A 72,089-nucleotide genomic window follows, 5' to 3' on the forward strand; every position below is an offset into this window, starting at 1 on the left:
GACTGTTTCAGCACTAGCTTAAGAGAAGGAGGATAATTGCCATCTAAACATTTGACATTTTTACTTTACCATTATGGAACGATGAATCAGTATTGATAAACACACCATTTACTTTCCGTACACCAGCAATGGTACAGGACTATATGAACATCACTCACCAGTGGAATCACTGCGCTTCAACACCATGATCTTGTATTTGTTAAGGACCTAAAATCACATTTGACGAAACAGGATGAGACAATGTTAACCTCACTACATAGTTTGCTTCAGTATTTTCTGCATATTTTTGATAAAACAGTATTATTTATGGGGTAAAGATTTGTTCTGCAGTGATATCCCACAAGGACAATGGCAGTGACCATGAAGGTAAAGCGAAACTACAGGTTTTCTCTTCGAGGCATTTCCAACGCCGAGACCCCACAATGAAAGGGCTGACGGGATAGACCTCAACAGCAAGAACTGGACTTAGTGTATATCAAAACACGTACAATAAAACTCATGTACAGTGGTAGCATGGACTTATTACCTGAACATGTATGACATGATGTTCTTCTCCTGTAGGGACACAAATCATGAGGACATTAGGTTATGAAGACAACATTCATACATAACTTATGCAGGAGGACTTAGTTCAGACAGGCCACTTTCATTCACACATCAGAGCAGTTGAACATATTAAGCCAATCATCATAACATGTGCATTGTGGAGCCCGACCCATACTTCACCCATTATTTGACTTTTTGCTTAATGCCAAAATGCGTCCAGGGCAAGCAGTCGGTAGCTTTAGCATATCTCCCATACAATTCTTTTCAAAGATTTCACAAATGCAAAATAAATCCTAATTTAAACCATTTTACAACATGGATTGAAGTCATTTTATGGACTTTTCAGAAACATAAACCAGGCCCTCCAAATTATTAGTAAGTAGTTCGGATCGGCTTCAAATATCTGCCATGGGTCGGGCTGTAGCGTGTATACTGCATGTACTTGATGCTTCTACTTACCACTGCAGTTTGCTCTGAGGCAGGGCTTCTCAAACATTTTCATGTCAAGAACCCCTAAATTGATATGCAGATCACCACAGGCCCCCATCTGTATAAACTTTATGCCAGAGACTCCTATAAGAGAAGAGCTGGGTGGTTAATACTTTTCAAAATTACTCCAAATGTTCACAATTTAAAGATTGTTCAGAATATTTCCAAAATAACAGAGCTAACTACGTACTGGGATGTTCCTATAGTGTATATATAAAAATGTTTTAACGGTTTAAATGTTTAAACTGTTCTTCATTTTGCTACCCCCTTGAACCACCTCAAGAAATCCTGGGGGTTTGAGAAACACCAAACTGAATGACAAGTAGCACCTGTTTTGTACACAAGCAGTATTCATTTTAAGCTGCTGTTGTGTTCAATAACAGGGATCTCCTGAGGTGAACAGAAATGGATGTTCAGGCTGGGATACCAATTTCAGGAAGTCATACGGGACACAGTAAAACAAATGAAATTGAAAACAAATAAGTACGCAGACACATCACAGCTGTAACACAAGCTGATAATGTGGGGTTCCCACTCCTGATGAAATGAGTAAACCACCTGAAAATGGCATTTTGTTTACTAAAGAGCTGGAGAGACGGGGAGACTTTGGTTACTGAACATAGTCATAGTAATGATTACTATCTCAATAGAGCTTTAACTTTTTAACACAAAATCCATAACTTACTGCACCTTTAGGTTAATTATATTTCTATTGATTGGTGGATTGTCCAGTCTCATAAGTAACACTGCTGAGGAGAACAGCACAGCAGTGGGTTGCAAGAGAATGGATTGTTCTGTGCACTGTGCACATGCTGTAGGCCCACCCAGTCAAGACCTCAGCTTGTGCTGTGCATTCAACACTAATGGACATGACCACAGGGTTCCAACTATGATTTTCGTAGCATTATTCTAGCGATAACTTTTGATTAATTGAGATGTGTGGTTATTTTAAATATATATTTTTTATACAACAAAGTGACACGGACATAGCAGCCCTACATCGATACGTTGCGAGCTTTTAGACTGGCTATTTTGCTACAGTAATTTAATTTAAATCAATTTGTTTGTTTAACTGTAGCAGGCTAGCAGCCCCAATGGACCAGTCAGAAACAAAGGCCCACATATTAACCGTCTTTGCATTTTAATTCTCATTATTCCACTGTCGACAATAACTACTGGTCTAGACAATACAATACTAACTTCATTTGTCCCAGCGGCTGTAGCTACGTGTCTCCAGGGGATGAAAACAGCCTCGGCACCAAAACCCCATTTCCTGTGAACGTAACATTTTAAGAATAAAGTAAGCCACATGAAGGCTAACATCTGAAGAAATGCCAGCAGTTTAAAATGTAAATAAAAAGAGCTGTGGAGAACGTTTCTTGGGCTGTGAAGTGTCTGAAACGGGAAAATAAAAGGTTTACGTCTGAATGTTAAAATGGAGATGTCCAATTCCAATGAGCCGTTAACCCTGTTTCCACAGATATACCAGGACTCCAAACACTGCAGAGGTAAGGAGACCAACGATGCGAATGCGGAGTTTATCTAGCACCGACTTATGAACATACCAGATGATGAAGCAACTGGCTGCAGATACCATGCAGTGCTGACACAGTACAATACTAATAACTAATACCAGTGGTTCTTAACCTTTCATTTCCATAAACACCCTTAAGTCTTATTTAGATTTCCCCATGCAGTCATTTGAATTTAGACTGCCCCCAGATGTAGGTTAGTAGGCAGAGATCTCTGATTGGCTGGTTATGCAAGATCTGATGGTCTGGCTGTGGGAGACCAGCAATGATTACAGTACATCATTTAATTCCCTACAAGTAATCATCTAATCAATACTGACCTTGTTTCTCCCAGGAGCTACTGAACGCTTAAAGAAAAAGTTCAGTTGCTTGGTGGATTGGATGATTGCGCTCTGCTAGCCATATTTTGCTGTGGGATGGCATCCCAGTCCAATAACGTTTCCAAACATTAAAAAAGCAACAGTCTTCAGTGGATTAACTGCGTGGACACTTGACCTGTGAAATAAAAAGACAAACAGCATTTAATATAATTAACATATACACCACAATGAGGCTAAACACTGCAGAAAAGCAACCACACCGCTTAAACTTCACAGTATTCTACTATAAACGTCATTTCCTGAGAAATGAACGCATCAATGGTTCTCAATGTGGGGTCCGCAATTTGACACTACAAATTTGAGCGTACAAGTGGAAGCAAATGGACCCTTATGGTGGAACCAAATGGATCCATAAGGGTCCATTAGGTTCCACTTTTACACGCTCAGAGTTAAGTTCAACACTGAGGATGTGACTGTAGATTGGATTCCCAGAGATAGAAAAAATTCACATCAAATTAATGAGTGCGGCCTAATGCATATCAAACTGGGGGTCCTTGAAACTAAAAGGTTGAGAATCAAAGTGTCCCACATGTGTTCATGTATCAGGTCTCATTGTCACCATCCAGCAACTGGCAGTGCAGTGGTGAAAGCAAAACCTGAAGTTATATAGCCAATGCAAGCATGGAACGTACCCACTGAAGAGGAACCTCCACTCAATATGACACTGGCATGGTTTACATTTAACCACTAGACGACCTACCCAGCGCTACAGCACATGGCTTGGGCAGTGACGTGACTATAAACAGCCAAGATACTAGCTTAAGGATAGTTTACCCCCCCAAAAAAAAATCCTTTATTTCTATCGATTAGTCACCCCATGGAGACTTGAAGTCATGGATATTGTTTTTTTTGTCACATTCCTAAGCCAATAATTTGATAACCAGAAGGCAGCGGTTCCGGTAAGAGCACTGCTGAACATCAAATTATTGGCTTAGGAATGCGAGAAAAAAACCTAAAATCCATAAATTCAAATCTCCATGGCGTGAGTAATCAATAGAGAAAGTCATTTTGAGGGTGAACTACTAATATTTTGCATTAGAAGATGCAATTCAACATTTACATCAGCCATTTTAAAATAGCAGATCTAAAAGCTCACAACGCGTCACTTGTAGATCGGCTATTTTAAAATAAGATCTTGCGGGGAAATTATAATAAGCAGGTCTGGCAACCCTGAGCTCAGTTAGCCTGTTTTCATGAAGGCAGGGCAAACTAGCTTAGCACACAAGCCCAACACGGTCATATTCACGAAGGCCCAACATGTCATATTAAGAACATTCAAGTACTTTAGGTTTCCAGGTAGTTTCATAAAACATGCAACGCCATGCCATGCTGTCAAATGACTTCATTTAAATCATTTTAACCATGCCGCGTGGCCGACCCAACGGCCAAACCCCATAGTGCCAACGGCTATACGTTAGCAGCCAACGGTCGCAAACCACGTGCTAACCCGCATGTAACGTAAGTTAGCAGACGTACAAGCTCACAACGAGTCGCCCCAATAACGCGTTGTGAGCTTGTACGTCTGGTATTTTCACTCCAGGTTAAAACACCGATGTAAAAATGCATTTAATAGAATAATTAATTGTGTTTTCTAATTGATGTTTATAATAATAACGTTACCTTCAGTGTGACAGACTAACCAGTGCGGAGGTTGAGGAGGAAGAGTCAGTTCTGCGCTCACGAGGACGTATATACTGGAAGATGGAGGGCGGGGCCACGTTGGAATGATAGACAAGCACCCCCGACCAATCAACTACCGATTTAGGCTTTGGGGGTTGCTGACATCCGGTCTGGATCTAAAGCGGAAACGGAAACGGAAACGATGCGTGCATGCGTGCGTAGTCTCGCGTCACCAGACTGTTGCCTCCCACAATTTACAAATGTTTCCGACATACTGGGACTCGGAAGCTCTGATCATGTGTAAGGGGAAAGCGGATGCCCCTCCCCTACCCACGTCCGTTTCAGCATTGTGCAGTGGCGCAAATGAGTCCGACTGGAATCAACGAATCTCATAAATATCGTTTATGTCTACTAGTGTCTTCTTTCACAGTTTTTTCGGCGTTAATTCCATGATACCTTTCTCAGTTTTCTGTGATAAACAATCCTCGCACAAATAACATGAATCTACCGCTCCTATGACTATGCTTCCGCCTCGGTTCTGTTTCCACTAGGACTACAGGTCCGCGGGCACCGCGTCGTGATTGGTCGAATGTTTTTCCGGTCTGAACAACTTCCGTTACACAGCTTTCGGGAAGTGTAGTCCCAGACTCTATTTTAGCATTCAGAGATTGTGGAATAGTTGTCTGGTGACGCGAGACTAATGCGTGCGTGAAAATGACCGGATATGGCAAGGCGGGATCTATACCAGATCCCATGGGTTAAGGCTCTATGCACAGCAGCCATATTGGAAAGAAATTGGGCCTCGTCTTACTTCCTTCAGGGTGCTGATATCGTGCATGTTGGCTCACTAGAAACACTCCATTTTGACTCCCAAATGGTGTGTAACTCTGAGAGTTATGGGGGTCCTTGAAAATAAGACAACCACTGTGCCACACTAAATGGAACAGAGCCTTAATTAGTATCATTGGTAAAACCCTGTGAAGGAACATAGTCCATGGGCCAGACGAGAAGTCAGGGACACGTAAGGTGGCAAAATCTCTTTGGCACCATTTTGTTTGTAGGGTCCATATAAGTACTTTGAAACATGATAACCTTTTCAAATGAGTAGCTTTAATACTTTTTTAGGACATTCATGTTTTTGCCATTATCTCCCCACATTATCTGCACAGTAGTTCTGTACCTGGCCAATAGAACCGTTCGCAATTTGGTGTTAGGAGAATTTCTCACTTGAACTGAGTCAATGGGTACCTAGACATGAAAAATCACAGAGGTTCTCATCCGCCATAGTGCCACGAATGGCGCAATGGCCAAATCAAAAATGTCCGCCATCGCCTATGATGAAAATCCAACTTTTTTTGTTTCTGAGTGTATATACGCATGCAATACCTCCATGTTGACTAATTGTGGGGTGGGGAATTAATTTCTGTTATGACCACTTTGGGTGATGTTGACCTTGAAAGGTCATGGTCAAGGTCATCTTGCTATTTCGAAGACCTTGGCCATAACTTAACCATTGTTAGGACTAAAAACAGGTGTAATAAGACTAATTAAACTAATTCTGGCATTTATAATTCCTTTCTGATATTGTTTTGACCATTAAGGAGCATCTTGTCATTGAAATATGTAAGTCAATGCAATTTTTCAATTACTCAATAACTTTCATTCTTTCAACTTTCAACTTTACAAAGGACATACAAAGACATACAAATAAAATCGTAACTCAAAATCAAATAACAATTCCTCTCAAAGCGCACCATATGTGTGCATGCTGGTTAGTGTGATGGACTTTTACAGGATGGATTTTAATTTCCATGGCAGAATATGATGCATATAACTCCAGCAGCACGGCACCCACATCGGCGAGTGTCACACTTGCCTGAATACTTGCATGCTGTGAGCAGACTTGGTGGTAAGGCCTTCAGACACTTAGATGGCAGGAGTGTACCAAAGTGCTCCTCCCATCCATGTTCCATTGGTGCTAGTCTTGCCTGAGGTTCCTTGGCTGTCGCAACAGGTCGCAAGCCCTATGCACCAGAAAGACACCTTGGATGTGGCCTCTGATCACACTACTTGTGGGAGGGAGAGCATCCATTCCAGCACTGGCACAGGTATAGTTTTCTACCCTGAGGTCATCAAATGTCTTGCTGTTGTACTTGAACTGGACCCTGCCCAGACACACACCAAGTACTTCTCTGTCAACGCTGTGTCTTGTTCGGTCAAGGTGTCTGCCTCTCCAAAGATTGTCAGATATTGCACTGGGTCAAAAGCCATAGCTGCATGTTTGGTCCCCACCTTACTCATGCAGTCATCTCCAGTCAGGATGTGTGCCTTGATCACTGTCTTGGCTAGTGGTGCTCCAAGATGAGAGACTGCTTGATGCAGTGGGAGGATGCGCCGCTTCTCACCAGTGCCATACTGCTGCCAGATCTCCTTCATCCTCAGTGCTTGGAAGTAAGTATATGGGGTGTAGTATAGCAGTAATGTGAAGGTGTGTGTGTCATTGGAGACTATGACAACTCTCTTGCACTGTTTCACATGAACAGCCCACTCCACATGCACCACCATGGGGCGGCAGTGGCTCTGGGGTAGAGTGGCCGGGTAGAGTGAACTGGAAACCGCAAGGTTCCTAGTTCGATCCCGGGCTCCCCCAGAGTTAGTGTCGAAGTGTCCTTGAGCAAGACATTGAACCCCTAATTTCTCTGAGCAGTTTGGTGCCTTGCATGGTTTCCTCCGCCATCGGTGTGTGAATGGGTGAATGTAACGTACAATCTATGTAAAGCGCTTTGGATAAAAACGTTATATAAATGCACCATTTAGCATTTACCACCAGCCTGTCAGCCTCAGCACCAATGGCTGTCCTGGAACTTATGGCCTGCAAGTGTGTACGGACCTGCAAGTTTCCAGACTGTTCCTGCCTTGCCAACAAATTAAAGTGCACAGAAATGTGCAAGCTACAAACCTGCAGCAATCAGAAGGAAGAGGAGGAAGAGGATGATAATGATGACGATGACGAATACTGAAGAATTGATATTGGTATGACAGTTATGATGATGATGATCATTGATTAAAGTACCTCTCAAGCCTACTCCATAAACCGACTCTGTCACAGACCCTGTGGTCCACAGACTTGGACCTCCTCTCTGTCCCTAAGGTAAACAAGTGAACCATGTTCTGAACCTTGTTCTGAAGGCTCTGTCGGGGACAGAGCCTTCAGTGTGGCAGCCCCCACCCTGTGGAACTCTCTCCCAATAGGGATTGGTCATGCTCCTGCTCCATGCTCATGCAACACTGGACTCTTAAGGCTGTGTGTCTTGAAAAGACACCTATTCTCTCAGGCTTATGGCATATAGTTGTTTGTTGTTTTGTTAGTTTGGCTGTTGGTTGTTCATTGTTTTTGAAAGGCGCCATATACATTCAAGCTACTATTATTATTATTATTTTATTAATATTAAAGTGAACTAGAAAAAGTGCTCCTCGGAGCACAAGTCTCCGCCAGCAGACTTGTGTTGGGAATGTTCTAATTCTTATGTTCTAATTAGAACATGTTACTGTGTCATAGTAACATGACACAAGTGTCCTATCCGTGTCCTATCCGTCTGTTTTATCCAAACCTTAGTTGGATAAAACTGGTATCCCCACCTGGAGTTACTGTATAAGTGTCCTATCCGTCCTGTCTGTATAAGTGTCCTATCCGTCCTGTCTGTATAAGTGTCCTATCCGTCCTGTCTATGTAAGTGTCCTATCCGTCCTGTCTGTGTAAGTGTCCTATCTGTCCTGTCTGTGTAAGTGTCCTATCCAATTGTTACAGTATCCGCCATTTCTCAGCCATTTCGTGATTATTCCTGTCTTACCTCACTTTGAAAGAGGCAAAGACTCTTTCAAAGTGACACATGTATTTATAGCCCGTTATATGTCACTAGCCAATCAGATCACACTATTTCACCGTATTGTCAAGTGTCACGTGAGGCTCGACCAATGTTTGCTTGGCTGACGGAAAGTGAAAACAAACTCTCCTGGCGGAGACAATGAAAGAGAGAAAATTATTCCCCCCCCCCCTCTGTATCACATGTTCTGTTCAAAAAAAGTGGCACGCTTTCTTCATTATTTGAATATATGGTTGGTGTCTTTGAAGACTGATAACTGTGACTAATCTACCACTTGGGAAAGGCTATCATGATCAAATATTATCTAGGGATATAGACCTATTCAAAATACAAAACTAGATTTTGCAAATGTTGCACTTGAGTGACCCTGATTAGTGAAAATGCTGTTCACATCGTATCACAACGTGAAGTGTTGTGAGCTTGTAGACATGCCATTTGCTGAATGTTTGCCACAGAATAGGCATGCTAGGGTTCATGTGGTTAAATAAGTGAATGAAAGAGATTGAATAATGTTTTTTTTCCCTCTGTATGACATGTTCTATTCAAAAAAGGTTAGGCGATTTTTTCATTCTTTGGATCTATGGTTGGTGTCATTGAAGGCTGATAACTAGGACTAAGCTACTACTTGGGAAGGGTTATCATGTTGAAATATTATCTAGGGATATAGACCTTTTAAAAATACCAAACTAGAATTTGCCACCTTGAGTGTCCCTGATTAGTGAAAATTCTGACCTGGGCCCATGGACTAACAAGGAAGTAAGGAAGGGGCCCGATTCATTCCCAATATGGCTGCTGTGCATAGAGCCTATTGGGAATGAAAAGCAGCCAGGTGTGACACAAGGTTAGGGTTAGGGGGGTTTGATTACATGTTATTGGGTTAAGTTGTTTAGGAATGGGTTTGGTGTGGTTAAGGTTAGTTATTTTTTAGTTAGGTTAAGGATTTTGGGCTTCCTGAGCTGCTGCTGCAAAGCTATGTAGAGAAGGAACGGTCACACACGTCAGGTATTGCCTTCTTTTACCGAACTGGGAGGCAAACGGATGAATAAACACTCTTTGAATGACTGTAAACATTGTAAAGTAAACATTTCAGGAAAATAACAGTAACCTAATTTAGAGGGGCATGCTAAAAGCAAGTGACAAAATATTCATTGAAAGCTCTAGAATCCTGTCGAGTCTGATGCAGGTGTGTCAATGTGGCGTTGGCATTATTTGTACTAGACCTGTGCCGTTAGGCACCGGCCTACTTGGGAACGATGCAAGTTCAGAACAATGAACATAGGGAACGCATGCCCCATCCTGTTTTGCAATACCTGTTATACCCGCTGGCATAGCACCCGTTTTAACACTCTGTCTGTTTGTGTGTCCTTTGTGCCCATATATGGAGATCTCTGTATCTGTCTGTCTGTCTTGTCCCTTTCATGCTATAATGGAAAATATGAATATCCAGTCAGGGAGAAATGTTGACCATTTATTAGGAAGATTCAGCAGAGCAACAGCATTCACAGCAATCTCTACCAGAGATGCTATTCTAAATGCCCTTATAAGGATGTGCTAAAGATAAAGGACACACAAAATAGTAACAGAAGTCTTCCATAGATGGCACATATGCACTATAGGAGTAGCAGTCTGTGGGGCATGTCACCTGTTAAGATGGACAGCCGTAGTCGAGTACATTGGTGTGGAAAGTGGCAAGATTAGCATTGACAGAGATTTAATGGGAGGCAGACAAATACACAATAATACATACATTTGAGTCTATAAATATTGCTACCACAATGCCCATATATGGAAATCTCTACATATGTCTGTTCTTGTCCCTTTTATGCCGATATATGGAGATTCCTGATGTTATCAGTATATGGCCATATTTGGGCAGTTATGGAAAGTCCTTGTGCAGTGGTAAACGTCTGTGGAGTGCAAACTGACTCTGGAAAGTGGACTGACTAAGTAATCAAATAGTAGGTGTGGGGAATTTGACAGGTGTGTGAAATTTGCCAAAACAAGCCTAGGCTGGGGTTGCCATGGAAATCAATTGGCTCATTTGGGCCACAGCCAGAGCCTTCTCTGGCGGTTCTGGACAACCTCCTATCCGGCCGACTCGACGCTGGGCACTGCACTCCCTCGGGCCGTCTGTGACGTGTGGCGAATTTGAAGCCGGGCGGTTGAACAGTTCTCGAGATATGTGGATTACAGACATACATACATACATACAGAGATTAGGTGCATTTATTGTAAGATGGCAGTAGCACTGTTTCTAAACGTCGGGTCCGGGGACCACCAGGGGTCCAAATGGACCACAGGTATGGTGGGCCGAGATTAAAAAAATAAGTATGTAATGGGAGTCCGTGGCCAGTGTAGAACAAGTTCATATTGCATGCATGAGCTTGTAGATTGGCTATTTTGGAACATTTACTTATATTTTTGAATTTGTAAATATATTTATAATTATTATTTTTGCCAGACCCAGGGGGTCGGCCTACAGGAGGCTTTGTCTGTCCCTCTTTTCCTTTGCACACACGTCATGCGAAGTCCGGCCATTCAGATTTCAACCACTAGGGGTCTGGCAGAACCAGGTCTCCTGGTTTCCTTTCCTACACAAACGCCCTCACCGCTACCCCCTGAGGGCCACAACCCTTATTTTGTAAACCTGTATGTTAGTGCACTGCATCATTACAATCTTGTGGGTTGTGTAAGGCTTGTCTCCCCTCTTTCTCTACCATACGTTTCCCATTTCTCTATCTAAAAGAAAATTATGTGTAAAGTCCCCCATAATAAAAAAAAAAAAAGACAACACCCGGCCACAAATCGAAAACAAACAAAAAAGCTCTTTGAATAGGGAGGACAGGTTACAGCCCTGAGGCCTTCATGAAGGGTTCGGATAAGGAGGTCAACCATCCGGATGACAAAGCACTTGGTTTCCTAAACTTCTTCTGGTTAGCAGATGCAGTCTAGAGATGAACACACTAAAACAAGTTACAGTTGCAGATGCCTCAAAAACGCCTTGCCAGAACAGCACACCGGGCAGAACAGTGTGGTGCACCTGTAGAGTGGACCTGTGTGTGTAATCAGGTGATCAGAAAATGATCAAATAATGGATGGATTCAAGCAGACCTTGAGTCCAAACCTTCATCTGCATTTGCATCCCACAGTTCCTAACTCATCTACCGATCAAAACAGGAAGGAACGGATGTGATCCCGCGCCTAGCACTGAAAAGTTGAGAAAACGTTTATGCACATTGAAAAGGGGATAGACACCCTCGTTCTTGGCTAATGCCAGCAACCTTTGATGTTCCTTTGCTTCCTTCCTGCCCCTCCATCTTGGTGCAGAATCCTCACCTCTGGTTTTGTGTCCCTGCAGCCCTGTGTTTCAATGCTACCATTCAATCTGAGTCTCACAGTAGCCAAACCATTACATATTATCTAATGTCAGAGGCACACCTATTTGGATCCAATTGTACACTCTTCTACAGGGTAATCTTCGGGAAGACCCTGGCAGCCATGCAACAAATTCTCTGGCTCCTGAAATGGAAGATGCCTACAGGCCAAAAAGACCAGTGAGCAGTGCCATTAATAGCGTTCTTGTCTAGACGCCATCCATGGCCTTATCCTGCTGCACTGTCTCGGTACAGCAGTACGGATTCTACTGTAGCCATGAGGAGCTGCCATCTCCCATGTCAGATTTACATACTCTCCTCATCCTCAAACAAGGCATTCCAGGCAAGTGCCGCCTGGACATTCAGATCCTGTTCTGTTGACAGCAGTCGAGGCACGGATATTTGAAGTACTCGATTACCTCGAGCTGGCAGTAGAAATGGTTCTGTCCTCCGTGTTAAATGCCATTACTTTTGTTTTCTTGGCATTGAGCTTGAGGCTGAACTTCCTGCACTCTGTTTATACTACCAGTTCCCTTCTTTTCTCAGCTGTGTCAGAGACTCAGACCATAGTCGAGGTTGGTGATCATGCTGGGAAATACTCACTTCCTTGGGACCAGTGTAAAACCTCCCTGTCTCCTCCCTGCTACTGATTGCAAGTCTCAGGGCATGGCCCATCGCAACAATCATCAGGAAGGGGCCAGGGTATCACCCTGTACGATGCCCACCAGTATCTAGAAATCTGCAGTCTCACCGTCGTGGGTCAGAACCGTGGCTCGAGTCCGACTATAGTTTGCCACTGTCATCTGCAACATCTTCTCGAGAACACCATAGGACCGGAGCAGTAAGCAATGAGTGTCTGGGACTTGCAGCCTTAGTTTGACTATCTTCTTCATCAAGGACTGTTTTGCTGGTGAAGGATCATGCCTTGTTGTTCATTGCCTGTAGTGCCTGTCTGTCTGTCTGTCTGTCTGTCTGTCTGTCTGTCTGTCTGTCTGTCTGTCTGTGGCTAAGAGATTCAAGAGGGATTTATTTGTCATTTACATACAGGTATAAGCAGCAAAATGTTGGTGGGACCTGTTCTACAAAGACTGTGCTTTCACAACCAAATTATAATAAATAAAACATACTAATACAAAAGTAATAACACTGGAGATAATGAAGTAAGAAATAAAAAAATAAAATAAAAACATAACATAAATAAAGTTAAAGTACAGGTAGAACGGCAGGTATGATAAACCTGTTAATACAGTTATGATACTGTATATTTAGCAGCAGTGTCAACTGTGCAAAATCATGTGTCTATTTCACTTGTCTATGTACACTGTGCAAGTAACATTTTGAGCAGCTGTTTGGATTCTTACAGTTGTTTAATTTAGTTTTTGTTATTTTATTTCACTTTAGTTTTTGACCATGCTCTCATTCCATTTGATTCTATTTGTACACTCTCAGAGTTACAGACCATTAAGAGTCCATGTGGTTCCATTTGTACACTCTCAGAGTTACAGACCATTAAGAGTCCATGTGGTTCCATTTGTACACTCTCAGAGTTACAGACCAGTAAGAGTCCATGTGGTTCCATTCATACACTCTCAGAGTTACAGACCAGTAAGAGTCCATGTGGTTCCATTTGTACACTCTCAGAGTTACAGACCCGTAAGGGTCCATTTGGACCTCTGGGTGGTCAGCAGACCTGACGTTGAGAACCAGTGCTGTAAGAAACTGACAAAGAGCTCTTCTGAATCATCCCCAAAGAGCTCTTTATTCATCGAGTGTCTTTGAGTTTGACATTTTCTCCAAGACAGATAGGTTTGCATGCACCTTTCCAGGACATTGGTGGTTCTCGCAGCTTCCATTATTCGTTTTTTATTCCAAGATATGTAAGAGGTAATCTTTCACCTCCTGGAACTTGGTCATTGTGATGGCCATAACATCCTCTATGAATTGAATGGCCTGGTCGGGATACAAGCAAATAAACGAAACGTTGAGGGCAAACAGGAACACTAGAAAATAGGAAAACAAGTGGGCAAACAGGTCGTGCTTCTCTTCTTCCAGTTGTCTGTTCTTCTTCAAGATGTTTGCTTCATCCGTGCTGCTGCCTGGAGCGAAGCTGAACGAGGAAGATAAGCTTTGCTCCGCAGCCAAAGACTTCTTTTCTGTAGCCAGCTCCTGTTTGCAGTTCTTGCAGATGTCTGGTTCTTCGGCGCCATGTCCCGGCCTGGCTAAGCGTTGCTGCTCCAGCTCCGGTATCTTCTCTTGTTTGCTGTTCGTCCAGAGGTCCATTTCATCTGTGTTGTTGCTCGCCAAGCTCAACTCCTGGGTCAAACACTGCTTTTGTGCCATCAGCTCCTCTTTCTCCTCTTCCAGTTCGCTGTTCTTCAGAATGATCTGGGTGAGCTTGGCGTTGCTCTCCTTCAGGGCCTCGTTCTCGGACAGCAGGCGGTCATAGTCTATCTTATAGACTTCTACTTTCTCCAAGGGTTCGACCCGGTTTGAGGGCCCCCGTTTGGCTCTTGAGGTGGGTGTCGTGGTTTTTGGCGATTTGTGGAGCTCTGGAACGTCAACGAAACCGTCCATTTCATTAGTAATTTCCATCTTCTCTCTGTGAGGTCAGACTTTGAATTATCACTGTAGTTCTCTGCAACAATAGTTTGTGTTGAAGTGAGGTTTGTTCAGCAGGTGAGCACACTTAAAGGGGGTTTTGGGTGATGTTTCATATGACGAGGTGCCCACAGCCCCTTATAAGGTCATATCACTTGCCCCCGTTAAGGTAGTTGGGATATTAAAGTTAGAAAAGAATCATGAATTATTAATGATATATTTTAATGGCCATTAAGTCAAGAAATTGTTATTTAGCCAATGTAGGAATTCTAAGGATGAGCTTTGGCTCAGTGAGTGTAAGAAACTTAGACATTAGATAAATTGAATGATAAAGAAATCTTCTATAGGAGAGGACTTAAGACAAAATCACACAACCTGAACCTAGAAGCACATTTATTGTGCATCTGACAAATGCAAACTTGCCAAAGTTTAAAATGTATTTATTTATCAGGTATAAATTGTATATTCCTCATTTTCCACAGTGCATTGGCTGTTTATTTTTACACTACTGGAGATAACTTGCTTTTGTACACTTACAGTACATTAATAAATGTATATATCGTTGATGTCAGGCAGAAACCTTGTATCTCCATACTTTTTTTATTTCTTTATAATTCAATGCCCTACTTCATCATACAAGAGTGTTGCAGAAAAGTAGTGAAAATAGAAGATCTACAAGCTCACAACACGTCTCATTGGGATGCGTTGTTAGCTTGTAGATGCTGCTATTTTCACAATTTTTAAATGTTTTTAAAAATGTTAAATATGTTTTGTTTGTTTGTTCAGCACCTTGTTTTTGCTAGTATGTTGGCTACATGTTAACGTGTATTTTTAAACATTTTAATTTGTTTGGGAGAAAAACGTTCCCAGCACACAAAAATGTGGTGGCTCACAATGTAGTAACTCTGAGGACCCCCTAGGGATCCCGCCCCGCCCCCCTGATGAAGACCCCTGCCCTATTATACTTAGTCACGCAAAAGCAGTATTGCGACACATTTTGAGCTTGTAGAATAGATCATCTAGTTTACCTAAAAAACTAAGTTTCTTTCGCCTATAATGACATGCCCTAAATGGGGACGCCACCTCTACACCAGAAATTTGGCTTGGGCTAAAATAGAGTGGGGTGGGGTGGCAGGTATAGACACTGGGGGACAATATTTCTCTGCTGTCCGGCAGGAACCAGCTAACTCCAAAATGTTCATTTTTCAGGAAATGAAAAAAACAAAACAAAAATGGAGTTAGGAGGTTTTGTTTATCATTGATAAGAACAGCTGAATGGACCTCCAAGCTCACGGTTGGAGGTCAAAAGGGGGTGGAGCCTGGAGTCAGCTAAACCAGCTAACTCCACCCCCCTTTGGTGGACGTCGCTGGTTTAGCAGAAAGTTTGAGGATCCAATGGAGTTAGCTGGTTTTGTCAGAAGCACTTTTTAATACTTTTCATTAATTGGTTCAATATTTTTTTTTACCAACACACAGACTCTGTTCCTGAACAAACACTCTATAGCAATGATTACTATCACAATATAAAGCTATTTAACACTGTTACTGAACAAACACTATAGCAATGATTACTATCACAATATAGAGCTATTTAACACTGTTACTGAACAAACACTATAGCAATGATTACTATCACAATATAGAGCTATTTAACACTTACTGAACAAACACTATAACAATGAATACTATCACTATGTATGTCTATGAAATGAATACCAAGGACCTCAACGGAAACAAGTCCGCAAGGACTTTTTTGGATGGACCTTTTAGACAAAAGTATTATAAATGTAACTGTGATGTTTTACATTCTTTTTGCCTAATAAAAGTTTAAATCAATCAATCAATCAATCAATCACAATATAGAGCTTTGACCTATTAACAGAAACATTTTTGTTTTAACCAAATAAATATCACTTACTCTACCTTTAAAAAACTAACTTTTCTGTACATTTTAGACAACAATAATGCACTATAGCTCTATCTTAAATTGAAGTTCTGTTTTGTCATTTTCATTTTCTAACAAAACGTATTTATGTGTACAATACACTTCAGAACAATAAAACAATGTTTGATTAATGGCAATGTTGTTTGGTTGTTGTCAGATATTCTCTCTTATTGGATATTATTTACAACTTTATTTAACTAATGCATAAGAATAATGGATTAACAGTTTAAGCATCTTCCAAATTAAATGTCCATACAGAAAATGTGTTTATCTTATATATAAAGAATTGTATAGACCCCTTAACAGACGACGTCACACTGATAAGAACCAGTATGCGTGCAACCAGTATGCGCTAAATGAAACCCATTCTATCAGGTCTCGCCAGGACGTGCCACACTAGCCAACACACAAGAGGGGGTTGGGGTGTGCTCCCCGAAACAACAGGTTGGAAATTGATTGCGTGAAACAATCACCTGCGCATCCAGTCTCAATGTTAGTAAACAATTAATTAGTCTATTGGTCGCGATGCGTTGTTGGGAGCTTGTAGGTTGGCTATAATCGTAATTGTATATTTAAGTTATCATATCTGTCCTGATCAATGTTTGATTACGAAGCCTAAAAGGCGAACAGGAATTGTATTTGTATTCTTAATGTTCCAATGTTCAATGGCAAAAACACAATTAAATCGTTAATTGTAATTACTTTATGACTATCAACAGTAGTGGAAAAAGTACTCAAATGTTTTACTGAAGTAAAAGTATCAATACTGCAATAAGTATTCTGTTACAAGTAAAAATCCGGAATTAAAAATGTACTTGAGTAAAAGTACAAAAGTATTGGTATCAACATTTACTTAAAGTAGGCCTACCAAAAGTAAAAGTACTAAAATGTTTGAAAAATAGCCTTGGTATAGGGCTAAAGTGGTGAATGTATGTTTTATAATGTAATAATTGATATCTGCAAAGTAACTAGTAGCTATAAAGTTTTCAAATAATCGTAGTGGAGTAAAAGTACAATATGTGCCTCTGAGATGTAGTGGTGGAGTAGAAGTAAAAGTATAGACAATTAAGTAAAAGTCTCAAAATTGTACTAACTAACTATTAATCGTCCACTTACATTTTGTAATGGTCAGAGCCCTAGTGGCCGGGCCCGGAACCATAAGCATTATGACGTTTCCATTCGGATGTCTGATGAGGACGGATCAGTCAGCGAAAACATCCGCTGTCTGTGAATAAACACACGCAGTTCTTCATCTGTTAGATATTATACATGATATAGTATATATTATAGGTTATTGATTATTGATTATCATCCTTCATAGACGGTAAGGACACGTGACACTTTAGCTGTTTAGTGATCTGTACTTGCAGATCTACAAGCTCACAACGCGTCGCTTGTAGATCGGCTATTTAAAAAAAAATAGGGCTGAAGTGGTTAACGCATATTTTATAATATAATAACTAATATCTGCAAAGTAAGTTTTCAAATAATTGTAGTGGAGTAAAAGTACAATATTTGCCTCTGAGATGTAGTGGAGTAGAAGTAAAAGTACTGAAAATGTAAAATACTCCATTAAAGTAAACATACCTAAAAAAATGTACTTAAGTACAGTACTTGAGTAAATGTACTTAGTTACTTTCCACCACTGCCAACAACGCATGATGTGTTTACATCAGTGGTTCTCAAACCTTTTCATGTCAAAGACCCCCACATGGACCCACGCCGGACCCCCATCTGAATATATGCCAAGGACCTCCAAAAGTTTTTTTTGGCTCAAAATTGTAGTTGAGTAAATGTACAGTTATTTTCCACCACTGTATAAATTTACAAATATGTGTAATGTAGATAATATTCACAAGTAATAGTTCTGTAATTCAAAGTTTTACTTAAGTGCGTATAAGTAGCCAAATATTGGCATCAAAATATACAGTACTTCTAGTTGAGTGAAAGTACTTTGTTTACACAAAACAGTACAAGATGAGCATTAATAATTGAGGGTTGTGTTCGATGTTTCTGGATTGAATGTAGGAACAATATTTCATAACGCGTAAACTGGTCAAACTTGTGTTGTGTTGCAATGTTGCATCAGTTTAATGTTGAGAAAAAGCTTCTACATTTCACAAAAAGATAATGCCATTTTTGTATTGGAAAGCATCACCCTTTTGTGACCTGACTTGAAAATAGCATTACATTGCAATAATCTACAATAACTAACTTTACACACCAACCCAACAGTCACATAATTAAATAGGCCACAGATTTCAGCATACCACCATTCTTCCCAGGGTGACATAGTGTAGTGTACTTCATGATGCAGTTTCTACTTTCTACTTGACAAACATAAACTAGTCTTAAGTGGAGCAGTTTGACAAACCCTGCCATGTGTTCCTTCATTACAATATCATTTACTGTATACCGCTTGTTCTCAATGTGGGGTCCAGGGACCCTCTCAGGGTTCCTCGAGGTGTTTCCACATGGACCCTTTCAGGTCTGTAACTCTGAGAGTGTACTAATGGAACCAAATGCACCCTTAAAGGTGCATTTGGTTCCATTCAGAGTTACTGGGGTCCTTGAACTTAGCATCTTTTGAGAACCACTGACCTAGACTGATAGTGTCTGGGTAGCTCAGTCGGTAGAGCTCTTGCCTTTGGACCCCATGGTCATGGGTTCGATCCCGGGCACCGCCAAGTTCCAACTCAGTGAATGACTAGTACGTATTGGGTGCGGCAAATCGTGCTGTAAGTATTGGGAGCAATCCATCGCCCAAAGGTCTAGCTACAAGTCTCCCACGTCTGATGATACTGACAATAATCCTCCCCAACCAACGTACTTACTATTTACTGACTAGAATTCTTAATTTCAGTATCATGTAATTTGCACTATCATTGAGTTAACAATTCCTCTGTACAATGTTATGTAATGTTCACTCCTCCATTACAATATCACCATTCAATGTTCTGTTCTTCATTACAGTATTGCGTAATCATTGATCCGTACCATCATGGCTGGACGTGGTGGCAGGGGGCGTGGCAGAACCAACATGACCTTTAACCTGGAGGATCTGGGCATCGGGAGAGGAGAAGCTCTACCTCCTACTGCCATCAAACCAACACCCCTGTTCCCTGTAAGTACTAAACCTGTTCCCTGTAAGTACTAAACCTGTTCCCTGTAAGTACTAAACATGTTCCCTGTAAGTACTAAACATGTTCCCTGTAAGTACCAAACCTGTTCCCTGTAAATACTAAACCTGTTCCCTGTAAGTACTAAACCTGTTCCCTGTAAGTACTAAACCTGTTCCCTGTAAGTACTAAACCTGTTCCCTCTAAGTACTAAACCTCAAATGAATGATCCTTACATGTATCATTCTATAACCTCATTTTAATAAGCATAGGTGATGGTAATGGTTTAGATACAAGAGCAGACATGAATGTGACAACAAGGAAGTTTTACTCTGAGGGACAATTCAAATGTATAAAAAAAAAACTATATTTTGTGATATTAAATGTTAGGTTAATGTCGTCCGATAATATCAAATCTCTAATTCAAATCTTAATTTTTACATTTGTTCCTGTTTAATATTTTAATATGTATTTGAATATGGAATATATGTTGACAGCTCTCTTAACACATTACCCGCCTTGATATTAAACATCGTTTTCTATCCCCTTGCCAGCGTAATTACCTTAAATAGACGATTGTTGAAACGCCGTGGAATCCACGTTGTGTACAAAAGAAACAAAAAGAATAGTCTCCGTGGGTAGGCGGAGGAATCCCTGTATCCACTGGGACAATAACATTCCAACCGCGAGCAGCCATTTTGGGGCTATGGCCTGCTGAAAACCGGTGCTTTTCAATGCAAAAAAAAGAGTTAGTGTTTTTCTAAAAATCCCATAGTCAGGGTGGATGGCTTCCTGTTTTTTTGGAATGACGTCACATCCGACTACTTCTTCTCTGAGTGACGATCGATCATTCCAAAGCTGTGTTAGGGCTACCTTTGTGGAATTTAAAAAAAATATAATTTTTTGATATTAGAACACAGATCTGCGTTCTTGGCGGGCAAGTGCACTAATGAAATAGAACGCAGATCTGCGTTTTTGGCGGGTAATTTGTTAAAACACAACAACCTTTTCTTCTCCAACACTATGTTTGGGACACGGTTTTAAAAGGCGTGTGTGTGTGTGTGTGTGTGTGTGTGTGTGTGTGTGTGTGTGTGTGTGTGTGTGTGTGTGTGTGTGTGTGTGTGTGTGTGTGTGTGTGTGTGTGTGTGTGTGTGTGTGTGTGTGTTCTCCATCAGCCCATGACAGCCCAGGCCGTCCCCTTACAGACCGGAGAGGAGGTCGAGTACATGCTGGCTTTGAAACAGGAGCTGAGAGCTGCCTGCAAGAACCTGCCCTTCTACATCAGAAGAGCTGCACCCAGGAAAGGTACTGAACATGTAACCTCTTTCCTTTACACCCAGGAAAGGTACTGGACATCTGACCATTACTTTATAGGAAATGGAGAAAAACATTAAATAAAGAACCTGTGTTCCAATGGAGTTATTATTTAGTCAACACACACACAAACACACACACACACACACACACACACACACACACACACACACACACACACACACACACACACACACACACACACACACACACACACACACACACACACACACACACACACACACCAGTATCAGGCTCCCCGCCCGGCTTCCCTCCCTAAAACACGGGCCAATTGTGTTCGCATAGACGCCCGGCAAAGCCGGATGCACCACGGTGGATTCGAACCCACAGCCTCCGTGGTGGTGGGTTCGGGACTTTGATTGATTGATTGAATATTTTATTAGGCAAAAAATGTAAAACAACACATTTACATTTAAAATACTTTGTCTAACAGGTCCGTTCATAAAAGTCCTTGCGGACTTGTTTCCAATGAGGGCCTTGGTATTCAATTCATAGACATATATAGTGGCATCACAGTTCGAATATCATTACACAAAGAAAATAAAAAAAAAACAGCAAGAATATATATATATCTATATATATATCTATACACATATATATATATATATATATATATATATATATATATATACATACATATATACATACATATAATACTATGTACAACAAAAGAAATAAAAAAAAAGGGGGGGGGGAAAGATATGTACAAGAACAGGGGGGGGGGGTCGGCTATCTAATGGGAAAATGGTACTACCTCCTCTTTTGGCCTCCTGAAAGGTGATTTTATCAGGGACTTTATCACTGCGCTACCCGAGCACAGGCATGTCATTATAGGTGAACATCCATTAACATTACATTATTATTCAAAAATACAATGCAGGCAGGTTGTGAGCTTGGTACTGTAGATTTTTGCTATTCGTTGTAGCAGAAGTATGCCCGAGCTTAAGTGGTTAACATTTTAGAAAAACAGTGGGGGCTAAAAGGAAAAAAAAGTTTGGAAACCAACTAGAGATGTACTGATACCATTTTCTCCTTACCGATACCCATAACTTGCATATCGGTCGATACTGAGTACCGATCCGATACCATTGTGTAATTAAAAACAACTAGGACAGTGGTTGGTTTTCAAAGTGGGGTCCAGGGACCCTCAGGGTTCCTTGGGGGGGTTCCAAATGGACCCTTACAGGTCTGTAACTCTGAGGAGAATGTACAAATGGTTCCATTTTACATTCTTAGAGTTACAGTATGGGGGTCCTTGAAATTAAAAAGTTTGAGAACCACTGATGGTAGTTGGTTGATGGTAAAATAAGTTGGTAAAATAATGTAAATTGTACAGTAAGAATATAAAGCAGTAGTGCAACATCAATTCAAAATATGACTGTAAATCTCATGTGATAAATGACATGATATTGGAATACTACTAGCCAATACCGATACCAGCATTTTAGACAGTATCGGATACTGGTATCAGAAAAACTCTAAAACAACCAGGTACCGTTATGAGATGGACACTAGCTGTGCCACCACCTTTATTGTAGTTCAAATATTGCTGCAATTACTTCTATCAGGAGAGACACACAATTTATGGATTGGTGGATTAAGCTATTTTAGTTATTACTGCTGTTTTGAGGCATTTATAACTATGCTTATTACACAGCTTGGTTGAATGCTTGATTCTGAATGGTCAGAATTGGTTATTTGGGTTATTTCTGTACAAGGACTGCTGAACTTAAAGGTAGGGTAAGTGATATTTTTTGGTTAAAACAAAAAGTATTTTGTTAAAAGGTTAAAATACTATATTCTGATAGTAATCATTGCTATAGAGTGTTTTTTCAGTAACAGATGTCTCTCTGTCTCTCCAGCTCTTTAATAAACAGAAAATACATTTTTCGGTAGGTGTCAATATCTCAGCCAATCAGGTGAAAGTACCCATTTTAAGGTTAATTTGTATAGTGTTCCAGTTCCAATTTTGTCTGCTCATTTCTTAGTGTCATCACTTCCAATTTCACTTGTTTAATCTGTATCCTGATTGAGTTCTCTGTCCTGATTGGATAAAATTGGAAATGAAACTGAAACTGAAACGAAAATGCATTTTCTGTTTAATGAAGAGGTGGAGAGACAAGGAGACTCCTAATACTGAACAAACACTCTATAGCAATGAGTACTATCAGAATATAGAGCTATTTAACAATTATTTTATCAACGCAAATCACTTACCCTACCTTTAACCCATTAAAACCGGGAAAGCATCCGTGTACATCCGTGCAGATGTACAAGTTCACGGTGCATCACTTCGTGCCGCGCTGCGATCTGTCATATTTGATCATTTTTGAAAAACCTTGAAAGTGTTTGAATATAATTTATTTTTTGAATTACGAAAAAGTTTGAGAACTGTTTTAGAAGGCATTTGTAGAATCGGGTAAACTCAGGTTTAATAACAGACTGCTGTCTAATTAAAGACTCAGAGCACCTGGCTCATATCAATCTGCGCTGCTTGATTTCTTTCCACATGGCAAGCCATGTAAACAACAATTTATAGCTAATACACTCAAGAATTTTGTAATGTAATAAGCAGGATAATCAACGGGGAGCTGCATGGTCATTATTGATCAGGGTTTCTCAAAGTGGGTGCCATGACGCCAGTCCAGGGGTGCCGCAGAATACTTGGAATTGATCAAAATCAGTTTAACCACTTTATACTTGAGTTGAGTGAGTTGCACTGTACTTGGTGCGTTCTTTTTCAATGTACACCAAGTCTCTTCACCAAAAATAGCTGACAACGCATCGGCTATTTTTGGCAAATGTTCCCCCCAGAATGGGAATGCTGGTTTAAAGTATAAAGTAATGGATATTCTCTCAAGTTTTACTCTGTGACATACTGTATCTTTGGGGGAAAGATTGACATATTTACGTAGCGTAATTTGACATAAATGTACTGGTGCTGTAATGTAACAATGTAAGTCGGGGGTGTCGTGGATGAAAAAGTTGGTGCCATGAGTCATGGTGCATTGTGTCGGGGTAGCTAAGTATTACCTACTTATTACCTACTACTGCGCAGCTGATGGTAGGTGTGGCGCTCCACCTCAGCAATCCATCTCCCAGGGGTCTAGTGCATTGTAACGTGGACAGACACGTTCGGCTGCTACCGACAATAAGCCTCTCCAACCTACTGACATCAGCCAAAATAGTTTGAGAACCGCTGATTTAGATCACCCTTTGTGTTTGGGTTTATTCACCCTTTGTGTCATTATTGCTCAATAATGACCGGTTGATTATCCCTTGCTTAACATAGATATTTATATGTTTTCAGATGTGGTTCGGTACTCTGACAAATACCACACCGGAGAGCCCAGGGACAATACCATCGAATGGAGCCCAGGTGAGGAATGACTGCCGCTGTGACAAGTTTAACACGTCACATAGGAAATGCATGAAAAACTAGTGTGGGCCTCGCAACTCACTTTTAAATGCTCCAATTTGTATTCACAGCCGCAATCAACGGAGGATGTGTGTTATTTGTTCTTTGAACATAGAAAATGCACGACAACATGTTTTATTATTCACTTACCGTAATTTTCGCACTATAAGGCGCACCTGAATATAAGCCGCAGCAGCTAAATTGAATGATTTGTACATATATAAGCCGCACTGGACTATAAGCCGCGGGTGTTTTAATGTTTAATTACCATATGTAAGGGTCCGTGCACAGAGGGGACTGTCGGGAAGAGATGGCTGTTTAGGGAAGGTCCCATTTATTAACATTTCAACAAACAAGTAGAGATGCCGCGATCCGATTAAGGGCAGGTAGGCCTACACACTGTAGAACTTTTAAAGTGGTCGGGGGTCGTCTGATCGTTAAGCATTACACACTGCGGATAGTTCACTAAGATGCTATCCAGGATCAATTCAATTCAATTCAATTTTATTAAAGTGTCAAATCACAACAAGTTGTCTCAAGAGACCCAATACATACATTTGTTTTTATTCCAAGTCATTTTAATCGACGTCTCCCGTGGGCCGTGATGCGTCTCTCTCTTTCTCTCTCTTCAAGTAGGCTACGCACTTACGCAGAACTAGCGTTGCCATGTCCACTTATTATAAGCGACTTTGGGCTTGTTTTTTCTGTAAAGTTGCTTGACAGTTTAGTTGCTTATTTGGCCTTGTGTCCTAATGTTGTTTGAACCAGTTGTTTTCAAACATGTTCATGGCAAGGACCCCCAAATTAATGTTTGTCTGCAGACCTCCCCCCTTCTGAAAATATGTTGTGCCACAGACCCCCATACAAGATCTGTGTGGATTTGGAAATATTCCACAATTTCCATCTTTTTTTCTCCAATATGTTCTTCTTTGAAAATAGCCTATCTACAACGTGAGCTTGTAGATCGGCTATTTTCATAAATCCAATGTATTTGTATATAGGTTAAAAGTGCTCATAGTCACTTTTGTTGGGCTTGTTTTCACAAACCTTCTTGCTTATTTCTCTCGCAAAATCTGGCTCACAGACAACGTCAACGACACACACACACACACACACACACACACACACACACACACACACACACACACACACACACACACACACACACACACACACACACACACACACACACAGATCGCTCGCTCTCTGTGTGTCTCTCTCTCTATCTCTGTGCAATAGTCTCAAATAAACAGCCCCCCTTTGAGCATGCTCCCTCACTCTCATTCTGTTTTATAATAATGTTTAACTTAATACAGGACTGGACGGTAACTATGATATTGTATGATATTGTCTGCTGTCCTGTATACTGAGATCGAATCGCATCGCAGCGAAAATGCCGATCAAACGCTCTGATCAAAGCACTCCATTCCAGTACTCTACTCCAGCAGTTCTATGCAGCACTTCTAACCAGCACGCTGTGAAACTTTGCTGACTATGATTCTGGAGAGGTTATGTTCTCTGTTTGAGTAATATCACTTGATCAATCCTTTTTTAATATTTAGTTTTAACATAAAATCAGTAATAAAAAGTAAGAGCAGAGCGTGGACCGCGGTCATGGCCGCACGCCACATGTTGTACGGGCTGACACATTGTCTGTGCAAGCAACACAGAAGTGCGCAGCGCGTCCAGATCCAGACTTCATTAAAATTCTCCGTCACCGTCATCCACACAAGTATATTTATAAATACCTTGTGACTGTTAAGTTATATCACCAGCCGATCAAACAATACGATTTGAAACGCAAATGATTTTGGCTGAAATAACAACACTGGCTTTTGCGACGCGAGCGGCGAGCCTCTCTCTCGCAGTGGTGTAAATGAATGACCTTCTAATCTTCATCCTACAGCGTCACACAAAAGCAACAAAACTAGATCTACAAGCTCTATGAGGTTTCCACCCGACAGAGACAATATTATGTACTGTATAGTCCCTGTCACTGCCAACCCTAACCGGTATTGGGGAGGGTGTAGACTACTAGAGACAACCACTTTCTTCTGTCGTTTTTGTCCGTCTCTTCCTCACTCATTCTCCCCTCTCATCCCCTCTCCTCTAGGCCATTGGTTTTCAACCTTTTTCATATCAAGGTCCATTATTTATTCCACATTTAAGCATTTAAGATTTGTTTTAAGGTTTAAGGTCTTTTACTTTATTTTCTAGGGGACGCTAGATTTTAGTTGGGCAGGCGGCCGCCTGCCTTGCCTCTATGGTGAATACCAGTCATTTCGCCCTTTCCGCACTTCGCCCAAAAAGTCGGACATTTCGCCCGGACACTTCGCCCCAAAAATGCGGACATTTCGCCCGGACATTTCGCCCATTTTTGCGGACATTTCGCCCGGACATTTCGCCCATAGATAGTGAAGCTAGCTGGCCGTTTGTGTGCGAGAATGAGAGAGGGTTATGGTTAGATAAAAGCTCGCTCGCTCTCTCTCTCTCTCTCTCTCTCTCTCTCTCTCTCTCTCTCTCTCTCTCTCTCTCTCTCTCTGTGTGTGTGTGTGTCCCTTTTAAGGACCCCAATTGAAACAAGCCTAGAAGCTTTCTTGTGGTGTTTATCCTTTTAGTTGACCTTGTACCAGTGAATTGTACTGTCATGAAATTGTACCTTTTCCTATGCAAACTGATAATAAAAACCTCAATCAATCAATCAAACTGACTCACATAACAAGAGATCCATATGAAAGCAACACAACAAAATAGGTCAAATGTAGGAATATATATCAGTTTATTGACAAAATAAAAGAGAACAGGTCAACACAGTTATTATGACATAACTGTAGTGCCAAATGTATCTGAACTGTAATAATAATAATAGAAGAAAACGTTAGTTTCCAAAAAGTACAGATGTAAAAAAAAGTTACAAATGTAAAAAATAAAAAATAAGAAACATGTTTTTTTTTTCAAAGATAATGTCTAAAAATACAAAAAAAAGTTCTGTTCTGTGCTACTGTCCCACAGGTGTCACTGGGTTGCTCTGGGAGGGAGATAGGGCGGGACACTCTGGCGAGATGCCTTCTTCAGTAGCTGCATGACGGATATCTGGTTCCTTTCAAAGGCCTTCCATAACTGGGCCAAATTGCCCTCGGTCTGCTTAGTTGCCCTCCGTTGGTAGCGGCGTAGCTGGTTCTCTGAGACCATTCGCATCTGGTAGGGGATATGGTCAGCTTCCTTATACAGCAACGTTACAAGCATATACATCGGCAAGTTTGCTCGCACTGCGTGCCGGTTTAGCCTGTGATGCCATCCTTCCACGTCATTGTTCGTCCTAATGGCACGTTTGTACACGCTCCAATTCTCTGGTGGCCACTGGCCATCTATCCAGGTGTATTTGATGTACTCAGTCAGGGGTTTTAGCAGTTCTGTGGCAGACAATGTGAGGAGATTGAATGCTCCTTCAATCTCATGGGCAGGGAGATACGGAAGGGCAAGCAGTTGCTTTATGTATTTCCTGACATCTGGGTTGGTTTTGTAGGGCACTGCCAAGCCCAGGTGCTGGATATTACGCCAGACAGCCTGAGCCCAATGAAAACTACATCCGTGGCCAACCATGCCAGGAAACACCTTGCGTGCAGCGCTCCAAATAGCTCTCTCAAAGTCTGTCACCATCTCCATGCCGTCGTCGTTCAGGTTAGGGGCCAGGTCCTTGATGGCCTGGAACACTGCAACGTAGTCACGCTTGCGCATGCGTGACATTAGGATGTAAACCAGAGGCACTTGCTTGACAGACTTTTCATCCTCATCCGTCAGAAACCCGTGAAAGCTAAAAAGCTGAGTGAAAGGTTTTTTCACCACTTTGAATGTGCCGTCCAGGAACACCTGCTTTACAGTCTGGAGGAGCCTCAGTTGCTTGGTTGTGGCGAATATGAGATGGCGTGCCCCTTCAACGGTGATGTCCTTCTGCAGAAATCCTTCTGGTATGTGAGCTTCTTCCAATTCAAAGTCGGAGCTGATTGGATCTGCAGGCCTGTGTTTCTGGCGGTGTCTATTCGCATTTCTGGCCATATGAATTTGATTGACACAACACATCGCATCTTCGTCCAAGTCCTGCCTCACCACACCCTCCACGATGACTTCAGCTGATCTGTAGACATTCTCCAGAGAGAGTTCCTTGACCTTTTTGAAGATGTTGATCTTAGTTTCAACGCCAGGGGTTCCCTCATGGTTGTGGTCATGTGGTCCTGGTGTGTAAACGTTTCCAACTTGCTTAACTGTAGCAGGGCATTGCTTCGACTTCGTCTTTCCTCGTACATGGCAGCGCCAGGATGTTTTCCCGATTCCTTTGCTCTTACAGACGTATCGGAAACCATCGCTGTCAACCAGCAGCACGCCACCACGCGTTGTACCGCCCTCTATGATGGTATACTGAAGTTCATCCGCTTGTGCTCCTGCAGGCTCTGGTACAATGGCTGGTTCAGCTTCAGCTTCAGTTACTTCAGCTTCCTCTGGTTCAGCTACTGCGGCAGGCACAGCTTCTGGTTCCAGTACCGTGGCCAGCACAGCTTCTGGTACTGCGGCAGGCACAGCTTCTGGTTCCAGTACCGTGGCCAGCACAGCTTCTGGTACTGTGGCAGGCACGGCTGGCCCCGGCCCAGCAGAGTCAGCGAAGCGAGTTGCCGTCTTGGTAGCTCTCTGTTGTCTGTTGGCTTTCCGCTGCTGTGTCGAAGGCTGAACAAAGTCAGAGAAGCGAGCTGGCATCTTGGTAGCTCTCTGTTGTCGTGGCATCTTTCTTCACTGTACTGTCTTCACTGTACTGTTGTACTGGTGCTGGTGGTGGACTGCCTTTTAAAGGGCATTTCAAGACACACCCATTTCACACCTTGGGCCAGGAAGTGGCAGGGGACCACTTACTGAAGTGTGGGGGGGGGGGGGGGGGTGGGGGGGGTCAAGTGGTCAATCCAGTACAAGCTTAGCATGTCCACTCTGTCATACTGAAATATCAATGAATATAAAAACTTTTCTGAAATTTGAAATATATCTGTTAAAAAAGTATAGAGTCACCTTGCTAACTGAGCTAAGTTGCTAACAGAAGGTCCAACATGTGCCAATTAAATCCTAAAACTGACCCTGTCATTGTCCACCCTTTGAATTTGGACATATTTTACTGTTTGCATGTATATTGTCTGCTTGCAGTTAATTCATAAAAGGTGTGGTAGCTTGACCAACATGCATTTCTAACAGTACAACATCCACTTAATACAATGAGTAAAAAGTTAAATGGAAAAGCACAGTTTAAAAAAAAAAAAGCTAAGTCCGAAATGTACCTTATGGTGATATTGACTCACTTAGTAGAGATCAATGAATGAGAGAGAATGTGATGCGTTTTGCTATTATATTATATTGTATTGTATTATATATATATATTTCCACATATATTCATTTTCTCGAAAATAGCAGATCTACAAGATCACAACACCTACCAATATACAGGCTTTAGCACTCATGTGGCCTCTTTTGGGGCTAGTTTTCATATACCTTGTTTAGTTTGCTTATTTCTCTTGCAAAATCTAGCAACATTAATCATCAGTTCTCACTGCTGACAATCACATTGAATTATATAGGTGCACACAAACATATGCACCTAAGAATGCGTTCTTGACGAAGTGAGTTTATAGTTTATGTCTTTATAGTGCAATATTAGTTCATGTGGTAACAGTTCATTGTATCAGAATTGATCTGTGTGTGTGTATGTTTGTAGGCTACCTGCCAACTACCATTCTACATAAAACCCATAAACTGCCATCAAGTGTGATCTTTGAATACATGCTCTATAACCTGTGGTGGACATAGCCTCAACCCCTATAACCATACATCTCTTAAAAAACTACAATTTTTCACATGTATTATATTGTATTATATTATACATTAACACTGTTTTGAACACCGTTTTCAACAGTTACTGAAATTATCTTGAACAATCAGCAATAAAGGGGCATTTGTATTCTGTCAGTTCTGGACTGGGTTGTAGACATGTTTTAGGCCTATTTGTAAAACAAGAGGACAAAAAAAGGAGAATTAGTTTGTTTTGAAGTAACTACAGTACTAACCAGAAGTGGGGGCACAATATCATAGCATAACCCACTACATTCTCTCTCATTCATTGATCTCTACTAAAGTATCAGAACCCCCTACTAAAGTATCAGAAGAACCCCCCTCCCAACACCTACCAACACCTCTAATGACCACTTGACCGACCCCCCTCCCCACACGATCTACAAGCTCACACCTCCTCCAGTTATTCAAGCCCAGCCATTGAGATGGGCCAATCAAGTCTGCAATGATTGCTGCAAATTGACGGCGAGGACATCAAACAGGTGCTGAGGCTGGTGACCTCAGAGAGAAGAAGCTAGCTTTGAGGGTCTTTTACACTCCCAGAGTTAAATCAAAACTCTGGATTTTATTGTGTAAACCTGACTGGGTGCTGCAGTCAGACTTATCAAATTGCACACAAATAACAGATAGGGGAGAACGGGGTAAGATGAACCTCTGGGTAAGTTGAACCACCCCCTGTATCTTTAAAACTATACACATGAGTTGTCATGTGACCTTAAAATCAGGACACACCCATCATTTCCACCTGGCTGTGAAGTTGAGAGACACATGGGCAAAGTGATGAGCATATTTCTACACAAAAAAGTGTTTTTTGCTGGTCAAAGTTAATGTTTTACTTTTCTGGTATAATGTTTTTTATTTTAAAGCAAATGTACCCAGGTTGAAACTTATATATCATGCATGTTGGTGATATTCCAATGTATAAAACCATGTGAATCATTTAGCTAAAGAAAAGCCTGAAGCATTAATTTAGCCAGGTTAGGTCAAAATGGTGGCCATGGGGGAAGATGAACCAAATGCCTTGGGGTAAATTGACCTGATGTTAATCACTATTCATATTTTTTTATTATGTATTTGCTTCTCAAATGATGCTGTATGACCTTTCATTTGGAGGAATACACTCATTTAAGAGTAAGTTTTCAATATTGTATTAACACTTGCAAATATTAAAGGTTCTGAATAACAAACATTATTTAATTGGTTTTATATTGTTTAAATACCATTAAGACAATAAATAAGACTATTTGCAAAAGGGAAATGTGTTATTAAATTATTGTTGATACGTGAATACATTATTTGTTGAAGTTCAAAAATTCAAAATGCAAAATATCATATGGGTAAATTTACCCCTTGACTAGGATCAACTTACCCCTTACCTGGGGCAAGTTGAACCACATTACCACTTTTTTTTAAGAACCCATATTTTTACAACCATTTGTCATAGATGCACACTCATGATTTCAATTGATAGAAAACATCTTGAAGTTTTAGTAAATGTTTAGATTTTACTTCCATCTAATTTTTCCTTGCCTAGAGGTCAACATAAGTAAAAAGTGGTTCATCTTACCCCGTTCTCCATATACCGCTGTGACTGCGGAGCAAAAAAAAAAAAAAAATGCCAATCAAAAGACAGGATATAGCTAAACTGTCCATGCATCATTATGTTTTTTATTAATTTTTGAAGCCTTTAGGAATAACATTCCTAAATCTAATTTGTTTTCAAGTGTAATCATTCAGAAAGAATGATTCAAGCCAAATCTAACAATTACAACAATTTAGGCTGGGGATAGATTATATTATCGACTCAGTGGCCTGTTTTTCAGTGCATTGTTTGATTGATTTACGTGTCATGCTTGATTCCTCAGACGAAGATCCAGCAGAATCTAAATGTTTGTATTCTGTCAGTTCTGGACTGGGTTGTAGACATGTTTTAGGCCTATTTGTAAAACAAGCCAACGGTGTCTGTTGCTCATGACATAGGAACAGTGGAGATGACTTCTGACATGCAGCAGCGGTGAACAGGTTTGCCAGGAGTCATACACACACACACGCTAAGACAGGAGAAAAGGAACATTTACATTTGCAATACTTTTTATTCTGCTATTCTGTTATTGTCATTACAGTACAGATGCATCACAGAGGCAGGTCACATTCCATTCCTTTGTCTTGAAATTTCAATAGACCTAGATCCAGGAGGTGCGGAATGGGCCATCTGCCGCCAATTAAAGCAATTAAAGTACACAGATAGCTGGTGATCAGTTAAGGCGTTTGTACCTTTTCCTATGCAAACTGCCATCAATCAAACAGTAGAGGCGAAATGTCTGGGCGTTTGTACCTTTTCCTATGCAAACTGCCATCAATCAAACAGAAGAGGCGAAATGTCTGGGCGTTTGTACCTTTTCCTATGCAAACTGCCATCAATCAAACAGTAGAACAAGTTGTAAACGGAGCTATGCACAATTGCAGGGCGAAATGTCTGGGCGAAGTGTCTGGAGGTGGGCGGGCGAAATGTCTGGGGGTGGGCGAAATGTCTGGGAAAAACGTCTGGGGAGGGCGAAATGTCCGGGCGAAATGTCTGGGGGTGGGCGAAATGTCCGCTCAAAAACGGGGGCGAAATGGTTTTAGGGCGAAATGACTGGTTACCTCTATGGTGGGTACTGATTGGGACGCATTTGGGATAAAAGAGAAAGTGATTTAGACACGCAACAAAATACTTTCCTTTTCTTTTTTCTGAGCGGTATGCGGACCGAGAGGTGCGCAGGGGGCGGGGGGGATCGGAGCGGAGCCCCGGGGGGGTTGGGGGGGGGTCAACATTAGATAATAATAATAATAAACTTTATTTATATAGTGGTGGACTGTAACCTGTAAAATACATAGATTTATGAGGTCCCCTAGTGGTCGTTAGCTGTAAAAGTCCATAGATAAGCCGCACCGTTATATAAGCCGCAGGGTCGAAAAATGGGAAAAAAGTCGCGGCTTATAGTCCGAAATTTACGGTATATTGAATTGCCAACAGAGGGCACTAGATGACCACTGATGGGATTTTAAACTGTACTGTGTGTGTGTGTGTGTGTGTGTGTGTGTGTGCGTGTGTGCGCGTGCGTGCGCGCGCGCGTTTGTTTCAGACTGGAGTCGGTTGCCCAAAGAGCTTTGTATCAAAGTCAGAAAGTCTCAGAGAAAAGGTAAGAATTGCTACGTTTGTAGAGTTTGTTGTCATTTGAATTGAATACAATGTGAGATGTACGTAGACACACATCTTCAGTCAATCTTTTTACATTCTGACTCCTCTAAGCCAGTGGTTCTCAAACCCCCAGGGAGGTCCCCAAATTATTTTGGGGGGGTCCCCAGATTATTAGTTTAAAGTACAACATTGCTTTCTCACTCAACAGTAAACAAGCCAACACACAGTACAGTATTAGAGTATACAGGGTACCTGTACGTTTCTAAAGTTACAATTTCAGCCTAGTAATTGTCTGTTTATTTCAGCAGGTCCAGTGTGTCCACCTCAAGTCAAAGCAGTGAAGAAATCCATCATGGCAAAAGAGGAGGTTCTTTCCAAACTGGAGGTAGGTTTCATTGATAATCGTGTGAATGCTTTGAGCTATATTACAACTGCAGAGAGCATAGCAAATCCCTGCCCACTCATTTTAATGGAAGTTGCCCGCCCAGCGCATACTCTCCCGAACTATCTATCTCCTTCCTCAGGGGGGGTCCCCAGATGATTTTGGGGGGTCCCCAGATGATTAGCTTAATGTGCAACATTGTTTTCTCAATCAGCAGTAAACAAACCAACATACAGATAAGTGTATACAGGGTATCTGCACATTTCTAAAGTGACAATGTAAGGACTTTGAAGACCTTTTTAATACCAAATTGGCCAAATTGTCAAATCATTCGTAAGAAAGAGGTAAACATTGTGAAAGTGCTTGTAAGTCAGCTATTTTCACAATGTGTATCCGTGGAACCGAGTCAAACTAAATGTAATGCCTACAATTCCAAGTGCTTGTCAGGGTGGGGGGTCCACAGTTCAAATATGATTCTTTTGGGGGGTCGCGGCCTTAAACGTTTGGGAACCCTTGCATTAGGCCACGGACCCATGGATTAAATGTCTCAGTCGCCACCACCGATTTCAGTCATTGAATTGGTCGAACTAGCAATAGAATGCATGGTCAGAAGCATCCTCCATAAACCCTAATGATTAGGGTTTACTTAATCATTAGGGATTAGGGTTATTAGGGTCTCAGGTATTTCATAAAGGCGAAGGTTAGAGCCTCAATCTGTGATTTTTCAACTGGTTCTTCAACAGAACAGCAAGGACTGAGGTTTAGAATGATAATACCTAAACCTTGTAATTCTACATATTGTGTTGTGTTAATTGTTTAGGACAAACAGCTAGCGTGGGAGGCTCCTTTTATGCTGTTTCACAAATCGCAAATAGCGGCACAACGATTTTCAGTCGCGATAATCTCTGTGGACCCCCATGACTCTCAGAATTTACAGACCTCTAAAGCATTGGTTCTCAAAGTGGGGTCCGGGGACCCCCAGGGATCCTTGAGGGAGTTCCAGGGGGTCCCCAGCTAAATGATAATAGGAACCAAATGGACTCTTATGGGTTACATTAATATTGATTTTATTACTATTTAATTTGGGGTCCCAGAGATAGAAATGCCATTAAATGGGTGTCCGTAGCCTAATGCATGTCAAACTGGGGGTCCTTGAAATTAAAATGGTTGAAAATCACTGATAGAGCCGTAACAATCTTCTCTTATGGGGGCCCTTGGCATACATTTTCAGATGGGGGGTCCGCGGGCCAATAAGTGTCAATGTGGGGGTCCTTGACATGAAAAAGTTTGAGAACCACTGCTCTAAAGCCTAATGCGTACAACAGCAGAACAGAACAGAAATGTGTTTGGTTGCTAGCTACACACTACCATGTTCAGAGCTTGGGTGGGCTGATGTTGTGTGTTCTGCGCTTCCTAGATGTTTTGACAAGCCAAACTATTTTGGCTACAGACGTTGGTCAGACATTCAAAATGGATGTCATATATTTAGTTCATGTAGTTTTGTTTCCGGCATTCAGCCCAGCTTCATTCCGTCAGCAGTGAAGTGAGTGAAATGCAGCCAAAAATGTTTGGAAGAGACACAAGTCAACTTCCAGGAAGTGCAAACACAAAATCTCTCTTTGGTGACCATTCATAAACACAACACAACCTATCACTAGAAAGGGCAAAACCTCCATACCTCCGTCACAAATTCCCCATAGCACAACACGATATCCAGGTATTTAAACTATGGGTTTTTGAACCTTTTGGTTCCGTTTGTACACTCAGAGTTACAGACCCTTAACACATTACCTCATTTATGTCTATGAATTGAATACCAAGGACCCCAATGGAAACAAGGACTTTTTTGGACGGACCTTTTAGACAAAGTATTACAAATGTAATTGTGCTGTTTACATCTTTTGCCTAATAAAATAATCAATCAATCAATCAATCAAACCTGCCAAGAACGCAAATATGCGTTCTTTCAACAAAAACAATTGAACATTCCACAAGAGGGCGCTCTAACACAACTTAGGAATGATCCCTTGGCACTCAGAGAAGGAATAGATGGATTGACGTCATCCCAAAAAAGTCACTTCCATCCATTCCAACGTTAGGAAAAAGTTAATGAAAACCAGCCATTTTCAACGGGCGATTGCTCCATAATGGCCTATCGCGGTAGAAATGTTATTGTTCCAGTGGATAGACGGGACCATCCCCCGGACACTCTCTGTTTTACCGTGTGTACACAACGTGGCTTCCACGCCTTTTCAAAGATTGTCTATTTAAGGTGATAAACGCTGGCAAGGGGATAAAAAACTATGTTTCAATCTCAGGCAGTCAATGTGTTAAGGGTCCATTTGGTTCCATTTGTACACTCTCATAGTTACAGACCTGTAAGGGTCCATTTGGTTCCATTTGTACACTCTCATAGTTACAGACCTGTAAGGGTCCATTTGGTTCCATTTGTACCCTCTCATAGTTACAGACCTGTAAGGTTCCATTTGTACACTCTCATAGTTACAGACCTGTAAGGGTCCATCTGGTTCCATGTGTACACTCTCAGAGTTACAGACCTGTAAGGGTCCATTTGGTTCCATGTGTACACTCTCAGAGTTACAGAACCGTAAGGGTCCATTTGGTTCCTAACTAGTCATCATTTAGCTCAAGGACCCTTGGGGTGTCGCTGGACCCCACTTTGAGAACCAGTGGTTTCAATGACACCAAATCGTCATTGTGCTTCCTGCTTCCTGCCTCTGTCCTCTCTACTTCCTGCCCCGCCCCCACACAGACTCTAGAGAAGAAGGAGGAGATGGCGGCCAACTCTGCAGACGAGGATGAGGAGGAGAAGAAGAAAACCAACGAGGAAGAAGAGCAGGCCGAGGAGGAGGAGCTGGATGAAGAAGAGCTGGAGGAGGTAATGGTGCACACACACACACACCAACGCACACGCACACGCACACGCACACGCACACGCACACACACAATACAAAACCATAAAGGAAGGTCAAGCTGTCCTGTCGTTTTTTTACCCATTCAATCTGGGAACGCATCTCTGTCCTTTTAGATTTCTTTGGCTATTCGAAAATAGCAGATGTACAAGCTCATAGCGCGGCACTGAGTGCCACGCTATGAGCTTGTAGATCTGCTATTTTGAACGCATCTCTGTCCTTTTAGATTTCTTTGGCTATTCGAAAATAGCAGATGTACAAGCTCATAGCGCGGCACTGAGTGCCACGCTATGAGCTTGTAGATCTGCTATTTTTGAATAGCCCAAAGAAATAAAAAAAAATGACAGAGATGCTTGCGTCCCCGGATTGAATGTTTCACAAAGCTGGTGCTGCTGCTAATACATTCCAGCGTACCTCCTGACCTTCCTCTTCCTCCCGTCTTTGCGTCCTGCCAACGCTAATCCCGCGGGGGGGGGGGACATTTTGACTTTGCTGCCGGGTGGGAACGGACGATCCAAAAATAAACCCACCGATCCCGGGATTTTGATGCTGAGGAGAAGGATATCGCTCACACCTCCGCCTGCCCATCAGTGTTAACTTACTGAAAATATGACAAAAAGTGAGCTTGTAGATCTGCTATTTTCAGCACACAGTATAAAAGTATCAGCATTAGGACGCCATCACGGCACGCCAACATACGTTTTAGTCGACTAAATCAACTGCAGATTTAGTCGTCTAAAATCTTATATTTAGTCAACTAAAGCTAGACTAAAACTAAAACATTTCAGATGACATCTACAAGCTCACAAACGTTGTCAGCTTGTGAGCTTGTAGGCTAGTTTAGCTCCTTCTGCAAAACACTACGAGAACGTAGGGCATTCATTTAAATTATTCAATTATTAATTAAATATGTAGATACAAGGTATCTGTCCGACAGCAACGGTAATATGAAACCCTTCTAGTCTTAACGGCAAGCTAACTAGGTGTCAATGCAGCACAGTGTCATGTAGCAGCAAAATAATTATAAATTGAACGTAGGGTAAGTGATATTTTATCATTAAAACATTTTTTTGTTAAAAGGTTAAAAAACGATATTGTGATAGTAATCATTGCTATAGAGCAGGGGTTTTCAACTTATTGTGAGCCAGGGACCACCACCCTGACTAAGAATCAACCCGGGTGACCACCGTTGTGTTGGGTGGGGACTGTTTTTGGTAACACTTGCTTTATATCCCAAGTCTATAATGCATTATAATCAGCTTATAACTCTGTATGATTAAAGTTATGAGAAATGAAATACGCATAACCCTTTATAAGACTGTTTCTCAACCAATTGTCCATGGACACATGTTCTTAAATAATGACTGAAATATAGTGAGCAGAGCGCTTTTGAGTGTTTTCGTGAATTTCACTTACTTTATCCAGCCTTCTAACTCATGTTAACTGATATACTGATTCGTAACTTATGTATGAGTGAGCAGACACATGCTATATTACATGGGCACATGTCCTAATAATGACACTGTACACTTCCCCTTCTTGAGATTCTAACTGCCTTTTCTGTGGAAGTTCTTGACCTCCTACTTGCCAGTAACTGCTGTCAACTGCATTGAGGCATTGAGATCTTAGGTCACCAGGTCATTGAGTGAACTGTTTCTCAACTCCATGACATGATTACAGGTGGTCCATGTCTGTCTCTTCTTGGCTATAGTGGAGTCTCATGTCGTTTTCTGGCTCGAACCTTGCCCTGTACATATTCTTCAGGTTGCCTCTGCCAGCATGAAAACACTATTGTCACAGAGATATGTAGTTACACAAAGGTCAAATACATTTTGCTTTTACTGTAAGCTCTGGGAATTCTGCCTTGGCAACTCATCCAGAACTTCACAAGGGACTGTGATCTTGACAGAGTTTGATAGTCTGTGGACATGGCAATGAGCTGATCCTCTTTTGTAGTTACTAAGCATTGAAGTACTTTTGGAATTGAAGAATATGACCTCCTCAAAGGACCACTGATAATGATGACGATGTCTTTAATTCCTCTGTCCTCAAATACCAAGTTACTAAGTTTCTCCAAAATAAAAAATAATAATCTTCACTTTCCTACAATACTGAATGCATGATCAGGGACCACATGCAATACCCCCACGGACCACTAGTGGTCCACGGACCACCTGTTGAAAACCCCCTAATAGTGTTTGTTCAGTAACATTGTTAAATAGCTCTATATTGTGATAGTAATCATGCTATAGAGAGTTTGTTCAGTAACAGGGGTCTCCCTGTCTCTCCAGCTCTTTAATGAATAGAAAATACATTTTCAGGTGGGTTGTTCATTTTCAAACAATCAGGAGAGAGTACCCATTTTTCTTCAATTTTATAGTGTTCCAGTTCCAATTTTGTCTGCTCTTTTCTTTGTGTCATCACAGAGACATTGAGACTCCTGTTACTGAACAAACACTCTATAGCAATGATCACTATCACAATATAGAGCTATTTGTATTTAGCATTATTTTAAAAGGGAATATCACTTATCCTACCTTTTTAATAGGCAGTAAATTAATTATTGTGTGTAAATGTGTGTAACTTTGGTTTATAACTGCTTATAACTGCTTCCGTTGGTGCTCACTGTTTTATTAGTTGTTGTTGCTGTTCTGTTTTTGCAGGAGACAGACTACATCATGTCGTACTTTGACAACGGAGAGGACTTTGACATAGACAGCGATGACAATATGGATGAGGCCACCTACTCCTGAGGTCCTACACACCAGTAGTTCTCAAACTTTTTCACGTCAAGGACCCCCAAATTGATATATATTTGGCCGCGGACCCCCATCTGAAAAGGTTTTGTGCCAGGGACCCCCAGAAGAGAAGATTTATGTTTTAAAAAACATTCAAAATCTTCCAACATTTTCTATATTTTTCTAAATAAAACTTCAAGAATAGCAGATATACAAGCTTGTAGATCTGCTATTTTTGAATTGCCAACAATGGATAAAGTGGTTAAAATGATTGTGATGCTGGGATTTTGCTGGGGCCCCGAACCCCACTTTGAAAACCAATGTTATTCAGCAGTTGTTCTCAAAGTGGGGGCCCCAGGGGTCCCCAGCAAAAATAAGTTAATTTTAACCACTTTAACCATACATCAGCTATTTGAAAACAGCCGATCTGCAAGCTCACATCGCAATGTGTTCTGAACTTGTAGCGCATACTGGCGGCTTGTAAATCTGCTATTTGGAGAAAAAAAAGCATTTTAACCCAAATCTTCTATGGGGGACCCTGACAGATGGGGGGTCTTTGACATGAAAAAGTTTGCGAACAACTGCTGTACACAACAGGAACAGCTGGGATCAAAGACACAGCCAGGCTGCTATGTTTTTATTATTTTATTGGCCGTTTTTGTCTTTTAAACTGTTATTTTATTGTTGTTTTTTACAACACTGTGGTCAACATTTTGTTGTTTCTAAATGTGCTTTATAAATAAATTTCTATTGGATTGAAATGCTGATGGTTGCTACTTATTTCAACATTAATTTACAATACCTCAAACGAATTGTCACACGGTGTCAAAACTGCACTATGCGACTTTCCTGTTCTACCCCCGATTGGAACCCGGGTCTCCTGCACAAGGGCCATTTTTACCTCTGTACTCCCCTGCTTGCTCTGGGGAGTAAAAATGTGTGTCAAACCAGGATTGTGTCAAAGGTTGTGTCCAACCTAGACACAGGGTGTAAATATCTCGGCAGAAGAGCAGGTAAACCAAATACAACCACCCCAATTGTGTGAGTTGTATTAACACATTGACTGCCTAGATCGAGTTAACTCGATATTAGCTTTACATCACTTGCCTGCCAAGATCGAGTTATCTCGATTTTAGCAAAAAAAAATATTAAAAAAAAAAAAAAATGTTTTTTTTAATTTGACCCAAAGACCAAGGAGATATGAATTTTCGAAGATCTTTACTCTCATCCACTTCCTTGTTAACTTAAAACTTTAAAATGTTGTATCTCGGCTCCTGAGTACTTTTTTTTTTTCATTGAAAAACTCTGGCATGAATAACAATAGGCAGTGAAAATAATTCAGGCAGTCAATGTGTTAACATACTCTGCTACTATACTGATTGGACAAAATAACATTTCATTCACAAAAAAAACGTGGGTTTTGAGAGCAGGGTTGGGGGCAGCAAAAGCCCCATCGCCACAGGTTTTGGTCCTCCAGGAGGTTGGCGTTACCAGACCATATAAATCACTCCCCTATTTTATACATGATCCTGTGACAGTGTCGTTGCACACTGTCTCACACTGCATTACCATGTGACGCGGCGTTCGCTTGTAGATCTAGATACTTTGACTCAAGTTTGGGGTTAAATCACCAGTAATAATGAACATACTATTATATACACTTGTAGTTGTGTGGTATTGGGCCCATGCCGTTCTACCAGTGGAACCGCTGGTTTAGTCTGGTTTCAGTCAACTGGTATTTTTATTTGGACACATTCTACCCACCAGATGGCGCTAAAGCCTGCTGAACAGTGAGGTTGAAGGCTGAATGCATGGCAGGCCTCTAGGTGTCGCCATTTCTCTTCGGGAGGAAAATGAGGCTAAAGTTCAAGACTGCGAACAAAGTGAACTCTGGTTTCCTGTGAAATCATCTCACCCGCCCCCACAACTCTGTTTACACTGTAAAGGAATGTCACCCAAATACTGTTTTTTTTCACATTCACTCGTTTAAAACAATGTCTAGTTTTTGTTTTTAGCTTATTCTATCTTGACCGATTTCTGGACACTTTTTTTTGGGACATGCTGCATGCAGCTGGTGTTGTTTTGGACAAAGCTTCCCAAAAAACATCCTCAAATAGACTGAACTGTCCCCTCCATGCAACCTGAACCCCAGTGGACAGTGAATGCGTTTACACACAGTGTTCTACTATTTCAACCGCGTAGGCTTGTCTCCAACAAGCCCACCTGTTCTAGTACACAATAACCCCCTCCCCCTTACTGTTCACATATTGTTTACTAAACATGGAATTGAAGTATCTTAAAGTTTAGTGTGTTCATCTTTACAGCACATCAGCTACAATGAGGGCGAAAGGCCCCATTTGGCCTGATTGACTTATTCAATATCGATGCATTGCTGTGTTGAAATTTAGAAAATAAAAAAAATGTGAGCCTAGATCGTCTATTTTCACAATATTTGAAAAGTGGTTAATTCATAATTATATATTTTTTTACATTTGGGTCCCAAGAGTCCCTTCCTAGGAATGTAGCATGTGAACGTCATGAGCTTGCAAATAACCCAAATACTCCAAAAATGTACAGTACTCGAGTAAATGTACTAGTTACTATCTACCACTGATGTAGCCTAGGCACAATTTACATTCATTACCCAAAATGGCCTAATGGTCCACTGGACTGCTATTCTCTGCTTTAGCGCTTCTGAGAAATGACTTTACTCTAGTTACACCTACACTTACTCTAGTTACACTTACACTACAGAGGCATGTCCACACCCACAGCTGTCCCCCTGTCCACAACAATAATGCTGCTATTTCACTTAAACTCACCCCAAGATTTGACAAATTCAACACTCAAGTATACTGTAGTATATGCATTGCATACACAGAGGCACAATTCTGAAGCACAAACACATCTATGACTTATTTCTTTATGCAGGTTTAACCTAAAACAAACAAACTAATATTTAGTCTTCTTAATACAGTATATTCAAATGGTTTGTATTAAGTTGTATTATTATATTCATTAGGAACGTCTCAGAACCGAAAAACAAAACAAAACTATATTTTATGTAGTCACAAACATTCAGCCCTGCTTTGACCTTCAAGGAGAGTCTTTTGTCTTTCTGCTGCTTATTATTTTTAAACAACCGTCCTCTAAGAAACATAACACTGATAAGTGAAATACTTAGTAGTCCTGTTAGTGTTAAGTATTAAATACACTCTGCAAAGATGTGCTCAAGGTTACAGCATGATTAACTCACTTTTAAGTTCATGCAATAAATGCACATTAAACTGATACGTGTTTAAAAAACTAAAGTGATAAAAAGTGTTGTGCAAACCCATTTCAGAGCAGAAATACACTCAAGGTATTTAGTCTAAAAAGCTTTCTCTTGGGACCCAAACTTACAATTGTTTTTATTATGCCACCCTATTTTTCAAAAGTATAGCGAAAATAGTAGATCGACATGTTACTTTGTCGATTGGGCTATTTTCACATTCGTTGTGCATTTCTATACAGTAGTGAAATGTAATTTGTCCTTTTTAATACTTGTTTACAGTGGTGTAAAGTAAGTACATTTACTCAAGTACTATACTTAAGAACAATTTTACTAGGTACTTTTACTTTACTGGAGTACTTCCAATTTTCAATACGTTTACTTCTACTCCATCTCAGAAGCAAATATTGTACTTTTACTCCACTAAAATTATTTGAAAACTTTAGTTACTTTGTAGATTTTGATTATTATTATAAAACATACATTAACCACTTCAGCCCTATATATATTTGGTCCATTTGAAAATAGCAGATCTACATGCTCACAATGCCTTGCGATGTAAAGCATTGTGAGCTTGTAGATCGGCTATTTTCAAACGATTTTGTTTACACATTTTGATCTTGTGAAATGGGACATTCCGCACAATGATTACTTTTACCTTTGGTAAAGTACATTTCGAATACGGGACTTCTACCTGTAGCAGAGTACATATCTACATTGCAGTATTGATACTTTTACTTAGAGACATGTAGTAGCTAAGCCTACTTTTCCCCACCACTGCTTATTTACTTGAGTATGTACTATGTTGCATTTATTTTCTCCTCGAGGTATATAGTCTGACTGAAATCTTCCAGACGCCCCCCACCCGCCGCCCCCCCACCACACAGACAGCTGCGGCGGAGCTTCGCATCGCAGCCCAGCCCGCGGCCACGCGGTGTCCACGCGCCGCTCCTGCGCGCCGATTGGCCGCGGCCGAGCCAAACACCCGCTCCTCGACCAATGGGAGCGGTGTGCATGCGCCGAGCATGGCCGTGTGTGTGATCAACAACACGTCCTGGTATAAAAACCCAGCCTGAGCGCCGTGGTTGTTTATGACACACTGACACACACACAGCAATGGACACGCTGCGATCATACATAATAACTAGCCTTTTGATCTCATTATAATAAGGAGTGGTTATTATTGTTTTCCAGCTTTGCTTTATTACATCCGATCATTTATATCTTTTGATCGCATTACAATTTGGAGTTTTTTTCCCTCTACGGAAACTTCTCCAAGCCTTTGTTTTTGTCGGATTATTATCATCATTATTATTATCCATCCATCCATCTTCAACCGCTTATCCGGAGTCGGGTCGCGGGGGCAACAGTTCCATTATTATTATTTGTAATAAGCAGTCATCATGGTGGCGATGAAGAGAGTGAAGACGTTCGAGATCGTGTTCTCCGACCCCAGCAAGACATTCTACTGCTCCGGGGACAAGGTGGCCGGCAGGGTGCGCGTGGAGGTGGCCGAGGTGACGCGGGTGTCCGCCCTGAGGGTCCTGGGCTTGGGGGTCGCCAAGGTGGAGTATGCTAAGGGCAAGCAGCGCTGCAGGGAGGAGATGCAGTACCTGAGATATGAGGAGACCCTTCATCTGGACGATCAGCCTGCTGGTACGACCCATGTTTTACTTTGAGTCAAAGTATCAATACTGCAATGTAGAAAGTACTTGTGTTTACAAGTTAAAGTCTGGAATTCAAAATGTACTTGATGTAGGCTACCAAAAGTAAAAGTAGGCTACTCGTTAAATGCAGAATGTCCCATTTCAAGTTTTCAAATGTATAAAAATCTTTTGAAAAAAGCAGATCGCATTGTGAGCTTGTAGATCAGCTATTTTCAAATGGCCAAAATATATATAGGGCTGAAGTGGGTTTGTAATAACAACCAAAATCTAAAAAGTAACTAGTAGTAGTTTGATTGATTGAATACTTTATCAACAGTTTGCAAACAGTACAGTGGTACGATTATACAATGATGATAAAAGGATAACAGGGCTTGTTTCCATTGTGTTCCCGTGTATTCGACTCATCAAGAAAAGTGGTTAAGATTAACAATATGTAATGAAATATGCATCATATTTGTAAAATATGGTTTATAATTTAACTTTGTCAAGGTACAAGTGGAACCAAATGAACCTATTACAATATGTTATGAAATATGCACCATATAACTCTTTAAGATACATAAAACATTGTTTCATTTGCATGGATTCATATTTGAACTCTTAAAGATGAAACCCACATTATTTCATAATGTATGGGGTAATGATTGAACTATTTAAGATCAAATAACATTGTTTAAGTGTGCATCTAGTTTATAATTGAACTCTGGCAAGGGTACAAGTGGGTCCATATGGTTCCACTTGGTACCCTTGCCAGAGTTTGCAAATGGAAAAATTAACAAGTAATATATCAGGAGGTTATTTTATATGCCTATAATAAATTAACAGCTGCAGTTGAAGTATCAAGTGAAGTAAACATTGACATGGTGTTGGTGTCAGTGGGGGGGCACTTCTAGCATTGAAAGCATTTTTGGCCAAAGTTCAACTGTGTCATTGGGCAGTTTATCAAATGTTTATCTAATGTTGGAGCAGCAACCTGGCATTTCACCTTACTTGGCAATCCCTGACATAGCAATGCAACGCCATTGTAATGATGATGATGATAATAATAATAATAATATTTCACTCATAAAATGCAGCCCAAATGGCTTCATATGAAAATAGCAAATAAAAATAATAATAAAATAAAACTGCTAAAAGAGTAAGTCAAAGAGTATGGAACAGTAAAATAAACAAACAAACAAAAATAGAACAAAAAAGTTTAAGATGTGGACATAACATTGATTCAAACTAAATGCCACGTTAAACGATAGGACTATGACTTCTTCTTGTAAAGAAAGAAATACCAAATAAAAAACATATTGTAATGTACACCATTGTAATGAAGTGTCATATTTGTATTGTTTTTGTCTCAGATTCCGACGGCTCGGTCATCCTGAGGCCAGGCAACAAGTATGAATACATGTTCGGGTTCGAGCTGCCACAGCAAGGGTAAGTACCTGACACTATAGCAAATTGCATCCAAAACATTATCCCCTCGTCAAACGCAAACCTACGATCGTCATTAGTTCAACCTTTTATTAAATGGAGTTTTTGTTTTGTGCGTGGCAGGCAGCTGGTGTCCTCCTACAAGGGTAAGTTCGGTTACGTCCAGTACTACGTCAAGGCCCTGATGGAACGGCCCGGTCAGCCTGCTCAGGAGTGCAAGAAACACTTTGAGGTGGAGGAGCCCCTGGACGTCAACACGCCCGACCTGCTGGTGAGTCGCCTAACATGCGCTGCAATTTACAATTTAACCCTTTAAGACCGGGAATGCATCTGTGTCATTTTAAGATTTCTTTGGCTATTCAAAAATAGCAGATATGCAAGCTCATAGCGCGGCAGCGAGTACCGCGCTATGAGCTTGAAGATCTGCTATTTTTGAAACATAGCAGATCTACATTTTTGCTAATCTTGGGGGTCCATGGCCAAACACATAACATTTTTGAGACCCCAAACTACAGGGCAAAATCCCCAGTATTTATTTATATCTGAGGTCCATTTGGTTCATTGAAACTATAGGATACCAGGTAAACAATGGACCTAGCATCTACTTAAATAACATGCTACCTAAGTTATTTCTAACAAGGAAAAACAAGCATAAGTAACACAGACATGCAACCGTGAGGCTAGCAATGCAATGTCCATGCTAAACCAGCCATCTGACGGAATGGTGTTTTTTTGGGTTCAGTCTCCCGCAGGCGGCATGAAGGAGAAGAAGGTCACGTGCATGTTCATCCCGGACGGCCAGGTGTCCCTGAACGCCAAGATCGACCGACAGGGCTTCTGCGAGGGCGAGGACATCTGCATCAACGCCAAGTTCGAGAACACCTGCTCGCGCATCGTGGTGCCCAAGGCCGCCATCATCTCCAAGCACATCTACCAGGCCAACGGACGCACCAAGGTGTTCCGCCAGAAGCTGTCGTCGGTGCGCGGGAACCACATCATCTCTGGGATGGGCGACGCCTGGCAGGGCAAGAGCATCCGGGTGCCTAAGATCAAGCCCTCCATGCTTGGCTGCAACATCATCCGCGTGGAATACGCCCTCATGGTGAGTTCCATATACTTCTGGAGAGTTTTTAGCCTAGCCTACAACCAGTGGTGTACATTTACTTTTTTACTCCACAGCATTTCTAGGAAGGGACTCCCCCGGGTCCAAACTTACAAGAAATACAATATGAATTAACCACTTAAACCCTATGAATAGTGAAATATAGCCAAGTTATAGACAATCTACAAGCCGATCTACGAGCTCACAAGCTGCTGATGTTGTGAGCTTCTAGATCGGCTATTTTCACTGTTTTACACAATTCTTGAACATTTCGGAAAATGTCTGCCTCCAACACATGGGGTGATTGATAAGTATGGGCTGAAGCATTGACATATCTACACCATCCATCCATCCATCCATCCATCCATCCATCCATCCATTCATCCCAGCAAAATGAGTTAATATAGCATCAAAATCAGTTTAACCACTTAAACCCTGTATAAAGATCAGCTACTGTATATGAAATTTGTTCGATCTACAAGCTCACAGCTTGTATTTACAAGCCCACAAATCTTAACATGGGGCACACCGGCACAACACATTTTCAGATGGGGAGGTCCGTGGCCAAATATACTGCATATGAATTTGGGGGTCCTTGAAATGAAAAATGTTTAAGATCCACTGGGGCTAATGCACTGACACATCGCCTCTGTCCAATGGAAACCTCATTATGTTCAAAACTGTTACTTTTCAGGATTCAAATAAAATCCTGAAAAGTAATATAACATATAACAAGCTCAAAACGCGTCGCTTCACGTCGCGTTTCGGGCTTGTGGATCTGCTACTTTTGTGTGACGTTCTAGTATGATCAAGTAGGCATTAATTGATCCAAAAAAAATAGTAAATCTCTCTAACGCCATCCCTCACTCCCCAGATCTACATCCACATCCCGGGCAGCGAGAAGCTGATCCTGGAGCTGCCCCTGGTCATCGGCACGGCCGGCCTGGGCAGCCGCAGCAACAGCGTGAGCAGCCAGGACGGCTCGGTGGTCAGCAGCACCGCCTCGCAGAGCTGGGTGTCCCTGCGCTGTCCCTCCAACCCACCCAGCTACTGCGACGTGACGCGCGACTGCCGCCTGGACCAGCCCCTCACACCGCTGCTGGACGACTTCGACGACGGCGACAGCCCCATCTTCATGAACGCCCCCGCCTTCCAGTTCCCACCCCCGCCCGCCTACACCGAGGTAAAAGGGTCCGCCCGCCCGCACACCGAGACGTCACCGTGTAATTGTCCTTATTTTTTGTTTGTTCGACTAGGGCTGTCACGAACATGGATTACAATGTAACCCTTTAAGACCGGGAACGCATCTGTGTCATTTTAAGATTTATTTGGCTATTCAAGAATAGCAGATCTACAAGAATAGATTTTTTTGCAAATCTTTGAATATATATATATCTTTAAAGCGAACATTTTTAACTCAACTTCTGGGGGTCCCTGGAAGAAAATATTTGGAGATGGGGGTCTAACGGCCAAATACATATCATTTTTGTAGTTTTTTCCCCCCAAAACTGTTTAAGAAGGCATGTGTTGAATCCCCAGAGGCAAATTACAAATGTTTAGTTTAAAAAATATAAATTCAAAGATTATAATTTTTTCATTGAATTACCAATGCCAATAATCAAAATAAATAACTTACTATGCTAAAATAGGCCATATTTAATCATTTTATACTCAACATTTGTTTAAAATGTTTTGTGGAAATAGCATCTACCATTTCCACCATTTTTGAAAATGTTTGGATATGTATGAACCTCTTTCGACATGGAAACGATTATGACGACTACACAAAAATAATTGCGATCAAGCGATTTATGTAATAATGGGCTTTATGCACAGCAGCCATATTGGGAAGGAATTGGGCCCCTTCCTTACTTCCTTCCCAGGTGTTACCAATAATACTAATTAAGGCTCTGTTCCATTTAGCGTAGCACAGTGGTTGTCTTATTTTCAAGGACCCCCATAACTTACACACCCGCCATAAGGGGCCATTTGGGAACCAAAATGGAGTGTTTCTAGTGAGCCATCATGCACGATATCAGCACCCTGACCAGAGTGGAACAGAGCCTTCATTAGTATCATTGGTAACACCTGTGAAGGAAGTAAGAAGAGGCCCAATTTCTTTCCAATATGGCTGCTGTGCATAGAGCCTATTGCGACAGGCCCAACGAATAAATCGAACAAATCTGACCAGCGTTTTTGTTGTCTTTTGTCATGGTTATAGGTTGACGAGGAGTACAACGGGAACGCACGCATGCTCCAAGTCTGCTGAATGGCTTTTCAGGGAACTACTCCTCACTTCACCACTTCGTACGACCCGAGAGAAGCTCCGCGAACTACTGAGAGAAGCGTTGAATGGACGCTGTGACGCCCGGTCACACCATGCTGGACGTCAAAAAGACGAGAGGTCAAGGTCTTCTCTGCCTGTGCTCTTCAAGCTATCGCTCATCAATGTCCACCATCTTGGCCGGTGTCAAACACCGCCGCTCTGAGCTCTTCTGCAGGCGCGCCACTGTGTGTCAATACGATGCTACTTTACGGAACCTCGTCGTTTTTAAGTCAAGGACTTGAGGACTTGCGAGGCTGCGCTTGTCGATTGCAAAAACCAATGCGAACACTCCATGACTTTTTTTTCCAAGGGCTGCCTGTTCTTTGCAATTTTTCGCCATTCCAAAATGAGCCCTGTATTTTTCCTATAGGGATTATCGCCAGTACATCCTTTCTTGTTACTTTTGTGTTGATTTCAAAAGGATACATGGCAATATATGTCAGAATGTTGTGAACATTTTGTCAAGGGATTATTGATTGCGTTTGAGAATTACTGCATGTTAAATATGTCTTCCTTAGATATTAAGGGCCTCACCATGCAGCATCCGTATATTCTTGAGTTCCAGTGTTTTATTGTTTTTTTTCCAAGTTATGTGTTTGATTCCTATATGGTATTGCACTTTCTAATGGATGCATTTTCGTTGCTGTAAAACTGCCTACGAGCAAGTTTCTGTTTTGTTTGTGTGTCATTATGAACAATGTTTCTGATGCTGAATAGTTAAGACCTCAAACCTTTAAGTTTTATTACAAAGCAAAGGAGTAAAAAGCCACAGATCTTTGACACTACAAAGTGCCAAACCTCACACTCCTCCACGCAGACAGACAAGCAGGCACCTTATGTGAGCTTTTCAGCAAAGCAATCTTTTCAACACAAGCATTTCATTGGAGCTGCTAACTCCAAACATTATTGTTCTTCCACTAAATGGACTCACTGTTGAGAATGTAGACATTATGCTATGCATCTTTTAAACTTTGTATATAAATATTTTTGTATGAAACCCTATGGGTGAGTTTTCTATAAAATAAAGATTTGAACAAAATCATTGACAATTCTTTCATTTGAAAATCAGAATCAACATACAATTGCTGTGGATGTAATCAATGTAATTAATTAATTAATACTTGCCTTGGTGTATGATAATTTCAAGAAATGTACGTCATTTAGTCTTATCCACAGTGACTAAAAGGAACATACAAGGCATGCAATTGCCCAAAGTTAAATGTTACCAAGTACTATAAGTATTGAGGCAAAAATGTTTTGTCAATATTGGCCAAACATACCATAATTGCCATAATAAGCCATTTTGAATAGAGTTTATAAATCTATCTTTTCCGTGGTTCTCAAAGTGGGGTCCAGGGACCCCGAGGGGTCCTTGGGGGGGTTCTAGGGGATCCCCAGCAAAATGGGACACCCACCCGGACAGACCCATACACACGGTCAAGTGTAGGAGTGGCTGGCACCACTCAAAAAACATTACAGCGTCTTATGTGCATAAAGTGCTGTGTGCAGTGGGTGGCGGACATCATCCAGAATGGACAATGCCTTAGCCAAGGTCCTCCTCGCTGTCATAGCCACCACAGACTCAAGCTCAGTCCCAGTCCCTATAACTTTGCCAGCCCGCCTAATCAGTCTGTCCAGTCTGACTGTATCTCTCTGTCTGGCATTGCCTCCCCAGCACACCAGCGTAGAAGACAACGCTGGAACTGGACTTTCCTGTACTCCCCCTCCTCTTCCCCCTTGATACACCGACAATGGCTGTGTCGTCGGAGAACTTCTGCAGGTGGCACATCTCCGAGTGGTGTCTGAACTCTGCTGTGTACAGGGTGAAGAGAATCGGGGCCACTAGTCCCCTGTGCTGCAGATGTTCCTCAGGGGACTGTGCTGGCCCCCCTTCTCTTCACCCTGTACACAGCAGAGTTCAGAGGTTCGGGGTTAGGGTTAAGGTTAAGGTTAAGGTTAGGTTTAGACATAGTGTTTGTGAGGTTAGGGTTAGTAAGTAAGTAAGTAAGTACATTGTATTTATATAGCACTTCTCACAGAGAAAACTCACAAAGTGCTTTACATACCAACAAAATGTAACAAAAAACAGCAGCAAAACAGTACAATATAACTCAGAACAAAAACAGAAGACATATTACAAGGAAAAAATCAAAATCAAATCAAAGATATTCCGTAAAAGCATGTTCAAACAGAAGTGTTTTCAGGTGGTTCTCAAAAATGGCCACAGACGCTGCAGCTCTCAGGGCCTGCGGAAGAGCATTCCAGAGTCTGGGAGCTACAGACTGAAAGGCTCTGTCGCCCCTGGTTATGTAGTTGGTTCGAGGGATGACTAAGAGACCCTGGTCGGCTAACCTTAGGGTCAGCACATACCGTTCTAGCAGGTCAGTTATATATGCTGGTGCTTGACCATGCAGAGCTCTATATGTGAGCACCAGGACCTTGAAATTAACCCTGAAAGCAACAGGAAGCCAATGCAAGGAGGCCAGGATAGGAGTAATGTGACACCTTCGGCTGGACCTGGTTAACAGTCTGGCACCAGCATTTTGGATTCATTGGAGACGGTCTATGGATGCTTTACTGAGGCAGGTGAAAAGTGAGTTGCAATAGGCCTTATTCACATCGGGTCACGTGACGTCCGTTTACGTCCTGGTTTCCATTAGGAGGGGATCAGTCTATTTTCTCCATTGACTTACATGCATTCTGCTCATCAGACACAAGCCAACTAACCTCTTATTTCAAAAGGTAAAGTTATTCTAATACTGTGTGCTGTATTATTATCTTGTTTTCTTGATGATGGTATTGTTCTTTTACATCTTACCATTTGGAAATTGACTTTAATAGATAGATTGAGAATGCTAGCAATGTTTCCTGCCTGTGTAGAACACATCACCATACAGTGGTGTAAAGTAACCAAGTACATTTACTCAAGTTTTACTTTACTGGAGTATTTACAATTTCCAGTACTTTTACTTCTACTCCACTGCATCTCAGAGGCAAATATTGTACTTTTCACTCCACTATTGCATTGTGAGCTCGTAGATCTGCTATTTTCATAAGATTTTTTATACATGTGAAAACTGGGACATTCTACATAATAATTACATTCTACTTTGGTACCTTAAGTGGCCTACATTAACATTTTGATACCAATACCTTTTACTCAAGTATGTTCTGAATTTCTGACCATACATACATACATATGCTACAAGTGAAAGTCAGAAATGCAGAATTTACTTGAGTAAAAGGTATTGGTATCAAAATGTTAATGTAGGCTACTTAAGGTACCAAAGTAGAAAGTACGCATTATGTACATATGTAGAATGTCCCAGTTTTCAAATGTATAAAAAAATCTTAAGAAAATAGCAGATCTACAAGTTCACAATGCAATAGTTGAGTGAAAAGTACAATATTTGCCTCTGAGATGCAGTGGAGTAGAAGTAAAAGTACTGGAAATTGTAAATACTCCAGTAAAGTAAAAATACCTAAGAAATCGTACATAAGTACAGTACTTGAGTAAATGTACTTCGTTACTTTACACCACTGTATGGTGAGTATATATATTGGTATAAAAAGGAAATGCTAAAATAAGCCTATGTGTTCTACACAGGCAGGTAACATTGCTAGCATTCTCAATCCATCTATTAAAGTCAATTTCCAAATAGTAAGATGTAAAAGAACAATAACATCATCAAGAAAACAAGATAATAATACAGCACACAGTATTAGAATAACTTTACCTTTTGAAATAAGACGTTAGTTGGCTTGTGTCTGATGAGCAGAATGCATGCAAGTCAATGGAGAAAATAGACTGATCCCCTCCTAATGGAAACCAGGACGTAAATAGACGTCACCTGACCCGATGTGAATAAGGCCTATAGTCCAGACGAGAGGAAACAAAGGCATGAATAATCATTTCTCAACTCGTTGTGTGAGACAATAGACCTGAGCTTAGCAATGTTCCTGAGGTGGAAAAAGCATGTGCAGGTCACCGACTTAATTGTGCGTGTCGAGGTGCAAAGCCTGATCAAAAATGACACAGTTCCTAATGTTAGGGCGCACATTAGATTTGAGGGACCCAATACAGTTAGCCACTCTAGGAGCGATACTGTCGGAAGCAACAATTAGCGCCTCAGTTTTGGCCTCGTTGAGCTGAAGGAAATTGTTAGCCAACCAGTCCTTAATGGCAGACAGACACCCCTGCAATACATTTTAATTTAAATTAAAATCATCTGGACTGTCAGGGTTAAAAGAAAAATACAGCTGGATATCGTCCGCATAAAAGTGGATATGCCTAAAGATATGCCTTTAAAACTGTCAATGATATGACCAAGTGGAAGCATATAAAGTGCAAAAAGGATCGGGCCAAGAACCGAACCCTGGGGCACGCCACTGGAGAGGGGGACAGATTCTGACATATGAGGGCCTACAGCTACTTTAAATCTCATCTACCTGTGAGGTAAGAGGTGAACCAATTCAGAGCAGTCCCTGTAACACCCACCCAGTCCCTGAGCCTATGAATCATGACACTGTGGTCTACAGTGTCGAAAGCGGCACTAAGGACAAGCAGAACAAGGATGGAGCTCTTACTAGAGTCAGCTGCCATCATAGAAAACCAGATTGGAATTTATCGAAAGATCGGACGATAATTGCTGGATAGTGAGGCGTCTAAATTGGATTTTTTAAAAGTGGCTGAACAACGGCCTCCTTAAAATAGGAGGGGACTTGGCCAGAGACCAATGAGCAGCAGTAGACATGCACAGCAGACACGTAAAGTTGATGTGCACGCCACATCAGACATACGGGAGGTTAGCTAGCTAGACCATGCACGCCACAGCAGACAGACGGGAGGTTAGCGGTGACGTCACAGTAGCTCATGTGAGCTGACAGATAAGGAAGTGCTTGTTTATCTTTAAATTCCATCCTTTAAACACGGCCCCCGAGGTCCTCCTAGGTTTCACTCTGACACCTTGTACACTTTTCTGCTTTTTACACCTTTGTCCATGCCTCTGCTTTTGATATCCCTCCTCTGGTCATGATCAAAAGTCGCGTGTGTCTGTGTGTGTGTATGTGTGTGTGTGTGTGTGTGTGTGTGTGTGTGTGTGTGTGTGTGTGTGTGTGTGTGTGTGTGTGTGTGTGTGTGTGTGTGTGTGTGTGTGTGTGTACACAGTATGTGAGGTTAACTTTGACATTCTGCTCCTTTAAAAAAGAAAATGTCCTGAGGCCTCAGTGGCCTTGATGCACCGCCTGCACTTCCCCATGCAGCTGATTATACACTTTTCTCCTCTGCCTCTTTCCTGTCAATACAGTTACAAGAAAAATCATGGACATTTGTGCAAATATTAAAAAATATATAATAATAATACCATTTGTAACTCAAATCTTTGCTTCTTGGGGTCCCTGGAACTAAATACAAATCTTTGCTTTAAAAATATATATATTCCAAGATGTGCACACATTTTCACGAGCTTGTATAACTGCTATTTTTGAATAGCCAAAGAAATCTAAAAATGACACAGATTCTTTCTGAATCCCTGAATCCCTGTTTTATACATGGCTATTTGAAAATATCCGATCTACAAGCTCCCGTTGAGCTTGTAGATCTGCTATTTTCAAACATTTTAGTACTTTTACTTTTGGTATCTGTGTGACAGAGAGAGAGAGAGAGAGAGAGAGAGAGAGAGAGAGAGAGCGCAACATATCTGCTGTTTGTAGTGAAAATACCTAATGTTGATGTAAGATGAATGACATTTAACCTGGACTTACTTCTGTTGGAAAACATGGAAAGTGTTTCAGTCAATCACTCAAAGTGTTTCTAGTAGGCTAGACTCACTTCAAAGTGCTTATGTAGCAATCATAACCTTGCATAACACTGTTATGAAAGCCTAAAGGACAGGCTATTTTTAGATGTTAGTTCCGCTTTGAAAACACATTATTTTGAAAATAATTGAACTTGAGGTTAGTGCCACCATTCCTTGGAAAAGAGACTGTTACCTTCCACTGAACGGCTGTGTCAATGATAACATTGTGCATTTTATCATTGACGCGCACGCACGCACGCACGCACACACACACGCACACACGCACGTATGCATGCACACATCCTACCTCTTGGACCTCAATCTACATTGTTAAATTCTCGGTGCTAATTTAACTCTGAGAGTGTACACATGGAACCAAATCGACCTGTAAGGGTCCATTTGGTTCCATTTGTACACTCTCAGAGTTACAGACCTGTAAGGGTCTATTTGGACCCCTGGTGGGTCCCCGGACCCAATGTTGAAAACCATACCACCATACCTTCTTCAGCTATCTTCATCAGCTGTTGCCATGACAATAAATATGTACTTGTTATCTTCTAGCTTACAGGTTGGGTTGGGTCAGATAGATACACCGCAGCAAACATCATCAGACTTGATTTATAGAGCTTTTATAGACCATAGCTGATGGTGTGTGTGTGTGTGTGTGTGTGTGTGTGTGTGTGTGTGTGTGCGTGCGCGTGCGTGCGTGTGTGTGTGTGTGTACTTTGTGGGTGTGTGCAAGCCATTGTTGGGCAAGGAAGATTAATACGTTGCTAGTTACTTATTACTAGGGATGTTTGCTATTGAAATTCTGTCCGATGTCCGATTACCGATTATTTGCATGGTCAAATCAACCGTGCATCCCTATGTATTACTCCTTAAACAGTAATAATATTACATTATGTATTACTTGCTATCAAGAGGAACTAATTACATTACAAGTTATATAACTAACGTGTTTGTGTTATCCTTTTAGCCCAAGTGTTACTGTACTTTTATGCTGTTTACATCTTTGACTAATAAAGTATTCAATCAATCAATCAAACAAACAAACAGATTTACAATTAGGCATCACATTGCAACATGTTGATTGAGCTGTAGATCTGTTCTTTTTACTCCAATACTTTACTTTACACTCCGCTACATTTCAGAGGCAAATATTGTATTTTTACACCATTACAATTATTTGAGTTACCTTGTACATTCTTTTCTTTTTTTCCCCCTTTTTTTTTTTACAAAACATGCATTAACCACTTCAGTCCTATTTTATACTTCCGGTATTTGAAAAATATATAATAATTCTACAAGCTCACAACGTGTTTCATTGTGTCCTTATTTTGGGAATTTCATCATTTAGATCTCCAAGCCACATTTCTGAACTGAAGTACAGTTTTGAGGTACTTTAAATTTGACTTTATATATACTTCTACTCCACTACATCTCAGAGGCAAATATTGTACTTTTGAATCCACTACAATTATTCGACAGCTTTAGTAATTTAGTGTCTTTGCAGAAAGAATATTAACAAAAACACATTAACCAATCAATTTTACCATACACCGGCTATTTTAAAATAGCCGATCTACAAGCTCACAGCTTATTGCGGTGTGACGTGTTATGAGATTGTAGATCGGCTATTTGGAAAAAAAATAAGGTCGACCAGTTCAGAAAAATGTATCACTGTTCATTGCAAGTATATTTTGATGCCAATACTTTAATACTTTTACTCAAGTAACATTTTGAACGCAGGACTTTTCCTTGTGTAACAGAGTATTCTATTATTGTGATATTGGTACTTTCACTTAAAAATACACAAGAGTAGTAAACAAGAAATAAACAAGAGTACTATTTCCAGCATACAGTGACAGTAGCAGCAGGCATGTACTGTGTAGTTCCTGGAAGTTTCTTACGAGGAATAAACCACAGTGTTCCATCCAACCACGTTCACATACTCTGACTGCTACTGGCTAAATATAGCCAGTGGTGGACACTGGCGATACTCACTGTACTTGAGTACTTTTTTTGTCTTTTTTGTTTTATTTGTGCAAGCTCATGGCTTTCACTCGGCTACATTTCGAATAGAAATATTGTGCTTTACTACTCTAAAATATATTAAGAATGAACCACTTTGAACCATTTTGATACCAATACTTTTGGACTTTTACTTGTATTTCTACATCGCAGTATCGATACTTTTACTTAAGTAAAAAACTGTTGTACTTTTTCCACCACTGCTGAGCACATGCAGTGAGCAGACACCGTTGTTTACAAGCCCAGCAGCTGTTCCCTGGAGAGAGGTGCATTCTCTCCCATGCCAGTATGACCCCTGTACTTACTGTCCATCACCCACTCACCCACCCTCACTGTAGCACCCAATAGCTTTCTGGTACAGTAACAGTCATGGGAGACCAGGGGCAGTGGTGGAAGAAGTACCCAGATTTTTTACTTGAGTAAAAGTAGCAATACCACAATATAACAATACTCTGTTACAAGTAAGGCCCGTGTTCAAAATGTTACTTGAGTAAAAGTACAAATGTATTGGCATCAAAATATACATAAAGTACCAAACGTAAAAGTACAAAAATGTTTGAAAATAGCAGATCTACAAGCTCACAATGTGACGCGTTTCTAAATAGCCTATGTATAAAATAGGGTTAAAGTGGTTAATGTATGTTTTATAATGAAATAATTTATATCTGCAAAGTAACTAGTAACTAAAGTTTTCAAATAATTGTAGTGGAGTAAAAGTACAATATTTGCCTCTGAGAGAGGTAGTGGAATAGAAGTAAAAGTATTGGAAATTGGAAATACTCCAGTAAAGTAAAAAATACCTCAAAATTGTACTTAAGTACAGTACTTCAGTAAATGTACTTAGTTACTTTACACCACTGACCAGGGGCCCTATCTTGCCCTTATCCCTAATATTATTAGCCATATTTTACTATTTTGAAAATCAGTTTAAAATAGTTCAACTACCTATTTGAACTATTTAAAAATGTTTTTCAAAATTTGAGCTATTTAAAAATGTTTTTCAAAAGAGTAAAACATGACATAAGTTTAGGGATAAGGGATAAGGGTGGCGAGCAAGATAGGGCCCTAGGAGTACGTCATATTCGGGGAAACCGTTAACAGGTTACTAGGTTACGTCTATTATAAATCATCCTAGACACTGCTGGTCAGTGCTGGAAAGTACATTTACTCTGTACTGTACTGTACTGTACTTAAGTAAAATGTGGAGGTATTTTTTACTTTACCTGAGTGTGTCTATTTTTCAATACTTTAAACCTTTACTCCACTACATAGGCAAAATATTGCCCTCCACTACATGAATTTGAAAACTTTTGTTACAGGTTACTTTGCATATCTCTGCTGTCCGGCAGGAACCAGCTAACTCCAAAATGTTCATTTTTCAGGAAATGAAAAAAAACTAAACAAAAATGGAGTTAGGAGGTTTTGTTCATCATTGATAAGAACAGCTGAATGGACCTCAAAGCTCACTATGAGGTTGGAGGTCAAAAGGTGGTGGAGCCCGGGCTCCACCACCTTTTGGTTTAGCTGACTCCGGAGTCAGCTAAACCAGCTAACTCCACCCCCCTTTGCTGGAGTTAGCTGGTTTAGCAGAAAGTTTGAGGATCCAATAGAGTTAGCTGCTTTTGTCAGAAGCACTTTCTAATACTTTTCATTGCTTCAATATTCTTTTTGCCAACACACAGATGTTAAGGTTGTTCAATAGCACTGATTTATGGGAAAAATCTACAAGCAGATCTACAAGCTCACAACGTGACACGTTGTGAGCTTGTACGTAGGCTAAAAAATGTCAAATGGGCCATTTGTAATGAGTAATTCTACTTTTTTTGTTTTGTTTACATAAAATCCAAGTGGAACCCCACTTGTACACTCTCAGAGTTATAAATGGGTAAATGAATAGAATATTTGGCTGTGTACCAAGACCCACCATGCGCTGCACACCTCCGTTAAACTCAATGGTAAAGAAACTGACAGTAAATATATCTCCTCATGTGTCTGTGTGTATCACTGATGGCCGCGACGGGCCGCGGCAGGCCCAAATGCCTCCATTGGAACTATGCAGTAGTATTTGGAACTATATACAGTAATGTTTGGAACTATATAGTATAGTGTTTGGAACTATACACTACAGCAGGGGTTCCCAAACCTTTTTATACCACAACCCCATATTATGAGGGATTTGTTTTGGCGACCCCAACGGTTTACATTAACGTCAGATGTAACTCTGTGTCTCTCAATAGCTCTGCTTTATCATTTTCAGTAACTGAGAGTCATCTACATAAATAGATAAATGCCCAGGGGGCAGCATGCTGATGTCATGTCCTCATTTCCCTCTTTTAGAGTAAAGGTGACAGGAACTGCAGTCCCTGTCACCTTACTGGGGCTGAAGAAATATCACCTCGCTTGAGTGTCCCATAAGGCCTGTGACAAAAGCAATGGTGGCATAGGCGGAGGGTAATGAAGGCTAGGGTAGGCTGAGCCTTCCCAAATGTTATGCTGGGAAATTCTGGAAATTGTGCAAATTATATATAACATATGTGCTCAGCATTATTTAGTACGTTTTTGATAATAAATCAGTAAAATCATAAAGTAACCAAAAAACGAACAAGCAATTTTTCGTGCGCGTCGGCCGCGCGCTGCTCACAGACGGACATGCGTGAAAACATGGTCTCCGGCCTGGCGGAGACAAAATAAAAAGTAGGCTATGTAACTGAAGCGGTTAAATGACGGTGAGATGTATTGACGACAGTATTGTCCTTTAAACTGTCTGTCTTACTCTACAATCTATAGCCTACTGAATGTAAATATTTCAGTTGTGGTTTCATATACACATCATGGTTCCCAAACTCTGTTCATGTGAAGGACCTCCAAATTGATGTATTAGAATATACAGTAGACCCCCATCTGAAAATATTTAACGTCAGAGACCCCATAAAGAGAGGCTTTAGTTGTTAGTACAGTGTTCTACAATTGGCTAATGGCTCTTTTGAGTCATGAAACACATCTAGAACCATGTAGCATTGTAACCTATTACACAGGTTCTAGGTTTGTTTCAATTATGTTATGGTTTGGTTTCAGATAATTAAATTCTCTTGAGAATTTTTTTTTCAAAATCTTCTGAAATCATAAATAAAACACACTGTAGTAAACAAAAAAGGATATTTACTTGTGACCCATAAAAATGGGTATGCGACTCAAACATGGGTCCCGACCCAGTGTTTGGGAAACACTGCTGTAGCTGGCGGGAGAGAGTGAAACCTATGATGTGAATAGTTGTTTATATACATTCTGTCATTGACCTTGAACTTCTAGCTGGTGAAATAATAATAGTGGAATAAAACTGATGTTATTTACAACTGGTTCTGAAGGTTTAGTCCTGGGACAACTGGGTAACTCTGAGAGTGTAATGGAACCAAATGGATCCGTATAGAACCATTTGTTTCCATTTGTACACTCTCAGAGTTATAGACTCGTAATATAAGCAGTGGTGTAAAGTGGTGGCGTAACTAAGTACATTTACTCAAGTACTGTACTTAAGTACAATTTTTGAGGTACTTTTACTTTACTGGAGTATTTCCAATTGTCTATACTTTTACTTCTACTCCACTACATCTCGGAGGCAAATATTGTACTTTTACTCCACTACAATTATTTGAAATTGAATTACTTTGCAGATATAAATTATTACATTATATAACATACATTAACCACTTTAGCCTTATTTTATACCTAGGCTATTTGAAAATAGCCGATCTACAAGCTCACAACACGTCGCATCGCGACGTGTTATGAGCTTGTAGATCTGCTATTTTCAAACATTTTAGTACTTTTACTTTTGGTACTTTAAGTACATTTTGATACCAATACTTTTGTACTTTTACTTAAGTACATGTTGAATTCCAGACTTTTACTTGTAACAGAGTACTTCTACATTGCAGTATTGATACTGTACTTAATACTTAAGTAAAACATTGAGTACTTTTTCCACCACTGCCCGTAAGGGTTCATTTGGTTCCATTTGAACACTCTAACACTAATGATTTTACGGTGTAGATTGGGGTCCCAGGGATGAAAAAGAACTGGGGGTCCTTGGAATGATCAAAGGTTGAGAAATACTAGTGTATAAGAACATCATACCTCAGCCACACCTTGAACCCAGCATAATCAAATGATTGAAGCGTTGCTACACACATCATTAAATGCGAGTGGGAACGGCATGGAAACAGTTTCACATCCTCAAAGAGAGCCTGGGGCCTGAGTCAGTGTGTTATCACCACAGTCAGCAGCACGCTCTGCTTCTAGCCTCTGATTGGTCGAAAGCTGCCGTTCAGGCAGCCTGCTATTGGCTAGCACACTGTGGACAGCAGGCGGCCATGCGGCTGTGTTGTGTCATGGCGTTCCTGCTCTGTCAGAACAGGCCTTATGGCCCGATGTGTTTTTTTCTTCTGTCTGGAATAAGACAGCACAACGTCTGCTATGTGTTGATGTGGGTGACATCACTGGGGTGACATTAACTAACGGCACGCGCCAACACATTCATGGCTGACGATTGACACGTCACTATACCTTACTACAACCAGTGGTGGAAAAAGTACTCAAATGTTTTACTTAAGTAAATGTATCAATACTGCAATATAGAAATACTCTGTTACAAGTAAAAGTCCAGAATTCAAAATGTACTTGAGTATGTCATACGCTTTAAAACTGCCATCAGCTTTCGACTTGTCTGATCTGAAAAAAAAGGCCCTTACGATCTTCCTGTGCATAGTAAATAGTAAGAAAAGGAGATCAGTATCTTCTCCAATCAGCGTAGTGGTATGAAGAAGAGCTGCATCCTCTGCAGCCTTTACAATGTCTACAACAGCATCTCCAGGTGCATTGACCACAGTGCAATCCCTTTCTTTCAGTTCATCACTTATCATTGGATCAGTCTCTGTTTATTCAGATCTCTTGATAGGAACTCCTCCTTCTTAACTGAGAACTCTGTCTCAGCAGTGAGGTTGACAATGGGGTGAATATTGTTTCCTCTTTGATGCGTGTATGTTGTCCTATGCCTACCTGCATCTGGGCATGTCTGGATAGGTGAAACGTAGGTATCCATAATGAAACTGATTCAAATGGTGAAATCAGTATCATCAGAAGGTATTTTTTCCTAGATTTCTAGTATGTGTAGACTGTAGAGGTACCACAATAAATTGAGATTTTAAGCTGCAATTTTGGACGCCATCTTGAAAATGAAGCCTTTCCGGAGGGTATATTTTCCTAAATGTATAGTATGGTCTTAAGCATGCATAGAGATACCAGAATCCGTTGAAAAATCCTTTGTAACATTTTTTCCATTTGAGATATAGCCATTTTAAGCTCCCCGCAGCTATCTGGGACGCCATCTTGAAAATGGCAGCTTTCTGGGACGTATATTTTGGTAAACTTTTAGTTTGTTATTTAGCATGCCAAATACTACCAGAATCCATTGAAAAACCTTTTGTATCGTTTTTTGGGGGTTAAGTGACATTTTTTCATAGATTGACTCACCTATTAAGTAAAACATCTGATTTCCACCACTGGCATCATCTGATGAGGGAGCGGGAGGGGGCGTGGCGTTGGAGGAGTTCAGAGAGGTAGCGAGGAGCCTGATTGTTGAGGGCCTCGTTCTGTAGGTGGTGATTAGTATTTTGAAATTTATTCTGTGTTTGACTGGGAGCCAGTGGAGGTCACGGAGGACTGGACTACTTTTTCCACCACTGAGAATAGACTCTACCACACTGGAGTGCCACTGCCTAATGCAACCCACACCAGTGGGGGATTGGGGCAGGCTCCCGGGGCAGCCATGGTGGTGTCACTGCTGTGTGATGGTTCTGATGTTTTATCATTTGTTTTATTGCAGGACTGCAAAACAATTATGTAACATGACGTTACAAACCTAGGCTGCTGAAGCCTGGTTCGAATCCTGATCCTGACGACCTTTGCTGCGTGTCACTTCCCATCTCTCTCTCCCCATTTCCTATCAGACTACTGTATGCTATCTAATAAAGACACAAAAAGCCAAAAAATATCTTAAAAAAATAAAATAAAATCAAAAACATTGTTTTGCACAAATCGGCCTCCTGGTGGCGCTATAACAGGCCCATGTGATACATTTGGGGCAGAGGTTCTGAATTGGCATCCAGGGAGTGTGTGTGCACAGTTTTGCTGCGATCAAGCCAACGGTGCCGTAGATTAGCTGTACACAGACAGAATGAGTGAATGACACACTTTAAAAAAAAAAGAAATCTAGAATGACACAGTAGCCTATGCGTTCCCGGATTGCATGGGTTAACGTTGTGGTTTGCAGGTTTCACTTTGGTTCCTGCTGCATCATTACTCTGGCCTCCAAGTTGTGGAATGACCTCTGACCTCACCTCTCAGTCAGTACTACACTCACTCCCCATTATCCACCACAGTCTGAAAACTCACTTCTTCAGATTCCACCTGACCCCCTAGCACTCCTTTCTCCTTGTATCACTACATGCACCTCACCCCCTAGTGATGGGACCCCATCACAGTTTAAGAACCACTGCCCTATACGACGAATAGCAGAAATAGCTGATCTAGTATAAGCTCACAATGTGTCATATTACACAAATTAATAAACAAATGAATTCATGAATGAATGCGACCATTTTTGCCTATAATGACATGCCCTATGAGGTGGGACCCTAGGGTTCATGTGAGGTGCAGGTATTTGAGTGTTAGTAACTCAGTGTGTACATTCATGTCATATTAGTGTGCTTCTACAAGCATGGTGGACGTTTTCACTACACATTCCTGAGAGCTGAGCTTCTCTGTGTGTCGTGGAGGTGGTGATCGTGTTACGCAGGTGAGGTAAAGAACTGCTGCTAGTAGCTCCCAGTGACTCAGTCGTGAGCCACGCAGGGCAGGGAGACAGCATGCGCTGTGCATGCAGCATAATGATGCCAGCATGGAAAGAAAGAAATGCACCGAAGATCAGTGCTTCTTAAACCTTTAATGAAAACAATAATGTGATGTCTCCCCATTTAGAATTTATTGTGGCGTTTTAGCATATTTTTTTGACATTTTCAGCGGTCGTACTTTAACGAACTTCTCCCTAGGAGAATGATCAGAATAACCTTAACGATGAAAACAATCAAAAGCTTGAGTTTTCATAAAACAGACTACAGTAGGTCAAACTTCCTTGTTTTACCACTAAACAGGAAGTGAAAATAGCCGATCTACAAGGTCACGTTTTTCCTTTTTTTCTATGTAACCTTTGAGCTGATTACCGTACAGACTTGTGGGTGGTGTCATTGGACTCAGATCACAGTCCTTGTTCTTCAATGCTGTTATTTAGCCCCCCCCCCTTCTTATTGGTCGATATTTCATACTTACTATTTTTGCTATAACTTTGGAACGGTTTGACGTACAGACTTGTGAGTCGTGTCGCTTGATTCGGTTTAGAGTCCTTGTCCTTCATTACTTAGCTTTGCTCCCTGTTCTGATTGGTCGATATTTGCCCTTAATATGGACAGAGGTGCTTTAACTTTAATCATTACTATTTTTATGTAAAAAGATTAATGAAATTCTTTAAAACATTTTTTGAAATGTCTTCAATTTATTTATTTTTGTATGTAGTAAATAGAAAAAGGGTTAGGGTTAGTCCTAACCTAAAAGTCCATAGACTTTGCATGCAACAAACATATTGCACACTTCACAGGCCACATCCACAGGATATGCATGAATATAGTATGACAAAAGCAATGACATTTTGTCAAAAACATTATGCATTTAGCACGCAATCGATTTCTTAAGAATTTGGCAGGGAAACAAAATGGCTGTAATCGTATGTTTAAGTTTGTAAACACAGTTTTATGCATGAAAGTGAACCTGTAACCATGTGACAACAACCCTCGGTTCAGGAGCATTACACCAAATGAATCACACCTGTGGGTGCGACGTCACCCTAGTGTGTCTATCACACACACACTGTGGGGCCTCACACACTTTGACAAGTTGGCTACATTATGAACAGGACCATCCATTTGGTTCCATTTGTACACTCTGAGAGTTTAAGTCTGTAGGACTTTATTGCGTGTTCGCACACGCCCTGCCTTGGCGCTCTCTCCTCCACCTTATGTAAACATCCCTGTTGTTGTTCTCCATGTGTCTGTCTGTCTGCCTGCCTGCCTGCCTGCCTGCCTGCCTGCCTGCCTGCCTGCCTGCCTGCCTGTCTGTCTGTCTGTCTGTCTGTCTGTCTGCCTGCCTGCCTGCCTGCCTGCCTGCCTGCCTGCCTGCCTGCCTGCCTGTCTGTCTGTCTGTCTGTCATTCTCTTGTGTTTCTCTTTACCTCTAGAGTGGAGAAGTGTTTCTCAAATGGGGCCATGTGTGCCCCAAGACAACAAAAGGTCTGTTTGCTGTGGTCAGTTCATTCAACTTATAACCGTGTGGATTTGATATTCCTTCATTCAATCTCATTAGAAAAATAATGATTTAACCACATGAACCCTAGTGTTCCTGTTCTAGGCATGTCATAATAGGCAGTGGTGTAAAGTAACTAAGTACATTTACTCAAGTACTGTACTTAAAAAGGCTATTTTCAAATTACCAAAGTATATGCTGTATATACAGTAGGTCTGAATTGGTTATGTAATAATAATAATCAAAATCTTCAAAGTAACTATAATAATTATAATAAAACAATTATAGTGGAGTATAAGTACAATATTTGCCTCTGGGATGTAGTGGAGTAGAAGTAAAATGATTAAAAATTGGATATACTCCAGTAAAGTAAAAATTACCTCAAAGTGGTACAGTCGTTGAGTACATGTACTGTTGTTGTACTGTAATGTTACTTTCCACCACTGAAGAAACTGTTGCTCTCAGTAGCTTTGAAAGAGCGTGACTTCCATGCATGTGTAACAACACTTACACTGCACAATGTACAGTACTTTCCTCTCTGACTCACAGGCCTCTCCCCTGACTCACTCACACACACACACACACACACACACACACACACACACACACACACACACACACACACACACACACACACACACACACACACACACACACACACACAGGATGAAATCCTATTGGCTGAAGGGGCCTGCCATGCGTTCTCTGATTGGCTGAAGAGCGTGTTCACGCGTGGGCCATGCGTGGAGGCTGTGCTCAGCATCCATCCTTCACACACGCACCCGCACGCGCGCACGCACGCACGCACGCACGCACGCACGCACACACACACACACACACACACACACACACACACACACACACACACAGAGTTTCTCTCTGTTTCCACCGCATGACCCACTTCCAGTGTTGAACAGGCGTGTCTGCTGTTGGACTGAGGAAGTCGTCTCTACCAGATCACACAGATATGGACGAAACAAAGTGTTCCCAGCCCTTACAATGACTCACACTTTATGTCCCCATCTAACTGTTTTCAACATGTTTTCTTAAGGCAGGACGAGGGGGTCAGGGCTCAATGTGGAAGGGCCTTTTTTTAAATAGCCCAGAAATAAATGTGTTTATAGTAAGTATACTTTTCACATCATTTGGAATTCACTTCCAGCAGTGACAAAACCAGGCACAAAATCCTAACTTGCTTTCTTCCACATTTAGCTTAATATTATTAGCAGTCGAAATATCCTATATTAAAATTGCCTAGAGGGTGGGTTTTACAGAAACGTAACATGTGGACCTGCGAGGCGCACGGTTGCTCCGATCCGCACCAAACTTGGCACCAACACCGGCCAGGGGTCTGCCATCAGAATAGGCACACCAGGGGACACGTATGGAGATCTGCAAGCTCACAACGCATGTGACATGGCCACAGCACTGGGCTTGAACAGACGGTGTCTGGGGTGGTGGACAATGACATTGATAACAAACACACCGTTTCTCATACATTACCTGGAGGAAGGGAAGCGATGGGCCGCTCTGTTCACGTTCTCATATACGTAATACAAGGTGGTGATACCACCCTGCCACGTTCTACCTAGACTGGAGGAGCCAACCCTATCGAAGGTGTTGTAGGGCGGATCCAAAGCCTTGCGCTGAGTACCAGCGCTGCTTCCTATTGCTTCACCAATCTATGTCCTCGCCTCCCCTACCCCCCTTTAAATTTCCTTAAACCAATCACAAGAGTTCCACGGATCCGCTTACATCTGACACCATCGCACAGCTTGCGTACCATCCGACTCTCATTGGATGGTACTTTTTGTACCGAATAAATCCTAGGTTCACATTTCAACACCAGACTAAGAGGGGCAGTCCACTCAGAGAGTGGGCGGGGTCTATGGTCTGGAACCAGGCTAACGTTCTAGAGCACTGTTTCCCAAAATTTGGGATACATTTTTACGGGTTGCAAGTAAATATCCCCTTTTTTTCCGTTTATGTATTATCATTTAAACTTTTTTTTAAAGTTTAAACAAAATAAATCAAAACTTTTCATAAATTAAAAACAATTCAATCATTTTTCAAAAGTATTTCATATATATAAAAAAAAAGTAAAGAAGTGGTGAAAATAGCAGATCTACAAGCTCACAACGCGGCACAAAGTGACGTATTGTGAGCTTGTAGATCTGCAAATCTCACTATTTTGTGTCCCGGGCAAACGTCTAATTTCCCTTTTGGTTCAGTTGAGCTATGCTATGTTGACATGATAGGACCACAATGGAAACAAGTCCCTGGGACTTTTTTTGTGTTATCCTTTAAGCCTTAATGTCTGACTAGCATCAAAATCAGTGTAACCACTTTGATACATAAAAAAGTGCTGTCTCCTCCTTGGACATACCTGTGGACTACACCAGGTACAAGTGACTTTTTTTTTTTTTTTTGCTCTCCCTCATGGAGCTATTTGCGGATTATACCAGGGTCAGTCCACCTTAGGTGGATTATGCGGTTGACACGCACTGACTTTTTGCACCTTAATCCCATGTATAACGCACTTTTTGTCTTTTTATTGTGCTCTTTTTTGTTCTAAGCACCTTAACGTCCATAAGTATATCATGCACAGTATACATACATTGCTGCTATGCTCAGGCACCTTAGTTTTTCTTTTATCTCAGGTACTATTGTAAATATGTAGATAACTTGTTTGGCCTTTTGTTGTTCTCTTGTTTGATCTCCTTCCCACTTGCCCCCCCCCCACCCTCTTCTTCCTCCCCCCTTTTCTTTCTATGGAAATAACGTTGCAATGGGAACGATGTACAAAAACAAATTTCATCCACTTTTTTTACCTTGTAAACCTGTGATGTGACAATAAACCTGATTCTGATTCTGATTCTCAATACATCAGCGATTGAAAATTGCAGATCTACAAGCTCAGTTATAGTCCCGTAAGGGTTCATTTGGACCCCTTGGTCATCCCCGGACCTGATGTTGAGAACCATTGGATGTGTAGTATAGGGCCATTTTGTGGTGCCACAGATAGTAAACCCATTCATTCTTCCCATAGACGGATTTCCGCGCGACGTCATCACAGAGCAGAATGCGCAATCTGCGCATGCTCGGGGGAAACGAATTGTTGCGCCGTTCACTCTGTTGTTGTGTTCGGGAGTTAGATAGCCATAATTCTGCTATTATAGGCATAATAGGCATAATGCTGCTATTATATACAAACAGATCCAACTTCCGACAAATCATTTTTATTGAGTATTACAAACTGCATAATTTAATCTACTTTCATTAAACCCGGTGAAGATCATTTCTTTTATGAATGGACATTTGACCAGAGCTGCTGCGGGTAATGGCGCCCTCTATAGGCTTCCCCCTCCTCTGCGCGGTCATATCCTCTCATGTTTACTAACAGGAAACCCGTCTATAGAGATTTCTGAAAATATATACATTATTTTAAGCCTGCATGGAACCAAGCCATTCAGGGCAGGCTCCTGGTGAATCATGAAACAAATTTATATAAATATTTTCGGAAATCTCTGTGGGAAAAAAAATATGGGTTCTCTATCTGTGGCACCACAAAATGGCCACCACTGCCCTATAGGTTTGGTCTCAGGTGATTTGGTCTCATCACAATACTATAGGGAGCGTTAACAACAATTTGGTACCACCCACCCATAAAACAAACATGGGCAAATTCCTCTTCTACTGCACTGCCACCCAGGATTGGAATAGTCTAACCCCATCCCTCAAAAAATGCAGTTCGCTGGGCTCATTTAAAACAACCTTAAAAACTCACCTTTCAGGAGGCCAAAAGAGGAGGTAGTACCATTTTCACGTTAGACAGACGACCCCCCCCTGTTGTACATATGTTTTTAATTTTTTCTCTGCATTTTTGGCTTTAGTTTGTACATATAGTGTTATTTTTGTTCCTGTATTATTGATTTTTAGCGGCGCTAGCCGCTCTATAACTTTAGGTTTTTCACCCGCCAACGTTCTGATTGGTCAGACCCGTCAACGTTCTGATTGGTCAGACCCGTCAACGTTCTGATTGGTCAGACCCGTCAACAAAGTGATTGGTGAATTGGTCAGACCCGTCAACGTTCTGATTGGTCAGTCAACAAAGTTGGTCCGTCAACAAAGTGATTGGTCAAGCTTCACGTGACACATGGCTATAAACACATTATAAACACATATCGATGACATAATGTATCAAAGGCGCCGCTACCTTCACACAGGGTGTGATTTTTAACTGTTTGGTTGCTACTATATATGTCTATGAATTGAATACCAAGGACCCCAATGGAAACAAGACCGCAAGGACTTTTTTGGACGGACCTTTTAGACAAAGTATTATAAATGTAATTGTGCTGTTTGTGCCTAATAACATATTCAATCAATCAATCAATCAATCAATCAATCAATACTGTATATAAAAACACTTGGCAGAGGCTACAGAGCTTGTTCCTCTACTGAAGTCATTGTGTAGAAAACAGTTCCTCTTGCAGTCTAATAATGATTTATAGTGGAAAGATTCCACATATAAATGTGTGAAAAGCAGTGCGTATAAAACACTTCCTTCTCTTGCTGGGGTTGATGGGAAATGTAGTGATCATGTTTCTAGCTGCATGACTTCATAACAAAAACAACCCAGACTGATAGTTCAAGGTCCTGTCAGCCTGGTGTGTGTGTGTGTGTGTGTGTGTGTGTGTGTGTGTGTGTGTGTGTGTGTGTGTGTGTGTGTGTGTGTGTGTGTGTGTGTGTGTGTGTGTGTTACATTTGTCATGCTGGCTTGGAGACGTCTATTACACAACGCGACTCGTACAGGATAAACAGGTGAAATTGGAAGTGATGACACACAGAAGTGAGCAGACAAAACAGGAGCTGCAACACTATAAAATTCAAGCTGTTCTCTCTCGTGGTTGGATGAAATTGGTGACTCACCTGCAAATGTGTTTTCTGTTTATTAAAGAGCTGGAGAGACAGCTGGAGACCCCTGTTACTGAACAAAATACTCTATAGCAATGATTCCCAACATGGGCCGTGAGGATATTGCAAGAGGGTCCCCAAATAATTGGCAAAACGCTAAGATTGCAATGATAATATAAGATTCATATATTTTTTTCTTTAAATTATGTAAAATGGCATTTTTGGGCATAAATATGTGTTTTCATTGTGATACTGATAAACATAAAGCATACTACGTTATTTCCATTGATCCTATGGAACAGACGGATGGATAATCGTTTGTTTGATCATTAAAATTGATATGCTCTGTAAATGTCGGCCCACCCATTTGACCAGTTAAGTGGTTAGATGGGTGGGCCGCGAACACTTTCAAGATTTACAAGTGGGCCCTGATTCAGGAGAGGTTGAGAACCACTGTTCTATGCCATGGGCATGGCAATGATTATTATCACAATAATGAACATATAAACATATACACACAACATGTGACATAAAGCCTTTCAGTCTGTAGTGTCCAGACTCTGGAATGCCCTTCCTCAGGTCTGGACAACTGTGGGTATTTTTAAGAACTATAAAAACACTACTGTTTCAACAAGCATTTGGGGAATGTCCTTGAGCTTCTCCTCCTGGTGTGTAATAATGTGTCTGCTATTTAGTTTTTCTGAGATGTATTGTACAGTTTGTGTTTTAGTTGTTCTTAATCATTTGAATGCTGTTCTCTTATTTGTGTTGTATGTAAAGCAATTTGTGATTTCTGTCTGTGAGAAGTGCTATACTGTAAACACATATGTAGTTACTTACACAGTACATCATATGACTCTCAATTCATGTGATTTTAAACCAGCTGTGCATGCACTTTATGTGCTTCCCCTTCTGTTCTTGTTCCTTATTCAAATCATTTGACTTATCTTTTTGAACTCCAACATTGATGAGCCAGCACAAATAAGAATTTCACCCACTTTTACTTACGTAATGTGATGTGACAATGAACCACTTCTTCAGGGTTTCCTGCAGGAAAAGGGTTAGCCAAGGGGGGAGGCCAGGGGGAGAGCCCTGTGCGCACACGCAACATTTTTAAATTAATTTATTAATGAATTCTTATTTGAGTTGGTGTGACGATGGAAAACATAACTACATCATGCTATCGTTATTCACATTTATTCAACATTGTGTTTGACATCAAAACCAGTTTCACTACTTTAATCCGTACATTGGCTATTTGAAAATAGCCAATCTACAAGCTCACAACGTGTCATACTACAAAACGTTGTGAGCTTGTAGATCAGCAATTTTTAAATTAATTTTTTAATCTTGAAATAAATGTAACACAAAAAAACAAATCTTTTATGGGGGTCAGTTGGCACTAAATATTTTCTGATGGGGGTCCGTGGCCAAATACATATTCATTTGGGGGTCCTTAACATGAAAAAGTTTGATAACCACTGATAGATGGACTCCATCTACTGTATACTATATTTGGTTCACACTTGTTATTTTATTTTATATTTTTGTAGCAACAGTGAAAACTCAATATTCAAAAACAGCATATTATAGGTCTTAACTGTGCTCTTATTTTTAATTCCACCGACCAGAAGTCAAACACTTACCTTCCCATAACTTGATTGAGCGCTCTTATTTTGTTTTGAAGTCCATCGACCGGAAGTCAAACATTGATTTTCCTATAATTTGCCAATACTACTCTTAATTTGAAGCCCATTGATTTCGTCTGACTTGACGAACATGCTAAG

At 41.0% G+C, this 72,089-nt stretch overlaps 2 protein-coding genes across 3 annotated transcripts; both read left to right on the forward strand.

Moving 5' to 3' along the window:
* The first annotated feature begins 17,557 nt into the window (after positions 1-17,557).
* Positions 17,558-40,112, forward strand: polr3gla (RNA polymerase III subunit GL a). 2 transcript variants are annotated; one of them, XM_084080770.1, is made up of 8 exons: positions 17,558-17,692; positions 19,342-19,492; positions 20,663-20,792; positions 24,133-24,201; positions 33,249-33,305; positions 33,610-33,689; positions 36,460-36,585; positions 39,283-40,112. In XM_084080770.1, the coding sequence occupies exons 2-8, from the start codon at positions 19,370-19,372 to the stop codon at positions 39,370-39,372; spliced, it is 675 nt and encodes a 224-aa protein (XP_083936896.1). In that variant the 5' UTR covers positions 17,558-17,692; positions 19,342-19,369; the 3' UTR covers positions 39,373-40,112. The 2 variants fall into 2 exon arrangements, with proteins under 2 accessions (XP_083936896.1, XP_083936897.1); XM_084080771.1 differs by having other exon boundaries at positions 33,613-33,689.
* Positions 40,113-43,731: 3,619 nt separating this feature from the next.
* Positions 43,732-50,187, forward strand: txnipa (thioredoxin interacting protein a). Its single transcript, XM_084080033.1, has 6 exons — positions 43,732-44,284; positions 45,648-45,723; positions 45,844-45,991; positions 46,463-46,822; positions 47,697-48,005; positions 49,044-50,187. Exons 1-6 carry the CDS (start codon positions 44,032-44,034, stop codon positions 49,089-49,091), a joined length of 1,194 nt encoding a protein of 397 aa, XP_083936159.1. The 5' UTR covers positions 43,732-44,031; the 3' UTR covers positions 49,092-50,187.
* The last annotated feature ends 21,902 nt before the right edge of the window (positions 50,188-72,089 follow it).

Source organism: Gymnoscopelus microlampas (assembly GCF_963454915.1).
Source record: "Gymnoscopelus microlampas genome assembly, chromosome: 15".
Classification (NCBI taxonomy): Eukaryota; Metazoa; Chordata; class Actinopteri; order Myctophiformes; family Myctophidae; genus Gymnoscopelus; species Gymnoscopelus microlampas.

What these genes read in the sequence shown, in the direction of transcription:
- polr3gla (XM_084080770.1), top strand. Translation starts at nt 19,370, where the DNA reads ATGGCTGGACGTGGTGGCAGGGGGCGTGGCAGAACCAACATGACCTTT. An exon ending in AGGTTCTTTCCAAACTGGAG is followed by an intron (nt 33,690 to 36,459) that starts GTAGGTTTCATT and finishes GCCCCCACACAG; the next exon opens with ACTCTAGAGAAGAAGGAGGA. An exon ending in ATGAAGAAGAGCTGGAGGAG is followed by an intron (nt 36,586 to 39,282) that starts GTAATGGTGCAC and finishes CTGTTTTTGCAG; the next exon opens with GAGACAGACTACATCATGTC.
- txnipa (XM_084080033.1), top strand. Translation starts at nt 44,032, where the DNA reads ATGGTGGCGATGAAGAGAGTGAAGACGTTCGAGATCGTGTTCTCCGAC. An exon ending in TTCGAGCTGCCACAGCAAGG is followed by an intron (nt 45,724 to 45,843) that starts GTAAGTACCTGA and finishes TGTGCGTGGCAG; the next exon opens with GCAGCTGGTGTCCTCCTACA. An exon ending in GCGTGGAATACGCCCTCATG is followed by an intron (nt 46,823 to 47,696) that starts GTGAGTTCCATA and finishes CTCACTCCCCAG; the next exon opens with ATCTACATCCACATCCCGGG.